Source organism: Pinus tabuliformis, chromosome X (assembly GCF_031772625.1).
Source record: "Pinus tabuliformis cultivar Carrire ecotype Pingquan chromosome X, CPIR1, whole genome shotgun sequence".
Classification (NCBI taxonomy): domain Eukaryota; kingdom Viridiplantae; phylum Streptophyta; class Pinopsida; order Pinales; family Pinaceae; genus Pinus; species Pinus tabuliformis.
Window position 1 is genome coordinate 1,072,177,387 of NC_142308.1, and position 72,089 is coordinate 1,072,249,475.

The 72,089-nt window shown below is 37.9% G+C and overlaps 1 protein-coding gene and 1 pseudogene across 1 annotated transcript; one reads left to right on the top strand and one right to left on the bottom strand.

Moving 5' to 3' along the window:
- The first annotated feature begins 8,778 nt into the window (after positions 1–8,778).
- On the top strand, positions 8,779–44,773 carry LOC149143534 (pyruvate, phosphate dikinase regulatory protein, chloroplastic pseudogene; annotated as a pseudogene).
- A 1,552-nt stretch (positions 44,774–46,325) lies between these two features.
- Positions 46,326–47,525, bottom strand: LOC149143535 (ribonuclease 3-like). The gene is made up of 4 exons (XM_089448722.1): positions 47,327–47,525; positions 47,095–47,250; positions 46,779–46,974; positions 46,326–46,681 (listed from the first exon to the last, which is right to left on the bottom strand). Exons 1-4 carry the CDS (start codon positions 47,432–47,434, stop codon positions 46,404–46,406), a joined length of 738 nt encoding a protein of 245 aa, XP_089304848.1. The 5' UTR covers positions 47,435–47,525; the 3' UTR covers positions 46,326–46,403.
- Between the last annotated feature and the right edge of the window lie 24,564 nt (positions 47,526–72,089).

Here is a 72,089-nt window from a genome sequence, read left to right on the forward strand (position 1 = left end):
TCTAGGGAGGGTCATTTCTAGTCACTTATAGCCTCGGCCTCATATAGTTTTCAACCTTGTCGGAGACAACATTTTACCTTCATCATGGATATGAATCATAGGGACACTCCCCTCTTGATTCCAAAAATCTCAATTGACCTACCTTCATCATCTAAACAAATCTCGTTCTTCTTGAAACAGTCTACCAAATCTTGATGAGCTTCTAACCAGTCCATTCCAATAATTACATCGTATGCCCCCAATGTTGTGATGTATGCCTTCAACTTAGTTATACACACCCCGAGGTTTACCTAACATTGGTCAACATTGGGTCCTATTGCTTGTTTTATCCCATAAGCCATCTCAACTTGCTTAAATTCATTGTTCTCATAGGCTGCCAACCCATAGTTTTCTAATGCAACTGGTGAAATGAAACTATCTGTAGCACCTTAACCAAACAAAATTTTAACTTTTACTTTGTTTATCATACTTGAGGTTTCTACCATGGCATATTGGTGTTCAACTTGTTGGTTATCAACTACTGCATAGATTCGATGGTGACTACTTACTCCCCGCATTGGTGCTTTTCCTTCTCTATGGTTTTTACCAGTTTGTAACTCAAGACAATCACGCTGGTAATGAGGTCCCCCGCTTCCCCAACAAGTGATGCATGGTAGACTTTGAACAGCATGTTGTGGAGTTCTTTGAAAAGAGTTCCTTCCCTTGGGACCCCTACCCCTACTTGTTGCTCCGCGTGTATGGCCTTTATTTGCATGAATCCTTGAAGTTGCACTAGTAACCATTGAAATCCCCATTGTCGGTGCTCTAGGTACAACCCTGTTTCCATATAGTTGTGGCCTCAAACTTCCCCCCCTAGGGAAGATACGAGGGGCCTTTCCCATAAACCTTGGTTGTTGTGGAAAAATGGTTGTGTTTCCACCCTTTAAGTCTAAGTTCTCTTCAACATAATGAGCATGTTCCATAGCTTTTGCAACTGAGGATGGTTTCCACATCCGCACCATTGCCCTAATCTTAGGGTTCAATCCATAAATGAAACGATCTGCTTGGTGCTGATCAGTATCCATGTAGGATACATACTTGACCAATTCCATGAATCTAATCTCATATTCTTCTACCGTACAATTTCCCTGTACCAAAGCATGGAAGGCTCCTACCTATTGTTCTTCATAATATGTTGGTAGGTACTTTTTCCTGAATCTCTCCTCAAATAACTCCCAAGTAACTATGTCCAGAGTGAGGTGTAGTTGACGCTCTAAGTTACCCCACCAATTCAGAGCACTATCTCTGAGTTGGAATATTGCTATTTTAGCTTTTGAATTGGAAGTATAATCTCTTAGTGCAAAGCACCTTCTCATTCCTTCTAACCAGGCTTCTGCACGTTCACTGGCATGACCTCCAGCAAACTCTGGGAGCTTAATCTTTTGGAGCTCCCTAGTAATGTCCTCGATTGGAGGTCCTCTATCAGAGTCTCTTGATCCCTCGAGATTGCCCAACCCTTATGGAGGGTGCTCTACTTCCACTTCAATTGTTTGGCACCCTCTTAAAGTCTCATTAATTGCTTCTAGGGAATGCAAGATGAGAGCCAACTCTGGTGATGGTAATGGGTTATTTGTAGGAGGTCCTTGTGATGACCCTCCTTGACCTTGATTTCTTCGCATCCTCACCATTTTGAGTTGTTCAAATATCTGTATGATATGCAAGACTTATTAGCACAACTTAGGGTCTTGTCAATTCTTACTCTGCTCACACATGTTTTGGATAATGATAGGTGTAAGTTTTTCTTTTGTTATGCTTGTAAACGAATATTTCTAATATTGAGAAGAGAACCGTGGATCTACTAAATCCTCTCCCATTTCTATCTAAGAAAGTGCTACAACACACCGCCAGTCACCCTCAAATATCTTTAGATATCCCTAAACAATCATCCTAAATCCTTCTTATATATTTTGAGCATTCACATAAACATTAACTTACCATTTTTACTCACATTATTATAACTAGGTGTCCTCTTGAAATTCCATCAATAATGCTAGGTTTTCATTTTTATTTTATATATATATATATATTTTCCCCGTAGAAAAAGTCGTAATTTCTATTAAGTCAAGAGAAATTACATTCTGTAGATGCTGAGCATATGCATACTGAGGCTAGTTGCCTCTCCGGGCCTCTTTAAGAGACTGTTAATTGTTCCAAAAAAAACTGAATCAGATAAACTTTCATGAAAGCATTCTTCTCCCCAAACTGTTTGTCCACACAGGGAGTTTGGAGAGGTATATGTCAAAAATGATCATATAGTGAGAGATAAACACATTCAGGATTCATTTGCAGTGGAGTTGTAGCTCACTGCCCAAAATATAACAGCAGAAAGTAAATAGCTATGTATGTTCGCCATGGTCGGTTACTGAGCATATACAACAGTTTATAAAAAAAGACATGAAAAAAACAGTATTTTAAGCATGTTGGGACCCCTTTCAAATATGAGCATCCCTTTGTGCCTAGTAGTCATCAAAGGGCCTGTGATAGTGTTGAAAGAAGGTTCCATCCAAATCTTCTTGAATTAACCAGTCCGCTTCTTGCCTCTGTGCTGCTTGCTTGGAAAGGTAGTCTGCCCGAGAGTTGCGCTCACTGTATATATGGCGACAGTCAAAAAATTCAAATGCATCTGTTAGTCTGAGTGCCTCATCCAGAATGTGTCTCAAAGAGAAAGCAGAGCAAGAGGATTTTCTGGTGAGCCAATTGCAAACAATCTTTGAATCTCCAAACAGTTGAAGTTTTGTACAGCCTTTCTCAAGGGCAAAAGAAATGAGGTATTTTGCGGAGGAGAGTTCAGCATAATTGTTTGTGCCTCTTCCCAGGGGAATTTGAATCATGTAATAGTGATTTTCTCTCAGATAGAGGAGAGCTCCCCCCCCCACAGCTTTCCTCTTGGGCAGATCCATCAAAGTATGCCCAGGGGAAGGATTTGTCAATGAGTTCAGGGGTAATGGTCCGAGGGGGGGGTGGAGGAGGGTCTTCAGGTATGAGGGCAAGGTCAGCAAACATGTGGGCAATAATGACTGGCCAGTGGGGAGGTTTCTGATCAAAAATTGCACGGTTCCTAGCAGTCCAGATAGACCAGCACATGAGGAGAGGGATATTCTTGTTCTTTCCAGAGTGTTGTTCCTGCCAGTTTGTCCAGGCCTCGAAGATTGTTAAGCCATGCCATTGATGGAGGGAGGGGAGAGTAAAAGGAGAGCAGACCATTGTTCTTTAACTACCGGACAGGTGAGGAAGAGATGTTCTGTATCTTCTTCGTTCCTTCTACATAAGTGGCACCAGAATGGTCCATAGAAGGATCTCTTCTTCAAGTTTGCCCCCGTTGGAATTTTATTGAACAGTATAGCCCACATGAGGAGTCTCGTTCTTGGTGCTGCCTTGAGGTGCCAAATTGCTTTCCACCACTGCTGTACATTGTCTGGCTGAAAGGTGTGCATCAACTGTAGGTATCCCTCCTTTGGGGAGTATGTACCATTTTTGGCTAGAGCCCAGACAATCTCGTCTTCCCCTTTTGTAATTTTGATGTGTGCTTGTGTGAGAGCCTCTATGAATGCCTCCCATTCTTGTCTCCAGGGGATCGGAATATGGAGGTCTTGTGAAGTCCTCCAAGCCTGGTAGAGAAGGCTGGAGTTTTCTTGGTCTGCGATATGAGCAACATGAGTAGCACCATGGTCCCTTAGATGTGCTAGGAGCTGTTCTGATAATCTATGCATGTTTCCACATCCAATCCAGGGGTCAATTCCTAAGCGGACAGAGTCTCCCTATTTGATCCTCCATGTCTGACCCTCCCGAATTAGGGGAAGAGAATTTATGACTGCTTTCCATATGATGGAATGTCTGCCATTACCCCTTTGGTCCCTGCGAATCCAGCTGTAGATGCTTTCTGGAGCAATGTATTTTTCCATGACCACTTTCCTCCAGAGACTATTTGATGTAAGGAGCTGCCATCCCAGTTTTGCTGCCAGTGCCTTTGCAAATAGGTCTAATTTCTTTATTCCCCAACCTCCCCATTTTTTCGATCTAGCAATGGTGTCCCATTTTACCCAGGCAAAGAGATTTCCCTGTTTAGATCCCTTCCATAAGAATCTGCAGCATATTCTTTGTAACCTGGATAGAATCCCTCTTGGTATCCAAGCCAGGGACATCCAATACACCGGCGTTGCTTCCAGCACAGCTTTGATAAGAGTAAGTCTTCCAGCCCTTGTGAGGTATCTATTATACCAGACATTGATCCTTTTTTCCACTTTAGTTATTAGCCAGATCCAATCGGCTATTCTGTACCCTCCATGTTTCACCCTGAAACCCAAATACTTTAGCCCTTCCTCCATAGGCTGTATGTGGAAGGGGAAACGGTTTTTTGTGTAGATGACTTCATGTGGGGTGCACCCAAACACTGTTAAAGTAGATTTCTGAACATTTATTACCATCCCCGTAGCTTGCTGGAAAAGATCAAAAACCTATTGGAGTGCCGATGAATCCGCCATGCTTCCATTCAAGAAGATCAATACATCATCCACGAAAAGTAGATGTGTGAGGGAGCAATTATCCGAGATTTTGATCCCTTTGATTCGGCCTCGACTGTGTTCTGATGCAATTAATCTGCTTAGGCCTTCCATTATGAGCAAAAAAAGGAGGGGGGATAGGGGACAGCCCTGCCTGAGGCCTCTTTCTGCTGAAAAAAAGGGGGTGGGGTGCCATTGAGGAGGACACTGAAAGGTACATCGGAGATGCAACTCATGATCCTCTTAATAAAGAGGAAGGGGAATCCCAGATGAGTAAGGATCATTCTGATGTATAGTAAATTAACCCTGTCAAATGCTTTTGAGAGGTCCACATTGAGAATCATGCCTTTTAGATTTTTGTTGTGCAAAGAATGAAGGAGTTCTTGGGCTGTGCCTATTGCTTCATGGATCTGGCGTTTGTGGAGAAAAGCAAACTGTTCAGGGGAGATATTGGCCGAGAGAATGGGCTTGATTCTGTTGGCTAGAATCTTAGCCAATATCTTATAGAGGCAATTGCAGAGTGAAATAGGCCTAAATTCATCAAATGACTCAGGCTTATCTGACTTGGGAATGAGAGCTATGAAAGTGGCCTTTATGCTCGAGGGAATGGATCCATTTAGACAGCAGTGATTGATAGCTTTGAGAATGTCATGCCCTAGCAGCTCGAAGAAAGCAAGATAGAATTCAATGGTCCATCCGTCGGGGCCCGGGCTCTTGTCCTTTTGAAATCCCTTCATGGTGGCTTCCAATTCTTCCAGAGAAATGTCTTTTGTGAGCTCCTCAGCATCATCCTCCTCCACAAATCTGGGAAATAGCTCTGCCACCCTCATGATTTCTAACAGACTTGCTTGTCCTGGGGCCTTGTATATGTTCCTGAAGTGCGCAGAAGCTAGATGTGCTAGTTCTCCAGGTCTTCTTACCAAATATCCTTGTTCATCCTGTAGTTCCCATATAGTGTTGATCGCCTTCCGCCCATTTGCAAATCTGTGGTAAAACTTAGTGTTCTCATCCCCCTCCTTGAGCCAAATGGCTCTGCTTCTTAGTCTCCAGGAGTCCTCTCTGTCTCTAAGAATCTGTGACCTCTGTTTGACTAAGTCATCGTACCTGGATTTCTGATCTGGGGATAAGAAGGTGCCATCAGAGTGGGATTCCAGAGCCTCGATGGCTTGTTCCGCCTGGGATATTGTTTGATCATCCATTTTTCTCTTCTCTTTTGCCCATTCCCTTGAGATCACTTTGACCTCTGCTAGGTTCCTGACAAAACCAGTGGTTGGGTCTAAATCCTCAGGTATCAGATGGGATTTCCAGAAATCCAATATCAACTTGATGTAGGAGGGGTCCCTAAGCCAAGTTGCATTGAACTTAAAAGGAGCTTTCTGGGTCTGTTGTCTCGCTTCCAATTCCAGGTATATTGGCCTATGGTCAGAGATTCCACCACTTCCTACCCATTGTCGAGATCTTGGGTGATGGGTACAGAGCCCTTCTTTCATGATAAAACGATCCAGTCTTCTTGCTAGGCTTTGTTCCCCAGCTCTGTTGTTCTTCCATGTGTACTGGATCTTTGCAGTGGGAAGATCGACCCAGTGGTGATCTTCAAGGAGTTGCCCAAAGAAATCAGAGAGGGGATCTATTTGAGCAAGATGGCCCCAGGATTCAGAGAAGCCAATAGAGAAGTTTAAATCTCCACCCAAAATAATGTTCTCTGCATGGAGTAGTGGGGAGCCAAGGAGTCTATTCCAGAAGAGCTCTCTGTTTTGACATGGACCGTAGACATTGATGATTTGTAGATTTTCCTCCAGATCTTTAGAATATATTTCTGCCCCCAAAAAACCCCCTCCACCCCAGATGTTCTTAAGCAGGATGGTGTTGTTCTTGAGTCCTATAGCAATGCCCCCTGACCGGCCAGATACATCAATAGCTGTGAAGGTCCACCCAGGCAGCCAAGAGTTAAGGGTGGAGGTAGCAGAGTCTGCATTACATAAGGTTTCTTGTAGGAAAATGATGTCAACAGGATTAGAGAGTAGGAGTCGCTTCAGGGCCGATTTTTTTCCGGGCTGGCTAACCCTCTGCAGTTGAAGGACATAATTTTCATGGAGGGGGATGGGGGAGGGTGTCCTGTGCTCTAAGGGCCCTGTCTAGAGTCTGTTGTTTGCCACGGAGGACCTCCTCCTCCGTTAGCTTTTGAGAGATCGACTTTGTGGATGGTCGACCGCGCCCCTACTTGGGCGGGATGATATGGGGGTCCATAATCATCCCAATGGAGTCCGAGACATTCAGCTTCGTAGTCGAACGGGTGGGATACCTCGGGGTAGAGTTAACCGAGGGGGAGGGCGAGGGAATAGTAGGGTGGGGGAGAGAGGGGATCGAGGAGGGGAAGGGGAGGCCAGATGGCCTAGGGATGGAGTAGGAGACATAAAGAGATTGGGGGGGGATGAGGAGTGCAAGAGACCTTGACCAGGTCGAGGGCCGTAGGGGAAGAGGGGGGGGGGATACAGATAGGGGGGGGCATGCCGGAGGCCGATAAACTCATAGATGCAATGTGAGAAATAGAGGTAGATGATAAAGAGGACGTACCCGAGGAGAATACAGCTCCTTTTGCAGCTTTGGAACGCGTCATTGGAGGAGATGGAGGCCGAGCCTTGTTTGTAGCTTGCTTCTTACGACGAGGTGCAGGAGGAGCCTCCACCGTGTCCGATGGGTTTACTTGGTCCCGCCTAGGTGCCATGGTCGCCTGAGGGTTTGGAGCATCTTCAGTGGCTGGCTGATCCAGGCCTGTAGCATTTTGCTGGGTCTTCTGCAGTAGGGGGCAGTCCTTAAAGAGATGACCCACCTGGTGGCATCTTCTGCATCTGTATGGGATGCCCTCATAATCCAGCTTCTGTTTTCTTGAAGTGGATTTCCAATGAATGGCAATGTTTTCCGGAACTCCCCCTCTGGTGTCCATGTGCACAAGGATCCGTGCATAAGCCAGCGAACCCGTCGAGATGTATGATTTATCGGACTCCATGTAAGTCCCCAGCGCATTCCCAATTCTCTTAAATATATCTTCCGACCAGTACTGCAAGGGCAACCCCGGAAGCCTGACCCAAATCGGACCGATGCGTAGCAGCTCTGTTTCCGGGTCGAAAAGGGGTGTCCATCTCTTGAGAAGGACCGGAGATTTCTCAAAATGCCAGAACGAAGAAAGAACCCAGCTCGTGTGATCCGCCCGTGCAAATTTCAGGGCAAACCACCCTCGCACGAAAGTCTGCACCGATGGAATGTCCACGAGGTATTTCCCCCAAATCTCAGTCGCCCATTCCTTTAATTTTGCTGCAGTGGCATGTATGCCTCTGATCCGTCCCATGAGAACACAATCTGCCAGATCCATGGCTTCTCCCCACCTAATATCCTCTTCCAGATGCAGGAAAGCGTCCTCCGCCGACGTTTTGAAACAGCGCTGCTTCTTGGCAGGGCGGGAGGACATACGTCCCAGGTTTACCGTCGCCTGTGAGCCCTGAGGGGGGGGGGATGGGGGAGGGGGGAGAGGGCTTGACCCGAGGGTGGGGATGGCTTCAGGGAGGGGAGGGACCTCGTGATAGCTGCCGGAGGGGACGGGGGGGACCGAGGAAGGGTTTGTTACCGATAGGGGGGGGTTTTTGACCGAGATGGGAGGGTTTGCTGGGATGTGAACAGGGAACTCCGTGGAGGATACCGGGGGCAGGGAAAGGGGGGGAAGTACCGGCGAATGGTTAACTCCGTTCGGGGAGGGTTGAAAACAGTCAGCCAAGAAACCCAGAGAGACCGGTGAAGGGATCGCAAAGGAATTCCAAGAGGAGGGTTCACCAGGATAAAGGGAGGTGGGGAGAGGCGGGTCAGAAGGGGGCGAAAAATGCTCGAAGCTAGCTGATAGATTCGCACTGTGCAGACCCCCAGATGAAAACGTGGAGCGCCAAATGGAGCTTTCCGCCAGCGGGGACTCCGAATAATCCACCTCCTCTGAGTCCATGGTGACAGCTGCTAGATAGCCTTCTCGGAGAGCTGGAAACCGCCCGAGAGGAGCTCCTCGAAACCTGTTAACCGCTATGCGTCGGCACCAACGGCGGGGGAGGCCGATCAATGTGAGAAGGTTCCGATGCAGCAGGTCGCTCTTACCGTTACAGTGATAGCGACTTCCACCAAGAGCTGTCGGCCTATCTAAGGGGGAGGCGCCGTTCTGATGCGGATTAATCAGGTGAATGCCAAGCTGTGGTAAATGAAAATGACAGTAGTAAAATGGGAGCATAAACGGAGAAGCGAGGGTAAAAAGATGGAAGAGGGTCACGGGACGCAAGAGCCAGGTGCCAATTCGAAACACGAGGGAGAACGGGACGGGGGTACGGGGGGAGATGGGGTTCACAGAGCCGTAGAACGGCCTGCAAACCCCAGTCAGGGGGGAATCATGGCTAGGGTTGCAGGGTAGCTAGGGTTGCAGAGCCTCATCCTCCTCTCGTGGCAAGGAATAATTATTTAAATCTATATCTATATATATATATCTATATATATATATATATATATATATATATATATATATATATATATATATATTATCCTTGGGTTTTCAAAGTAGGTGTCTAATGGCTTCAATCAACTCAACGCTGCCATTATTGTTAGGTATTTACTATCCCAAATGATATATATAGAATGGCTAGTGCTACATGTTTTAATATTTCAATATTATATATTGTCTTAAAGGAGGTTCTAATGTTCTAATCAATTGGTGTTCACCTTTGACACTTTGATCTAAATATGTTGGATTTCCGTTTTGTAAACATATTCATCATTAAACCTATTGACAATCCTGTTTGAATTTTACATTTTACTAGAACAATGTATACACGGTCGCCATTTAATCCTGTTGTGCTCTCACCATTTCGAAAATTGAACGATCGTGAGCAGCACCCTGTCCATGTATCAAGAAAGCTAAATTTTGTTCGGCCATGCATATTTGATTTAGCTTGCAGCTTGCAATACAAATACAGAAAAAAACATAATCGCTGCAAATAATGAAACCTACATTGAATGATGAAACCTATTTTGCAAGATGTCTCACTTACTGAAGTTCTAAGGTCATGCACTCAGTTGTGCGATCTTGATTTTCTTGAATCGGAAATTTCACAATATGAATATTTTGAAGAAATAACACAACAGAAGGATCCAGTTAATTTTCAACAGTTTGTCAGAAACAAGCTGAAAATATTAGCTTCAGAATTTATTTTTTTTAAGCGTGCAGAAATTTTATTGAATGATTACCCAGAATCAATCTCAAAGAAACAGAATTTTGGTTGTCTGACTGAAGTTGTTGAGAATTTTGTGAATCTATTTCAAAAAAAAAAAAAATGCATTCAGGATAAAACCCTTAGAGAATGCTTTTCTGGTCATGGAGAAATCTGTAAAGAGGCATCAAAGTGCACAGAGAATTCTAGAGAGAATGTGATTAAAAAGAAGAGAGTCCTAATAGAAGCTCTTTGCTCCATAAGAAGTGAATGTTTCCGTTTCTTAAAAAAAAAAGTTATGTTGTGAAAAAACACACCCCAATCAAGATATTATGGAAATTTGTTTGTCAAGTTCCAAGGTGGTATTTGCAACTGTATCATCTTCTGGGAAGAGTTGCAAGAAATTGCCAGCATCATTTTGTTAGCCTCCTGTTGCAACAGGTGTTCATCTTTCATGATTGAAATTTTTACATGCCAAATATGTCATACTTTGCATGCTGCAATGCTCCATATTTCCAAAAAGAGGTCAAAGAAGAAGCCATGAAAGTGTGCCAGTCTAAATGCCACTACTGTATTCCAATTTTGATGACTTAACCATTTTTGAAGAATGTTCTGTTAAGGGAAGTTCAAACAGTTTAATCTTGGCTTCCCTAGATTTCAATTTCTTGTCTTAGAATATAGAGAATTGATATCTGTCCAGACAGCTTAATCTCGGCAGATTTGTAGATAGGTAGAGAATCAAGGGAACCCAACTGCTTAATCTGGGCCCTTGGCAGGAATAAGGTTTGATTTAGATAGGAGGGCAGTCAAAAGAAAAATTGTAAAGCTGGGTCTGCAAGTCTCAGTGCACCCACCCAAAAAGAAGAAAAAATGTTAGGAAGGTAGGTTGGGTAGGTAGCTGTGTAGTTATAGAATCATGGCTTGTGATCCATTTCATGTTGTCAAGTGTCATATTTATTCAAATCACAAGTTGGAGGCAGTTTTCCATTTGGAGGAGCTCAAACTGGACATCTCTAACCTCCCCTTCTTCCTCTTTCCCCAAATCACTTACTAACTTCCCTGAAGAGGTCAAGATCTGCTTGATAACTCTTGAGTTCATCATCTCCCATTATATTTGCCTAAGTAAAGGTCCTCTTTGCTTAGGAGCACTGTTGTTTCACTCTGTGAGTCCTGTTCCCCTTCAAATAGCCTAAGGTCTCTCACCTTAGCACTTTCTTGTCATTTTCACATTAACTCCTAACTCTATTATTTAGCTCCCTAAATCATTTCCCTACCCCCTAATATGTAAAATTATATATAAAAAATCCCAAAAAAAATAATAATACCCCCTTCCCGGCATTATAGCCATATTTTCCTAAGTCCGGGAAATAACAGTCCATCTGGGGTTGTTTTTAGCCCATCCGTGTCCTAGCTGGAGTTAGTCTGATATCCGGTCAGACTAACAACCTTTTCCCCTAACCCTAGCCCTACAAAACCCATGTTTCGCCCTTATTCCAAAGTCTCAAATGTAAATATTTAACCCGCTCGCTCATAAATCCATAAAACCCACATTTCCTAAGTTTTAAACCCCCCGCAGCGCTGTATAAAAACTCAAATATTCGCCGTGGGCCCCATCCATTATCCCTCCGCCGCCTCATTTGTTCCGCCAGCCGTCCGATCGCCCGCGCCATAGATCTATGGTGGGCGGGTGTTTTCATGCCCCGACGTGCCGAAGGTTAGCGTCCGGGAGATCGGCGGTTTTCCCGCCGTACTCCCGCCACGCGTCGCCCTCCCGGCTGTGGCGGAGCCCCCTCTGCCGAAACCACTTCTGCTCAAAGGCGGTGCGCCCAAAACCAGATACCACCTTCCCCCCTCCTGCATCAGTGCCATGTCATGTTGACGTCACCATCCCTGGTTGACCTCCCTACCGCTGTGTCCCTACCACGTCACCACCATACTAGGACCCGCCTGCTGACATCATGCTGACGTCACCGTCAAAAAGTGCGAAAGGCGCAAATCACAGCCTAGGAAGCCCGGAATCAGAATCTGAGGCAGTTTTTCATAATGGCTATGGGAAATAGGCCGAAATGGAAAGCCCCTTCGTGACTCGGCCTCTAGCAGGCCCAAAAGGCGCAAAATGACCAAAATTTCTTCGTGAAGCATTCAAAAAGGGGCAAACACAGTTTTTAAAGCAACAAAGGGCTGAGCAGCTACCATGAAAGGTCGATGGGACAGTCTAAACCACTCAGAAGACATTAAGGAGGCCAGGTTCAGCGCCAAAGAGTATCAGAGGAAAGATGAAGCATCAAAGAGTATCAGTTCAGCAACATCAAAGCAGGTGAAAATTAAAAACCTCCATCAAAGTCAGCAAAACAGTTAAGGCCATTTAAAAACTTATCTGGTCGGGATTAGTGCACATTAATGGCACCGAACAACAGCAAAATCAAGTTAGAGGTGGAGATAAAAGACAAATCACAGTTATTACAGAAAGACTGCAGCAAGCCACCCCGGACAGACATTAACTCAGTTTGATACGGCTGCCCTCAGCACAGCTCAAAGATATTTTCATGCATTTATTTCTGGATAAGATTAGGTTAAAGTAATCATTTTCTTTCAGACCCGTTTAGGTCGGCTGTAATACATTAATTTTTGGATAATTTTCCCTATTTATACTGACCCTCTGTATTGTTTAAAGGGTTGGTTAGTTGATAATCTTCATTAGAGACTCACACTGGATATCTGAGATGTTTTACTTAATCAAAGATTGTTGAAAAGCTTTGGAGGAATGATTGTTTGCTCTGTGTCTAATGGTTTGAAGAATTGAATGTTGAATTCTTGTGCTGCAATATGAATCAATAAGTGTTCCTTACCTCTGTTATTTCAATTTCAGATATGCCCAAGCCACAGAACAAAGGATTGGTTTAGAATTTGCTTAGCTGCACTCTATGCTCAGTTTCTATGGTTTCTTAATGTTTTCCTCTTGAATTAGGCATAAATATGAATTCTGTTATGGCTCATGTTTGACCTATTTCACATATGAATGACTGTTATCTAGGAATTCTTAACTGCTCCCAGATAGGGCTCATTTATCTTCTTTCTGCTAACCTGAATGAGAGATTCTTAATTGCCCCTCATTCCTTAGCCTTTAATCCATCTCTTTTACCTTGAATGATTGTTTCATAGGCAACTAGCTTGCTCCATATTCCTTCTTATGACCAAGAAAACGCACCAGCAGTCCTACTCCTTGACTCCACGCCCAATGGTTCTAAAACTTTCATGCTATCCCTGCCTCTTTACTTGAAAGCATCATCCTTCCCACCAAAACACAAACAAAACCCCTTGAACTTAATAACTAGCCTAAAAACCTTATCAACAAAGCTAAATCAGAAAGAGAGAGCCCTCTCTGATTGCAGGTGGGCTAGAACCTGCAGTCCAAAGATTGGTCTGTGGTTACCTCGGCCGTATCCTTTTGAGCTGACCAGAAGGACAACCTGAGTGATAACATAATGGCAACTCCACTGGGGAACATCCTTAGTTAATTTCACAAATCAAGTTGGAAAACTCCATAGGAACAAAAATCAGTGTTGTCTATTCCTTAAAACTACAGATGAAGTCTGAATGTCAGCCAGGAAGCCTTTGAAACTGTTCTTGCTTTGCATTTACAGGAGTAAATAAATGTTGCTTCAGTCAATCTTCATGCTAGTTTTAAACTACAGATAGTTGTTCCAAAAATTTGATCAGTTCCTTGCTAATTCTAAAACAAATTAGAATCTGGCTCCCAAAAAGAATTCTCGTTATACTAGGTCAAATCCAGACCCAAATCCCCCAGCTGCTTTTGAAAATCCAAACTTAATCCCAAAGATCCTTAGGAAGCAAGAACAAAGAGAAGATTTTACTGATAATAGTCCTGAAGCAGTTCACCCAAGCAGTATTCCAACCCCTGTCAAAGTTTTATTCCGTTCAACCCCTGCTTCCCCTTGTTCATCATCTACTTCCCAAAACACTCCTTCCACACCTCCATTCACTGCACATACTCCCATTACCACTACTGTTGTTACAGTTGTTCTAGTTGTCCCTGTTGTTCCTGTTGTTCCACTTATCCCTGTGAATATGGCTAATAGATATGCACCCCTGCAATTACCTGCTAATCCTGGGGCTATGCCTTAGGATTATCAAACTAAAATCACATATTTTGATGGAACTTGTACTTGCACAGCCGTTCAGCATACCAAAAATATGCAAGACTATTTTGAGAACTACAAAATAGATTATGATAGTGTGAGAATGAAAATCTTTGTTCAGAGTTTAACAGGTGATGTAAGAACTTGGTTCAAATCACTTGCTGCAAATTCTATAACCACTCCGGATGAGCTTTATCAATCCTTTACCAACAGATGGGAGAAAAAGAAAGACCCCTTGCACATACTAGCTGAATATGATACAATAAAAAGAGGCCCTCAAGAGTCTGTCCTAGATTACTGTGCAAGATTCAACAATGTCTATAATGCAATAGCACAGAACATAAGACCTCCACCTGACCTTGCCTTGTATAAATTCCCGTATGGATTCGACCCAGATATCGCATACCAGTTAAAAGAAAGAGCTCCTCAAACCCTTGCAGATATGCAAAATGTTGTTGTTAGCGTAGAGGCCAACCTAATTGCCAAAAGAAACAGAGCTAGAATGGAGAGAAGAACCACCTTCAAAGAAGAACCCTCAACCTTAGATCAGAAACTTGATGCTATTATCAGTGGCATGCAAAGGCTGGGAGACAGAGTAGAAAGTGTTGAGAGGAAGTCTTCATGGGAAGCACAACAGCCCAATACCATAAGGAACCCAAATTTCAGGAAAACTCAAAACGCAAATGCTGGCAGGTCTAGCCCAGACCATGACATAAGGCCCCCTTTTCATGAAAATTATGCGGAAGCCTCTACATCTAGTGAACCCCCAGAGGACACTCACATAAACTTGGTGGATTCAAGGGCTGAGCAACAAATTTTCCTAACTCAACAAGACCAAGATGAGCATGACTTTAATCAATTTCAGACTAAGTCTGGTGAGTCTTTTGATTTTAAACAAGGCTATGATACTGTTGTGTATGAGGTCCACAAACAGTATAAACTGAGAACTAGGACCATTGATATTTCTGAACCTAGCAAACCAAAGGATGGCAAATAGCCCAACAAGACTAAAGGCAAGGCCATCATAACAGAACTAGCTAATATACCTTTCCCAAACCCGCATCAAGTGAGTGTAGAGGACATAACAGAAATGCAACCTTCTATTGACCAGCCTCTACCACCTCTTTCCTCGAAAAATAACTTGAGCAGTGTTCCAAAAAGCCCTCCTAAAGCTGAAAAACTGCAAGCAGTCACTTCCCATAACACTGATAAACAAGACCAAATTGCTGATACTCCAATGGAAAAAGGGAAACCTGCCTCTCACAATACCAAAACCCAATCTGAAAAATCATTTGACTTAGAGGCAGAAATAGGTAAGTTGAAGATATCCATCCCCTTGTCCGAACTTGCTAAACATGATGTGTATAGGCAACAAATTCAAAGATCACTTCAAATGTCGGAGGTTAAGGATGATGTCAATGTTCTTGATGATCAGCCTGAGCTGCTGTTCGGTCCAGAAGTTAATGGAAAATCAACATATGGATCTGTTCTACCTTTTTATGTCAGTTTACATATACATGACAAAGTCCTGCACAATGCCATGTTTGACTCAGGTGCCTCACACAACCTTATGCCCAAAGCTGTAATGGAAAAACTGAACCTTGATGTTACAAGACCCTACAAAGATCTATTCTCCTTTGACTCAAGTCAAGTCAAGTGTTTAGGCCTCATCAAAGACTTGTGTGTCTCCTTAGTCCAATTTCCTAACAAGACAATCCTCATGGATGTGGTGGTTGCTGACATTCCACCAAAGTATGGCATGCTATTGTCAAGATCTTGGGGAGCAAAACTCCAAGGGTCCCTCCAATTAGACCTCTCTTATGCCACTATATCTGTCTTTGGGCAACCAAAGAGACTATATAGAGAAACACTGATGAAGTATGTGGTAACTAGTGAGAGCAAGCCTGAAAATTTTCCCATTTACTCAATCCATTCTGATATGGATTCTTTTATTTTATTTAATGATGAAACAAGTCCTCCCATTGATGGCAAGCCGTTGGCTTTAGAACTGAACACACACATCAATGAAGAATCGGTTGCCCATACTGATGAAACTGTCAAAACAGTTAATGCAACCAGCATGCCACAAGAACCTCCCCAAACAGAAAATTCAAATCTGTCCACTGCAAGAATGACTGAAACTCTTGACACTAACCACAAGCAAGAAATCACATGGTATTTAGAGTTTGATGGCTCTGTCAACAAGTTAGGAGCAGGGGCAGGTGTCTGGATTCACAATACACATAACAATCATGCAGAAGTCCATGCCTACAGACTAAATTTCAAATGCACCAATAACATGGCAGAGTATGAGGCTCTCCTCCTAGGCCTTAAAATGCTCAAAGCTCTAGGAGCTGCAAAAGTGTCCATTTTAGGTGACTCCAATTTAATCATACAACATATGAAAGGTAACTGTGTTATCAATGACAATAGAATGAGGGCCTATAGGACTGCTGCCACTAGTATACTCAATGCATTCACTGAATCCAAGCTTGCCAAGATTTCAAGAGAGCATAACATTCATGCACACAGCCTAGCCACTTTTGCTAGTACATGCAAGCTTCCCTTTGAGCCAAATCACCACTTTACTGCTGAGATAAAACATAGGCCTGTTGTCCCAAATAATGTTAAAGATTGGCAAGTGTTCGAAAATGATGCCCAGATTAACAATTTCCTCACTCTTGAGCATGAGTTTTCAAATATTAACATTGACATGGATGCTATGACGGATAAACAACAGCAAACAAATGAAAGTCAACAGGCTGTAACTGCTGTAACAGCCAAACAAATGTTAAGCCCAACTGTCTTTGATAATACAAACATAGAAAAGCTGAAACAGATGCATTGGGAGGAAATAGCCGAAACAGAGGCCGAAATCATTGATCTGAAAGATAACCTTCTCCCTGTTGGCCTCACTCCCTTAGAAGACATGTTTGATGCTAATGATGTTCCCAAAAAACCAAAAATGCAGCCCTTAAACACTAATATAGAAGAGCACAACATTGGAACAGCAGAGCAACCCAAAATGATCAAATTATCCAAAAATTTGCCACCTAATTAGAAGCCCAAATATGTTGATTTTTTCAAAGAATTCCAAGATGTATTTGCTTGGAGTTATGAGGACTTGAAGTCCTATGACACCTCAGTGATCCAACACACCATTCCTTTAAAACCAAACCAAAAGCCCTTCAAACAGAAACTGAGGAGAATCAATCCTATGCTTCTCCCTTTGATTGAAAAGGAAGTGAAAAGAATGTTTGAAGCAGGTATCATAGCACCCATCAGATTTTCTGAATGGGTATCCAAGCTTGTTCCCACAAGAAAAACGACAGGTGAGATTAGGCTACGTGTAGACCTAAGAAATTTAAACCAAGTCTCCCTAAAAGACCACTACCCCTTGCCCAAAATGGATCATATTCTGCAGAGAGTAGTGGGGTCATCTAGAATTTCTTTGCTAGATGGCTTTTCAGGTTTCAATCAAATACTGGTTCACCCGGATGACCAAGACAAGACAGCCTTTACCACACCGTGGGGAACATTTAAGTATGTGAAGATGCCTTTCGGACTTAAAAACGCTGGTGCTACCTTTCAAAGAGCAATGGACATTGCATTTGCCAAAGAAATACATGATTTCCTAGTTGTCTACCTCGATGACTTAACCCCTTTCTCCAAATCTGATCAAGAGCACCTAAAACATTTGAGGCAAATATTCATGACATGTAGGAAATATGGCATTTCCTTGAACCCCAAAAAGTCCCTCTTCGGCCTTGAAGAAGGCAAACTTCTTGGCCATATCATATCAAAGGATGGAATTAGAATTGATCCTGAAAGAATCCAAGCCATCCTCCAAATCCCATATCCAAGAAACATAAAAGAGTTGCAAGCATTCCTTGGGAAGATCAACTTCCTAAGGAGATTTATCCCAAATCTAGCTGAGCTGATAAGACTGTTAAGCAACATGTTAAAAAAGGATGCCAAGGTAAGATGGTCTCTTGAAACCAAACAAGCCTTTGAGGGCATAAAATCTGCCTTAACCCAAGCCCCTGTCCTCACAAGTCCACAATTTGATAGGGACTTTATCATATTTTCTTTTGCATCTGATCACACCATAGTTGCTGTCCTTTTGCAAAAGGATGATCAGGGAAATGAAAAGCCAATTGCATTTTTCAGCCGAGCCTTAAGAGATGCCCCTTTGAACTACCAAATCATGGAAAAGCAGGCCTATGCCCTTGTTAAAGCAATCAAAGATTTCAGAGTGTACATTTTATATTCACATGTGATTTCCTATGTCCCAAATGTTGTTGTAAAAGACATATTAACCCAAGAGGGATTAGAGGGCAAAAGAGGCAAATGGATTGCAAAAATCCTTGAATATGACATAGAAATAAAACCAACCAAGCTCATAAAGGGACAAAGTTTAGCCAAACTGATGTCCGAGACAAACTTTCAAGCCTTAGACATTAACCAATTGGACAATGAACAGGAGCTGGCGACTCCACAGATCAGTGAGACCTTTTTGCAATCCCCATGGTATGCTGATATATGCTTTGTATTGTTAAACCTGTTTGCTCCCCCAGGATTGTCCAGAACCAAGAAAAGATTTTTAAAGATGAAAGCTTCGAAGTTTTGTGTCATAGATGGTGCTTTATTTTGGAAAAATCATGAAGGTATATTGCTTAATTGTTTAACCATGAATGAAACTAACAATGTCATGAAAGAATTCCATGCAGGTGACTGTGGAGGACATCTATATTGGAAGTCCACTGCTGATAAAATTTTAAGGGCTGGTTTCTATTGGCCCTCTCTTTTCGCAGATGTAAATAAATTTGCCATTTCATGTCACAAATGCCAAATATTTGAGGGCAAAAGAAAGCTGTTGCCCCTGCCCCTTAAACCCATCTCAACTGAAAAGCCTTTTCAACAATGGGGTCTTGACTTCATTGGAGAAATCCATCCCTCCTCCTCAGGCCAGCACAAGTGGATTCTAACAGCCACCGACTATTTCACTAAGTGGGTTGAAGCCATCCCATGCAGGCAAGCCAATGACACCATCATTATCCAATTCCTTGAGTGCAATATCCTTTCTAGATTTGGCTGCCCTGAGAAGATCATTACCGACAACACCGCTGCTTTCAAATCCAAAAGGATGATCAAATTTTTCCATAAATTTCACATTACCTTGGGTCACTCTACGGCCTATTACCCTCAAGGTAATGGCTTGGCCGAATCCTCAAATAAAAGTCTCATTAATATTATCAAGAAGATCTTAGAAGAAAACAAGAAGAACTGGCATAAAAAGCTCACAAATGCCCTATGGGCAGACAGACTTTCAACAAAGAAATCCATTGGGATGAGCCCTTATGAGCTAGTATATGGCATGGAGGCCAGGTTTCCTTCATCCTTGGGCATCCCTACTATCAGACTGTTACAGGAGATCCAGGCTGAACCAAATGACATTCAACGAAGAATCAATCAGACCATTCATCTTCAGCAAACCAGAGAGCAGGTCTATGACAGAGCTCAAATATTGCAAGAAAAGCTCAAAAAGATGTTTGATAAGAGAGCTAAGGCTGAGGATTTCTACATTGGCGACAAAGTTCTAAGGTGGGATTCACGAAGAGAAGACAAGGGAAAACGTGCAAAATTCAATTTTTTATGGAAAGGGCCATTTGTTATTTCTGTTGTTCAGGGGAATAACACATATTTTCTCAAAATTGTAGAGGGCAGCACTGCTGAAGAAGGCCCTGTTAATGGCCGAATGTTAAAACATTACTATGATCCCTTTTAAAGGGATACAATGTAGCTCTGTACATATTTCTTTGTACATTGATATGTGTATATATCAGCACTTTGTTTGTATTTTTTGTATAAGTAGTCTGAGGGTTAGAGAAGCAGCAGCAATGTTTGTGAAGACACAACCAATGCCAGTGTTCCATTTTTTGAGGCTCTGTCTCTGCATTAATCTCAACAAAACAACAAGAGTAGCATTGTCATATCATAGCAATTATGGTAAAAAGAAAAAGTGGGCAGCTTACAGTCATCAGTCAAATAGTATCAATAGGAGAGGAGCAATTTTTCAGTAACTGTTTCTAGACCATAGCTAGAGGAAACACATCAGTTTTGATCTATGTTTTTCAAAGGCACAATGCTCAAGCAATATTGTACATAGCATTAAGCACGTAGAAGAAATCAGGCGATGCTATACAGTTCACAGTAATTCAGTTGAGGAGAGAGTCGTTCGTATTTCAAAGTTTCACACTCTTAACAACCAGTACAAAGAAGTTTTTTTCAGTCTACAGCAACAATAGAAGATCAATGCAGTCTGACCTACTATTCTTGGCTTTTCACAAGGAAAATCCATCCCCAAGTGCAGCCACTGTTAGCCTCCTGTTGCAATAGGTGTTCATCTTTCATGATTGACATTTTTACATGCCAAATATGTCATACTTTGCATGCTGCAATGCTCCATATTTCCAGAAAGAGGTCAAAGAAGAAGCCATGAAAGTGTGCCAGTCTAAATGCCAATGCTGTATTCCAATTTTGATGACTTAACCATTTTTGAAGAATGTTCTGTTAAGGGAAGTCCAAAAAGCTTAATCTTGGCTTCCCTAGATTTCAATTTCTTGTCTTAGAATATAGAGAATTGATATTTGTCCAAACAGCTTAATCTTGGCAGATTTGTAGATAGGTAGAGAATCAAGGGATCCAAACTGCTTAATCTAGGCCCTTGGCAGGAATAAGGTTTGATTTAGATAGGAGGGCAGTCAAAAGAAAAATTGTAAAGTTGGGTCTGCAAGTCTAAGTGCACCCACCCAAAAAGAAGAAAAAATGTTAGGAAGGTAGGCTGGGTAGGTAGCTGTGTGGTTGCAGAATCATGGCTTGTGATCCATTTCATGTTTTCAAGTGTCATATTTATTCAGATCACAAGTTGGAGGCAGTTTTCCATTTGGAGGAGATCAAACTGGACATCTCTAACCTCCCCTTCTTTCGATTTCCCCAAATCACTTACTAACTTCCCTGAAGAGGTCAAGATCTGCTTGATAACTTTTGAGTTCATCATCTCCCATTATATTTGCCTAAGTAAAGGTCCTCTTTGCTTAGGAGCATTGTTGTTTCACTCTGTGAGTCCTGTTCCCCTTCAAATAGCCTAAGGTCTCTCACCTTAGCGCTTTCTTGTCATTTTCACATTAACTCCTAACTCTATTATTTAGCTCCCTAAATCATTTCCCTACCCCCTAATATGTAAAATTATATAAAAAAAAAATCCCAAAAAAATAATAATACCCCCTTCCCGGCATTATAGCCATATTTTCCTAAGTCCGAGAAATAACAGTCCATCTGGGGTTGTTTTTAGCCCATTCGTGTCCTAGCTGGAGTTAGTCTGATATCTGGTCAGACTAACAACCTTTTCCCCTAACCCTAGCCCTACAAAACCCATGTTTCACCCTTATTCCAAAGTCTCAAATGTAAATATTTAACCCGCTCGCTCATAAATCCATAAAACCCACATTTCCTAAGTTTTAAACCCCCCGCAGCGCTGTATAAAAACTCGAATATTCGCCGCGGGCCCCGTCCATTATCCCTCCGCCGCCTCATTTGTTCCGCCAGCCGTCCGATCGCCCGCGCCACAGATCTACGGTGGGCGGGTGTTTTCATGCCCCGACGTGCCGAAGGTTAGCGTCCGGGAGATCGGCAGTTTTCCCGCCGTACTCCCGCCACGCGTCGCCCTCCCAGCTGTGGCGGAGCCCCCTCTGCCGAAACCACTTCTGCTCAAAGGCGGTGCACCCAAAACCAGATACCGCCTTCCCCCCTCCTGCGTCAGTGCCATGTCATGCTGATGTCACCATCCCGTGTCGGCCTCCCTACCGCCGTGTCCCTGCCACGTCACCGCCGTACTGGGACTCGCCTGCTGACGTCACCGTCAAAAAGTGCGAAAGGCGCAAATTGCAGCCTAGGAAGCCCGGAATCAGAATCTGAGGTAGTTTTTCATGCGTGATTAATGCTTAGCGCTAATCGCGCATGGCTACGGGAAATAGGCCGAAATGGAAAGGCCCTTCGTGACTCGGCCTCCAGCAGGCCCAAAAGGCGCAAAATGACCAAAATTTCTTTGCGAAGCATTCAGAAAGGGGCAAAAACAGTTTTTAAAGAAACAGAGGGACGAGCAGCTGCCATGAAAGGTCGATGGGACAGTCTAAACCACTCAGAAGACATTAAGGAGGCCGGGTTCAGCGCCAAAGAGTATCAGATGAAAGATGAAGCATCAAAGAGTATCAGTTCAGCAACATCAAAGCAGGTGAAAATTAAAAACCTCCATCAAAGTCAGCAAAACAGTTAAGGCCATTTAAAAACTTATCTGGTCGGGATTAGTGCACATTAATGGCACCGAACAGCAGCAGAATCAAGTTAGAGGTGGAGATAAAAGACAAATCACAGTTATTACAGAAAGACTGCAGCAAGCCACCCCGGACAGACATTAACTCAGTTTGATACGACTGCCCTCAGCGCAGCTCAAAGATATTTTCATGCATTTATTTCTGGATAAGATTAGGTTAAAGTAATCATTTTCTTTCAGACCCGTTTAGGTCGGCTGTAATAGATTAATTTTTGGATAATTTTCCCTATTTATACCGACCCTCTGTATTGTTTAAAGGGTTGGTTGGTTGATAATCTTCATTAGAGACTCGCACTGGATATCTGAGATGTTTTACTTAATCAAATATTGTTGAAAATCTTTAGAGGAATGACTGTCTGCTCTGTGTCTAATGGTTTGAAGAATTGAATGCAGAATTCTTGTGCTGCAATATGAATTAATAAGTGTTCCTTACCTCTGTTATTTCGATTTCACATATGATCAAGCCACAGAACAAAGGATTGGTTTAAAATTTGCTTAGCTGCACTCTATGCTCAGTTTCTGTGGTTTCTTAATGTCTTCCTCTTGAATTAGGCATAAATATGAATTCTGTTATGGCTCATGTTTGACCTATTTCACATATGAATGACTGTTATCTAGGAATTCTTAACTGCTCCCAGATAGGGCTCATTTATCTTCTTTCTGCTAACCAGAATGAGAGATTCTTAATTGCCCCTCATTCCTTAACCTTTAATCCATCTCTTTTACCTTGAATGACTGTTTCATAGGCAACTAGCTTGCTCCATATTCCTTCTTATGACCAAGAAAACGCACCAAGAGTCCTACTCCTTGACTCCACGCCCAATGGTTCTAAAACTTTCATGCTATCCCTGCCTCTTTACTTGAAAGCATCATCCTTCCCACCAAAACACAAACAAAACCCCTTGAACTTAATAACTAGCCTAAAAACCTTATCAACAAAGCTAAATCAGAAAGAGAGAGCCCTCTCTGATTGTAGGTGGGCTAGAACCTGCATTCCAAAGATTGGTCTGTGGTTACCTCGGCCGTATCCTTTTGAGCCGACCAGAAGGACAACCTGAGTTATAACACATTTGACTAATTAATTATTGACGAGGCAGCCCAGCTTAAAGAGGTTGATTCTACAATTGCATTACAAACTAGAGGTGTAAAGCATGCATTTATGGTAGGAGATCCCAAGCAGCTACCTGCAACAGTAATCAGTAAGGTTGCAGAGAGAGTGAAATATGGAAGAAGCCTTTTTCAAATATTGGAAGGACTTGAACATCCAGTCCATATTCTAAATATACACTATCACATGCATCCATTAATAAGTCTTTTCCCAAACAGGAATTTTTATGAAAATCGTATCAGAAATGGTCCCAATGTGGAAATGGAACCATATGGATATACCTATCTCACGTCTGAAATGTATGGAGCATATGAATTTATTAATGAAAAAAAAATGGAAGAGAAGAGAAAGATGATTTTGGGAAGAGTAAGAAGAACATCATAAAAGTTTTGGTTGTCATGTACATACTGTCTAAATTGTACAAATATTTTGTATTTGGATCATTGGGCATGGTCCATCTCTTGGTGAAAGAACTTCTATATGGTCAAAGATTGTAAAGGATGCCATTTCAAGGAACTGTTTTTTTTTTTTTAGATGCTAGCATGGATCCAGAAATAGTGAAAGTAATAAGAAAAGCAAAGGTTGAATTGGACCAACTAAAAGATTTGCTAAAAAAGGATTTTTTCCTCTTTAACAATATTGTTGGAAAGTTTTTTTTTCAGCGATGAGTTTAAGGAATCGTTCACAAAAATAAAGGTTCTGCAGGTGCGACAGCAAATCATAAACACAATACTGAATATTGCTAATGGTTGGCACCAAAGCAGGAAAGATAATGCTCAAGCTGATGAGGGCCTTGTAAATGAATATCCAATATCGGATCTATATTTAGTGTGGACCATTGATGTGCAGAGAGGGGGAGAAATTGTGCAAGTATTGAAAATATGGAATGTTCTACGGCTGGAAAATCTTCCTCATTTCAGAAAACTTTTGGAGAACATTTTCCTCACATACTCACCCATGTATATTGAACGTTCCAAAGCAAAGTTCTTGAACAACAATGCCAGTTCATATAAGCTTTTAAGATAACACTCCAGATAAGTTGGAAGAATGATATGTGTATTTACCTTGTTCTTATTAGTAATATAGGAAGGGGGAAAGTGTCTTACATATTTTTTTGTTACAATAAATATATTAACTACGGATATCTCAAAGCTCTGTTGTTGCAGGCAGATGAGATGATGTAGCAAAGGTCAGAACAATGGTGAGAGGCAGGGGCTTCATAAAAAAAAAAGCAAGGGTGCAGTTGGATTGAAGTCAATACCAAAGAGTGTAGTATATGTCTTGGTTGACCTTATGGTAGTTATATGTGGTCAGCCTAAGGGGTTATTTAAAGATTGTGCAAAGCGGATCTTACCAGAAACTGTCTCACTGTATTGTTGGAAATGCGTCAACTGGGGTTCTCATGTTACAGCCACGACTTCTCTCTGAATCCTCTTCTGTTCTAGTTGTGAATTCCTCATCAATGGATCTGGATTTCGAGCAAGTTCCCATGGAAAATGATAGCACAAGGGCCAACGATTGGAAATCCAAGGGTACCCCTCAATTGCAGCGCTGGTCGAGGGTTCGGAATATCCACTTTGGTAGGCAGTTGGACCGCCCAGTCCAAGACAAGGTAGAAACATCATATTCAATGTCCACTACTACAACCACTAATAATAACTTCACCAGTAATGGCGTGCCCTCTATTTCTAATAGAATTGATGACAATGAAGGGAACGACGACGAAGGCGAAAGATACTCGCCCTCTAGAAAGGTGATTTACATGGTCTCTGATGGCACTCAATGAACAACAGAGCACTCTGTCCATGCTGCATTAGGTTAATTTGAAACATTTTTAGTTGAAAAAGGTTGTGGTGTAAATACCCATTTATTCTCAGGGATTGATGAGGTTGATCGTCTTATGTACATCATCAGAAAGGTAGCGAAGGAGGGAGCGCTTCTACTATACACATTGGCAGATCCAAACATAGCAAGGGTGGCAAAGAATTCTTGTCAGTTGTGGGTAGTGACTTATACTGATATTCTTGGGCCGACCACTGAAGCCATTGAGGCCACCTAGGAGTTGCACCCTTAGGAGTTCCTTGAGGTAGTCCATGCCGAAGCACACCCCTCTCAAAACATTATTTCAAAATAATTGAGGTAATAGAATTCACAATTAAACAAGACGACGGAACCCTGCCTCACCATCTTCATAAATCAGACTTGGTATTAGTTGGTGTCTCACGTACAAGAAAGACTCCACTTTCAATTTACTTATCTCAAAAGGGGTACAAGGTTGCAAATGTGCCACTTGTTCTTAGAGTTGATCTTCCTAAAGAATTATTTGAAATTGATCAAGACAAAATCTATGGTCTAATCATTAGTCCTGCCATTTTTCAATCAATACGAATGGTGAGGGCCAAAAATTTGGGTTTACACTATTCCAAGAGAAAATACTCAGAAATGGATCATATTCGTCGAGAACTAGATTATGGCAATAAGCTCTTTACCCAGAATCCACGATGGCCTGTTATTATGGTTGGTGTAAGGTGCAGGTCCTAAGCACTTGGCAAAATAGATACCCCCTACTCACGGCCACTTAGATGAAGGAGAGCCACTGTTAGGCCTTAGATTTTGAATCTGGGCTCTGATACCACGTGTGAGGATCCCTCCTAGAGTCCTCTAACTAAAAACTAAATTTATCTAATTTTAAACACAATAAGATGGGAAATAAATTATTTATATCTAAACATTTATTTGATGATAATATACCATTAAAATTTATTTACCACAATTTAAATAAGTAAGAATTTCATTGCAACCATTTACATAAGTAATCAATAAACAGAGGAATACATGTTCCAATAGCTTAGTTGAGATGCTCCTGAGCTCCTGACTCTGTTGGGATGCTCCTCTTGACTACCCGACTGGATTTTCCTCCCAGCCAACTAGGAAGTATTTCCTAGCCCAGGGAACCTCCACAGGTTCCCTAGCCCTCCGAGCCCAAGTCCAACCAGATGTAGTGTGTCCAAGTTAAACAAACACTCTCCTTCTCTCCCTTCTCTTTTTTCTCTACATTCCTCCCAAAACAAAATCCTCCAAAACCAATACCAAAACCAACCCAAAACCAAGACCAAGGATCCCCCCCCCTCCTCTCATCATCCTTCCCCTTTTATGCCTCTTCCTTCCATCCACCTCAACCACCTATCATTAATGTCATGACTACCCCCTCATCCTTTCATTTAGTAACCTTGAATTTTCTTACCATATCTTCTCCCAAGTAGATTTGAGAAGACATTTTGGGGATAAGATATGGATATTTAATTTGGAAATTAATTGGAGAAGACCATATCTTCTCCCAAGTAGATTTTGAGAAGACACCTAGGGATATGGATATTTAATTTGGAATAAATGGAAGGAGACCATATCCTATCTAAAATTAAATTTGAGAAAACAAGTTGGGAATTGAAAAATAACAATAATAAAATTTATATCAGTAAATAAAATTACAGTTTCACAAATGTAGGTATATACCAATATTTCTTGATATTTATAAGTCAATATTTTCAGGTAATTTAAACAATAATAAAATTTGCGTGATAATATTAAGTAGGGCATTACATCAACCATTCATTCTTCGATCATTATTTACAAAACATGTAACGTTTGAATCATAATACAATAGTAGTTGTTTGGAAAAGTATGTTGGTTAGGATGGCATGTGCATAAAGGACATATATGACATATGAAAGGTGATAATGGAATATGAATGTGATATATATCACAAAATGTGAATATGAGGTATGAACATGAACATGGTGAAGCATTTTCCAAAAATTATAATTTCAATATTAAAGAAATTATATGATAAAAAGCTAGAAAAGAACATACCTTTACTTACCTAAGTGAACAAACCGTGTATATGTAGAAAAATGTAGCTCCTGTTGTTGAACCATGGAATAAAGAATACAAGAATGTGATCTGTGTCTTGGTTGCATATATGATGGATGAAGTTGTGAATGTGGATCCTTTATTTCTGCTACTAAATCTGATGTATCCGCTACAAAATGCTAAAATGATATAGTCTTTGATTGCTACAAAACCCGATGGTACAATTCTAGTCATGAAAATAAATGTGTTGTTGTTGAGCATGAAGAGAATTCATTGGATTACCGGCCATTGATGAATGTTGTTAACCAATGTGAAGCAAACTCGTCGTTAATTTCAATGAGTGCCAAGGTACCTAAGTACATCTTGCAAAGTGAGAATAGATGAGCTGATGTCGAGCCACTTGCAAAATCCAACAATCAAGGGACATTGATGTATTCCCATGATTTTTGGCAAGATAACTTGTATTGATGCAAACAAGCCTCAAGGTACTAATAAGGACTCTAGCCCAAAACCTAGATAATTTGATGATGTCGATAGGCCAAGACTTGTTAGAAGGGAGGCATTATGAATCCCCCATCATCTAATGCGAGTATGAAATGATTAATTTGGAAGGATGATCTTAAATGATCATATATCAAACTGATGTAGAATTTATTGATGCCATTAGTGAACTGAATGTTAACTTTAAGTGCTTAAACCATGAAAACGGCTTGAGAAGAAAGACTTTACGACAAATGATAAATATAATCAATATGTAAAACAGAAGTGAAAAGCGGAAAAAACACAGTGATACCAGACAGCAAGATTGATTATGGAGTTCGTCCCTGATGGACTACATCTCTGGGTCCGCTTTCAAGATGGGCGACCACTTTATTAGGATTGAATCCGAGGAGGTCGATTACACAACAAATTGACCAGATTGATCATGCACACAGGCACTTCTGGTCACTATCACAAGAAATCTCTCTGAATTATCTTTCCAATGCCTATTTCAGTTCCCAATTCTAACTCTCGATGCTCCTGTTACACTGAAAACAAAAACTGCCTATAACCTCTAGAATCTGCACACAAAGCTTCAAAACCACTAATGTCCTCTTTATCAACAAAATGGTGTATTTGTATGTTTTTAGGTACATTCGAGGTCTCTTAGCCAAGATTGGCATGAATGCTAAAGATAGGGTTCATATCCCTCGGTCTAACCACAAAGGGCCACCTTGGTAGCTAGTCACATGGTGGTTTTTAATTAAAAATAGCGCAACAGCATAACAAAACCCAAAAATACACCATAGGTTATAATTATCCCATTGGCGGTCAAGTAACTACGCGCAGGCCTTGACCATGCCCATGTGATCAGGGTGGTCTAACCATAAACTGCCATCTGGTGGTCTAACTCTGATGGTTCTGGTGACTAAACTGCTAACGGTTTACTGCCCTATTCATATGTCGAGGTTTACTCCGCGGTTTCTGCGCTGTGGTTATTGTAACCTCTGACACCATGGCGGCTATCTCCATCGCTCACATGACAGTTGATGTTGTTACCGTTACTCGATGGTGATCCTGACATTCCGCTACGGTCTAATCATGGTGATTATGCGGTGTTCACACGCTGCGGTCTCCAAGCCTGGCGGTTAGGACTGTTTTATGATTTTTGTAATGTTTTTATGTTATGCAATGTATTTACAAGGTCTGAGGGTTATGTTTAATACATATCTTTGTAATGTATGGTTTTTATATTGTCCGAGAGGTTAGGTTTTAGGGTTTTTAGACTTAGGATTAATGCATTTATGTTTATTACATAGGTTGTTCATGTATCATGGCCCGAATGGGTCTAACACTTAGGGTTAGTGCCTTTTAAATGTGTTTGATTTGCAAATTTTGGTTTAGGTATTGTTTAGGGTTTGTATTTATTTTGTACCATAGCTTTTTAAGGCTAGGACTTAGGTTTAGGTTTTAATCTTTACATCATAGAAAACCATTTACAACCAATTGTCACAAAGTGACATTCAAACCCATATGATGATAACCATTGACCAAAACTTGAAAATCAAACCCTGGCGGAACTAACAATGAACATGAGTCGACAACCAGGTACAAAACCCTATGCTTCGAGCACCATGAAAACTATTGACATCACCGGACAACCTGAACCATAAACATCACTATCGAAGCTGAAGACACCGGACACGGAATGCTGACAACGAAACTGAACCTGTGTAACTAATCTGATAAGATCCTCCTGGATCAGAGGACTATAGATGAAAATTTGCATCAAGTAGGATATATTTAACGGAAAGGAAAATGACAAGAGGGTAAACAAATAAACAGGAAGCAAAAGGACAAATCATCATGTAAGCGAGCTAAATGTCTATTAATGGGTTAATGAATGGAAATTATGGAAAATGTAAGTCTAAAACATGCGACACTTGCAAGGAAAATGGTGATGACGATGCTTAGTGAAAATGCTTGAATAGCTTGTGAGTATGGAGAGGAAACAATGATGGCATTTATGAATGATAGAAATGGATTTAATTGGTTCATGTTTCTTGAAATTGGTCATAGAAAACCAATCATGCACAAATTGGCCTCCTTCAATTCTTCGATTGTCCTAGAACCTGAAAACAAACATGGCACTAATATGGCAATAAAACGTAAGTGTGTTCAAAGAGAAGTGATCAATTTCTCTAGGTACATACAAAAAATTTGCATAATTAATAGGTTCATGATGTGTCTTCATTTGAAATGGTTAGTCCAATTTCACAATTGCGATAATAAATCCAATTTCTAAAAAGAATGACGATATGCACAGGTAAACAATATCCTCCATTTATGTTTGAATCATAGCATTTCATAAAGATAAAGAAATATTATTTGCGAATGCTTGATGATTCCTGCAAAACAATCTTCGATCAAAAATTCATCAAACGATCATGCAGATAAAGTGCCCTTAAATTTCTTCTTTTTCCTTGCATCATGCTAAACATAACATTAGACAAATCCAATGATAAATTTTAAGCATGATTTCAACAATGTAAAAACTCAACCTTAAAAAAATTTGATTTGCAATTAAGTTTATCTAAGGTGAGCTTATTGCGCCTTTATTCAATTGATTTTTGTCTCGTGTTTTATAATTTTTTTTTGTTCCCTGCTTTGATGGGTGTGCTTAAGTGGATCATCACAACAATGTTTTTTCAATTTGCTTCAATCACGAAATGAATTTCACATTAAAAAAATCGAAATTTTTTTCTACAATTTTCTTAAAAACAATAAAACTAATAAAATATTTACAAAATTAAAAAGTGAAATATACAAACAAAACATTAAACACACTAATCACAAAACATAACATATCCTAAACATAACATTAAAACATAACATACATAACATCAAAATTAGAACATATAAAAAAAACATAACATTAAAATATAGATTTTAAAAAAAAAAAAAAACACAACATTAAAACACATTTACAAAAAAAAAAAAAAAACACGTAACATATAACATAAATATATACATTAAAAACAAAAAAAAAATTATAAACAAATAAAACAAATAATATTAAAAATCAAACCCTCCATTATAAAACATAACGTAAAAACAAAACAAAACATAACATATATTATAAAAACATTAAAAGAAACAACATTAAAGCAAATTGACATCAAAATATGAATACATAAAAAACAACATAACATCAAAACAATACATACACGACGCAATATTAAAAAAAAAAAATCGAATTTTTCCATGTTTAAAAATAAAAAGTCAAAACGTGTGAAATAAACAAAATGTGTGAAATGTTCAAATGTTGAAGCATATAAAAAAATGTGGTTTGTGCAGCGTTGAAGAATGATGGAGGAAGCGTTGTTGGAGTTCAATTCTTTTCACGGTATAGCTTGGAGGTATGAAGTGTTGAAATATGGCAACAAGAATATTTCAATTTAATTTGTCCTTGAATTAAATTGTGAATTAAAATCGAATTTAGTCTTAACAGCTACTTGGAAATAATTAATTAATTTTTTTTAAATTAATTAGTTGGAGAAATTCAAGTTAAAAGTCTTTCTGAAATCATGCAAGAGTTATCCCTTAAATTAAGTAGATAATATTGAGTTATATTTGAGTTGTAATTAGTTAACTCAGTTTACTAAGTCAAGTTCGGTTAGATTAGTTCCACACTGTTTGAGGAACTAATAGTGAGTTAACAGTGAATTGATGCATTAATGCACTCAACTAGTGCTACTCCAGTTAACTAAATATTCCCTCATCAGAAACTCATGCATGTATATTCTGAGAAAGACCAAGTTGAGATTAATGTTCAAGGACAGTGTATTATCAGTTGCATGTGTTTTCTCATGGAGAAAATTCATGCATGCAGTAAAGGATTTATCCTTAAGGATTGCGCAGTTTTGAAGGCTTGGTTTTCCACTTCGTAATAGGAAATCATCCACAAGGAACAGTGCAAGGAAATAGGAGCTTGGAGGGCAGAGAAGAAGGCTGGAGAGAAGCCAAGATTTCCTGTGAGCATCTGTGAGGATTGTACTGAGAGTTGGCTAGCTGTGAGAGCTAAGGATTTGTATAATTCCTATGTATTTCCACCATGTATGATAATACAATAGTTTGGAGTTTTGATTTGAGGATTTCCCCAAAAGTATTTTCATATGTATTGTGCCATTGATTCTTCTTCTTCTGGTTATATTGTTCAACTCGATATTTAAGCTTCCACAAATTGATAATAGAAGAGGTTATAGTATTCTGCTTTGATTTATATTGCATTATCAGGTTAACCTATCACAGATTTTCTACATGGTATCAGAGTTGTGAACAGTATACTAAGAAGAGAATTTGAAGTTTGAAGTTCGGGGTTGCAGGTGCAAATTGAATTCATATCATACTTCAAGGTTGGCCAATGGCATTCTATGGCTGGAGACTTGAGTATGCCTTGGAAGGTAGCTCGAATTACATAGCATGGAAAGATAGAATGGAGACAGTATTAGAAGACAATGGCTTGAAGGAATTCATTGATCAAGAAATCCCAAAGTTAGATTCAACTAATGCACAAGAGTTGGCTGAGTGGAAGAAGTGTGTGGCGAAGGCGAGACGGATCATCCTTGAGGGAGTTCGATACCATATTGTCTCGAGTCTCCATGGGAAGGATACTCCAATTTCAATGTGGAAGACATTGAATGACCTCTACCAAAACAGTAGCGACCAAAGGAAATTGGCGCTCAAGGATAAGCTTCGAAGAATCAAGATGAAGAAGCGCGATATTATTCCCACATATCTAAACAAGCTCACCACCTGCAGAGATGAGCTTAGCAGTGTTGTAATAACTACTCCGATGATGAAATGGTGAGCCTCGCTCTCCTTGGCCTTCCGAAGAGTTGGAATAGCTACCAGGACTCTGTGAATGGAAGGGAGAAACTTCCGGATTGGGAACGAATGTGGTTAGATCTTATGCAGGAGGAGATCAGGAGGAGCACACGAGATGGTTCTTCATCCAAGAATGATGATGAAGAAAATCTGGCCTTAGCAAATAAGGCAAGGAAAGGGAAGGGGAAGGCTTCCCATTTCAAATCGAATTCTTCTCATGGAGGGAAGGGTGACATGTCTAAAGTAATATGCTTTAATTGTCACAAGATGGGACATTATGCGACTAATTGCCCATTGAAGAAGTCCAAGAAGGGATCCTCGGAAGAATCGGAAGGTGAGGCATTAGCCTCTCAGTTCGAAATGGACTTTACCCTCATCGCATGCATGGTGTCATCGATGATGGGTTGTGTCTGGTATCTTGATAGTGGAGCCTCATTCCACATGATCAGTGATAAAACTTTATTCGGTGCCTTGGAGGAGAAAGACCTCAATATGCACATAGAGATGGGTGACGACGGAAGGTATAGTGTTTCAGGAGTGGGCACGGTTGCTTTTCAGAGGGAGCATGGAGCTCCTCTCACCTTGATAGATGTGATGTATGTGCCTGAACTGAAGAAGAACTTGATATCAGTCGTAATGTTGGAGGACAAAGGCTACGATTTTGTCTTTAGTAAAGGAAAGACGTTCCTAAGACACAGAGACACGGATTAGACCAAGAGGATAAGGATTTGGGTGAAGAATCTATAGAAACTAGAGGTAGATGATTGTGCAGCATTGAGTACGAAAGCAGAATTGGTGCAAAGCCAAGACATTAGCGAGTTGTGGCACAGGGGGTTGGGCCATTTGCATCATGGGGCTTTGAAGATAATGCAGTAGATATCTACAGGACTTCCCAAAGGTAAACTTGAGCAAGTTGACACGTGCAAAGATTGTACCTTGGGAAAGTACACCAAGTCTTCCTTTCATGATCGAGACAGTTGAGCAGAGGCTATCTTAGAGCGAGTTCATACTGATTTGTGTGGACCATTCTTGATGGAATCCACAGTGAAGCAAAGGCATTATGTGATTTTCATTGATGACTATTCTCGTAAATGTTGGATTTATTTCATGCAAAAGAAGGACCAAACCTTCACAAAGTTTTGTGAGTTCAAAGCTTTGGTCGAGAAAGAGTCAGGGAAGAAGATCAAGGCCTTGAGATGTGACAACGGTGGAGAGTATGTCTCTCAAGAGTTTAAATAATTCTCTGCAGCGGAAGGAATTAAACGAGAGTTGACGGCACCTCATAACCCATAGCAGAATGGGGTGGCCAAGAGGAAGAGCAGAACTATTGAAGGGGCAGCACGGGCAATGTTGCATGACCAAGGCCTACCACTTCCCTTGTGGGCTGAGGCATGCAACACAGTGGTCTATTTGCATGATAGAAGCCCGCATCGCATACTTGGGATGAAGACACCAGAGGAAGCTTTCTCTGGTAAGAGACCAAATGTGGGTCACTTCAAGATCTTTGGCTCATCAGTGTATTTCCATGTGATAAAGGATGCATGGAAGAAGCTTGAGCCGATAGCAGAGTTGGAGATATTTGTGGGGTACACTGATACACCTCACAACTATCGAGTGTACTTGCCTACCAGTCGGAGGACAGTGGTTCGCAGAGATCTCAAGTTTGATGAGCAGAAGGCCATGTGAGTTTCCCTTGAGAGGGAGCTCCAACTACAGGCTGTGGAGGAGCTATTGGTTCCTAAGGAGGAGGAGCCTCAGATTGATGCGGAGCAACCGCATGCAGAGGTTCTAGGAGTGGAGACATCCACTCAAGCATAGTCTTCTAGAGATGGACGGAAGCGCAAAAGAGAAGCTGATAGATTGTTAGAGGATGCGAGAGAGAATGTGGGAGCACCATTTTCTCAGTGCAGACAGAGGAGGTCACCTAAGAGGTACACTAGGTACATGGCCCTTGCTGGGGAATGTGTTGAGACCGAGCCATCTTCCCTTGAGGAAGCAGTGCAGCATCCGATTTAGGTTGATGCTACGATGGAGGAGTATGACTCCATAGTTCGTAACAGTGTTTGGGACGTGGTTCCATGACCGGAGAACAAGTCAATTGTGAGTTCCCGTTGGCTTTACAAGGTAAAGCAAGCAGCTGATGGTAGTGTGGAGAAGAATAAGGCAAGATTTGTTGCCCGTGGCTTTTCACAAGTCGAGAGAATCATGTTGTTGCCGTATGTTTCGACAAAGGAGCAAGATGTTAACATTTTAACAAAGGCATTGTCAAAGTGTAAATTCGAGTTCCATAGAGACAGGATCGGAGTGGTAGATAATCCCTTTCTTGTTGAAAGGGAGTGTTGAAATATGGCAACAAGAATATTCCAATTTAATTTGTCCTTGAATTAAATTGTAAATTAAAATCGAATTTAGTCTTAACAGCTACTTGGAAATAATTAATTAATTTATTTTAAATTAATTAGTTGGAGAAATTCAAGTTAAAAGTCTTTTTGAAGTCATGCAAGAGTTATCCCTTAAATTAAGGAGATAAGATTGAGTTACATTTTAGTTGTAATTAGTTAACTCAGTTACTGAGTTAAGTCCAGTTAAATTAGTTCCAAACCATTTGAGGAACTAATAGTGAGTTAACAGTCAGTTGATGCATTAATGCACTCAATTAGTGCTACTCCAGTTAACTGAAGATTCCCTCATCAGAAACTCGTGCATATCTATTCTGAGAAAGACCCAGTTGAGATTAATGTTCAAGGACAGTGTACTATCAGTTGCATGTGTTTTCTCATGGAGAAAACTCATGCATGCAGTCAAGGATTTATCCTTGAGGATTATGCAGTTTTGAAGGTTTGGTTTTAATAAGAAATCATCCACAAGGAACAACACAAGAAAATAGGAGCCTGGAGGGCAGAGAGGAAGGCTCGAGAGAAGCCCAGATTACCTGTGAGCATCTATGAAGATTGTACTGAGAGCTAGCTAGCTGTGAGAGCTAAGGCTTTGTATAATTTCTATGTATTTCCACCATGTTTGATAATACAATAGTGTGGGGTTTTTATCTGAGGATTTCCCCAAAAGTATTTTCATGTGTATTGTGTCATTGATTCTTCTTCTTCTGGTTATATTGTTCAGCACGATCTTTAAGCTTCTGCAAATTGGTAGTAGAAGTAGGTTATAGTATTCTACGTTGATTTATATTGCATTATCGGGTTAACCTACCAACAGATTTTGTACATGAAGGTGTTTGTGCGTTGACGGAATGAAATCACAGTTAGACTCTCGAATGAAGTCTAGAAGTGTTCGACCATCAAACCTGTTAACCTTTAAATCTTTTATTCTTTCAACCTTGGGATTCATTAACAACACACAGCCTTGGCATTCAAATCTTTTCTTTCTCTCAGCTTAAGTTTTTAAAATTCATTGCAAATAAAGAACACTGAAATATCTTTTGGACAAGAACTCGAAAATCCGACTCTTTCTGCTTAATTTTTCGTCCAAACACACAAAAACCCAAAATAAAAAGCCACGGAAGATCATTTACCATGCAAAAAGCCATTGTGTTGGACAAGAAAGAATCATTAAGAATGCAATTAAATGGCATCTTCTGAATAGTCTGATCCTTGTGTATTTCTACTAGAGGTGATGATAAGCTAAAAAATGTTGTTCGATCTGCAAAGAGCCACCTTAACCTCCCATTCACTTCTGATCTGCGTCACAAACTCATATTTATTGCCAACATCGTTGAAGGATTCATCAATCATAGATAATACTCCATGCCTCCTCTAGATCAGGGAGATCAGATCTTGGCGGATCTTCCTCCTGTAGATCAGGGAGATCGAATCATGGCCACAACAAAATGGAAATCGGATGTAGGAAAAAACCCTTTATTTAAAAGTTAAATTATTATTGATGCAACAAAATGGCAAGTGCTAGCAAACCAAATTACAAAATTTCCGCCAGAAAATTTAACTTTGCAACGTCTGCATCACACACGTCAAGTTAATTTTGTTGCCACAAGGATTTTCATTTCAATTAGAACTTGTTTTTTTGCATGAAAAATGAATCTGGGCAACTAATTTGGCCGCCACTCTAAAAAAAATCAATGGTATCTCCGCACTAATGTTGAAAGCTCAACGGCACATGCATAATAAAAAAATTAAAAATTAAAAGAACATATATATATTTGCGTGTTTTGTTTTGGTTTTTACAGCTTGATTCCAAGCCAAAGGCCAAACAACTGGATTGGAATCCTGGTGAGTGCATAGAACTTGGCGTTGAATAATACCAGTCTCTACCCTTTGTTTTATTCATCATATTATATGCATCGTGGGTTTTTGTTATCGTTTTTAACTCACAACATGGATCATGGTTTTATTTATTTTCTAAACGTATTTTTTATTGTATTTTATTATGTGATTTGTGTTTTATGTTTTTGTTTAACCGTGTGTTTCTTTTATTTAATTGTATTTTATTATGTGATTTCTGTTTTATGTTTTTGTTTAACGTGTGCTTCTTTTATTTATAATTTTTTAATGTTTTGGTTTTATGTGATTTTTTATTATTTTGTTTTATTGTGTGATTTTTTTATTTTTGTTATTTTTTTTAATTTATATATATATTTTGTATTTGTGTTTTTATTTTTTATTTTTTATTTTTTATTGTTATATTTATTTTTTTGTTTTTAAATAAAAATAAAAGTAGTTGAAAAAATTGTAATTAGGTTTTTTTTTTCTTTATACATGAGAACTTAAATTGTCAATTTATTTTGAAAAAAAAGAATTGATATTTTTATTTAAAAATCTACATTTTTTTTATTAAGAACATGAAACAAATTTATTGATTTAAGAAAAAAATTAGTAAATGGAGAAAATAAAAATTGTAAACCCTGAAAATGTTTATAGACATCCTACTTTCTGATCCTCGAGATCATGCAAAAACGCAAGAGGAGAGCATACTTATTCGACATTGAAAATATCATCCTACCTACTCTATGCTAATTGGAAATTACAAACTATTATGTGTAATTAAATTTCCAATATAACCATTCACCTAATAGTGATAAAAATATATTCATTTTCAATTTCGCAATTTTAAAATGAAAATATACAAAGATGATCGAATCTAGTTTTTGTGGCTATGATTTAATGAAATAAGAACAAAAAAAAAATGATCTAACCTAGTACTTGCTTGAAACCATCGAAACCACCTTTCAATAAGGCTTTCATATGTGTGATTCTCACTGTGATTTAGATCATGCTGCAACTTCTCTTTGTCCTCCTCAATCTTCTGTTCAAATAATTGTTCCTCATCAAATGTACAGGATTCTTCGAATGTTGATTCATTGTTTTCTTCTGGAGGAGTAGTTAAGCTTTTGGTTGTTGTCAAGATCTCTTCTTCACAACAAGAGGAGATCTTGACTCTTTCTAGGATCTAAGCGAGTTGTTCCAAACTTATACTCATCATTCTACAAATATACATATGGATTTTTATTGTGTTTTTGTTTTTATTTTTTTGTTTTTTTTTAAGTGAATGGGGGTTTTTTATTTGTGGATGTTTTGTACATGCAAATGCAAAATAAACTTAAATATAAATGCTTAAACGCAGTTAACCCTAAATGAAAATGGCCCTAAATGAAAAATGCTTCTTAAACAATCCTCCTAACTAGCTTACATCTAAGTTTGTTTCCTCAGCAACAGCACCAAAAATGTAGGGTGATTTAATGGTATGTTAAATCCCTCGTCATTTTAATATGTCAACCCGGGGGTTTCTTAAACTTAGAAGCAAACCAAAATATATGGGACCTCAAATGAAATTGTTGTAAAAAGTTTGTTTAAGATGGAAATAAAGAAGGGAAATGCATATTACAAATCTAAACTATTTTGAAAAGAAAAGATTCAGATCTATTTTATGAAAGCATATAAATGATTGGTCAATGAGATTAGTCTATTTTAGAAGACGAAGAAGAGGCTCTTGTTCAAGAGTCCTAGTTGGCCTTCCAAATTCCTTCTATAATAACATTGCCAAACATCTAAGAAAGCATGATGAAATGTAACTATGAAAGTATATAAATTTAGTCTAGGAAAGCATATCAGAAAGTGAACCTTGATTTCGTCCAGTCCTAGTTCACAGAGAAGAGGCTATTTTCTAAGAGTCATTTTTGTCCTTCCACATCCAAACTAATTACTAAAAGGATATCAATCTTCACACAACAAAACATGAATTCATACTGAAATTATCTACAAGTATTTACAGCAAAGAAATAAGATGAACATCCAGAATTAAAACTAGTATATTCACAACTATAAACGTTAGTCTACAACAAAGTGTACTTAGCTTGGTATGGGACTCCTACCATTCCTCAATGAGCACACATAAACAGCTATCACACCTTAAGAAACAAACAACACTCATAACTCATAATTTTGGAGAAAATGATATTATTCATGCTGAATGAACAATCATAAATCTGATGCTAATGAATAACTGATAACTATTTTTTTTTAAGGATGCTCCTCTTATTTAAACATGAATTAGGGATATCTACTCAATAAATGTATATCCCTTAAATATCTACTAGATCCATACTTGTCTCAACTTATCCCTAAATACTAGATACAAATCCCATGACACATCAAGATCTCCTTGGAATATGGTCCACCCCTTGAGTTGAAATTCGAATTTGATATTGGGAGGCCACATAAGGGTGCCTTGGAAACTTCCAAATGATCTACACACGTCATCAAACTCGAGTCACTTTTAGGTATAAGCAAATACATGTTATTTTTCCAACTTTTAATCATAAATTCACTCTAAATACATGAAATTAATAAATTTGGAAAATGTAAATGTGAACTCATGTAGTAATGATAATGTAGGGTTATGTAATGATAATGTGATGGAATGAGGTGAAAAAATGAGGATAAAGATGAAAAATAGAGTGAAAGTGAATGTTAATTTGGCAGCCCAACACAAGAGTGAAAGCCTTCCCCCTTAATTACCACGAGAGGGTCATTTCCTTGAATAACTATGATGAGTCAGCCCGCATTAGTGGATAGCAACTAGAGATAGTTGTGCTCACTATTGGTTTGACAATTGAGTTATTATAGGTTTTCTCATTTTTTTTTAAATAGAACCATCTTACTTTTCTCCACCAAATGGAGAGTAAGCTAGACTTGGTAGGAAAATACCCATAGAGCGTGGAACATCTCTTTCCTTTATCAACCAACAAACCCTAATGACATTGTCCAACAAACCATTGAGATTTTGAGATTCTCCAACTGAATGATAGTGCTCCCTGCAGGAAGAAGGTTGAATCTCGACAACCGATGCCTCTGCCTACATGCAGGATAAGGTAAGGTAGGGTGGTATGGCATACCCTCTGTATGAAAGAAGGTAACTTGCATAATCATTGCCCCATTATTCAAACATACACTATGGTAATGGCCAATTTTCTCATTGCTAATATGTTTGGTAAAGAATATTTTGAGTAAAATAAAATCAATTATTCTCTCTCGCTATCTAGAATTATGTTATAGCTCATTATCGAGTTCTTGCTCCACCATCCTTCTCCTCGCTCATCTCTTTCTTTTCTTGGTGGGTCACCTGGAAAGGAAAGATCAAAAGTCTCCCCTTCGTTACCATTTGGGAGATTTGGAAATCCAAGAATCATTTGATCTTTGACAATATTTCTCCTCTCTTATATAGGGTTTGTACTCACATTATAGTTTGGTTAGATTCGTCGTGCAGGGAAGCTCCAACACCAATACCATCCAAATTTTGTAAGTTATCTTTTCAATATCATTTTCCTGCAGGTTTCTTCGATGGGGCTGCATAATTTTTCAATTATGGATGCGGGGTCATGATTCAGACCAATCCACATTCCATATATCTTATTCATTGGAATGGTGATGCTGGCTCCAATACCCGAGTCGAAATATTGGCACTTTGGGTACTTTTATAGTTTTCACAGCAAATCCATATTCACTGCATTGCCATATAGATTAGTCCTCTCCAGTACCTCTCTGTCCAATTAGTTGGAGAGAATCTCTATTTTGACTGAATCATTCTTGGAGATCACCTTCTCACATATCTTTAGGCACTAGAATGAGGCCATTGGTTCCTTATTGAAGAAAGGGTTGAACGTCACCCATGGTATCATCCACTTCAGGCACTAGAATCAGGCCATTGGTTCCTTATCGAAGAAAGGGTTGAATGTCACCCATGGAATCATCCACTCAATAGTGATCATTGATGAAGGGGTTCTCACTATTGAGTGACTCTGGACTTGGAGTAATACTCCGTGGACACTTTTAACTACGTTTTTTTAACAATATTTTTGCTACCAAGTTTTACTTTTCCTATATCTCAGTAAACATGATGGACAATAGTTGTAATCTTCTGAATCATAAGGATGGATGCCTATAGTCTAGCATGCATTTCATTTTGAACAATTTTTGGACATATGTACTCATTATATGTATTTGTTTTATCATAATAAATTCCAACATTTTTTTCCTCTGAAATAATAATAATAATAATGAAATCCTTATCTTTGATTTTCTAATTATTTGGATTTTCCAACTATTTTATCTGACTTTTGTTATCGCATTAGCTTAGATCTATCTTAACTCTAAGTTTATTAAGCACCCATAGAGATAAAATCTCTTTTCACTCTAAAAGAGGTTTGCATCTCAAGAAATTTGATCCCTCTGGGTTGTTAATAGATGTGGAGTTAAGATGAATCTAAGTTGGTTTAATTTCCTTTTCTAAATAGGCTATATTCCATATAAATACCATGGGTTCTCAATACCATAAATCTTTTTTATTTTTATTATTATTTGTTAGAGTTGGTTTTTCCAACATCTCATTTCCCTATGAGCTAAGTATGGTGAGTTGTAAACACACATAGAGACTTGCATCTGCCCAGTTGTCATAGTTATCCTTAACCGAAACTGGGCCTCCTCTATTGGCATATAATTGAGGTCTTATATGTACTTTTATACAACATTGTGAGTAATAGAATACTCTTACATGGAATCAGAGAGGGTGATTCCTGCCCTGCTAAATTATCTTTAAGTTTAGGAATTTTTTTATGATCTAAATGGAGCTTTGAGCAACAATTCAAAGACAATCATTTCCTAAAATGGATTATCACTATTGTGATTGGTTCATGGTTTTCGGAGAGACAGATCTGGCACTCTCAGCTTTCCTCCATTTTTGTGCTATCAAAATTGTGGGTGGGAATTGGAGATCTGGAGCTTGACCGGACCAGCCCCAACCACTGGAGGAGAAATGCATCATACCGTGTGGCCAACTGTAGTACAACCCTTATCTCCATCAGATCGTTGGTTGTTTATTCAAACAAGCAATTAATAACTATTCTAGATTTTCCATTTGTTTTTTCTATAGATCATAGTTCCAAAGCTTCACCCATCAACCTATGATTTTTATTTAGTGGTGTTCACATCTAAGTTCTAGTAAAACAAATGAAATGTTGTGGGCACGGCTTCTCGTGTAATCGCAGGAAAAGTGTCAATTAACCGTATTTTATTCGCTCACTGGTGGCCCTAATGACAACATTGACCGGAGAGCACATAGGAGGTCTTATATTCGAATCCAGTGGTGATTGCAACCACGCTTGTTTTTTGACATGGAAATCTATCTACTATAGAACCGTAAGGCTAGAGTCATTGGTGAGAGATATGATGGATCCACTATTCACTAAGTAAACCTAGATCTGTTTGAGGATCTATAAATGAAATTTTGGGGACACTAGATCTTCATAGAAAACCTTGGTTCATTAGCTCATTGGCTTGGATGATCAATTTTCCGTGTGTTTATCCCATGGGGTCTTCACTCAATGAAATTTTGACATATCACATGCATTCACAACATACTAAACAATACCCTTAACTTGACTACATATTGGAAAATACCTCTAAAAATCGCATTATTTAACCCCTTAACAATACGAACCCAATACACCTTCCCAATTTAAATAACTCCTACTTTCACTAGATATTGTAGGTATTTGTTTTTCATTAACTTTGAGCTCCATTTTTTATACCAACCAATATAAAACCCTTTACCCCCTATTATGTGCTTAATATAATATGTCATTTTTTCCTCAATATATATCCCCCAATATGAATGCACGTGGTATGGTATTTCTCCCTTAGTGAAGCCCTCGTGGTTTATATAAATCTTTTTTTGCGGAGACATTTTTTATTTTTTATGAAGATTATCCTTTAGTTTTCTAATCTGACAGATCCGTCAAGTTTTGGTTTTGATGCTCAAGGAAAATTTTACAGTCTCTAGATCTGAGAGGTTGACTCTGCAAGTTGAATCAATTGGAGCAATTCCAAATTTGTGAATCCAATACTCTGTGCTTTATATGCCCGAACACGGAAGGGTGCTTGATACAAAGCGTGACACTATATTCCATTAATATGCATATTTACAGATTTGTTGAGCTTCAATTATATTTGTGATGTTTTGTTGTTTTCCATCATGTTAGTCATCTCCAGATCCGTATTGTTTGGTGGCAGTTTTCTAACGAAGCTTTTTTTATGGCCTTGACGATGGTCTACAACGGATTTGAAGCATTGCCTTGTGTCCTTGCAATTAAGTATCTCAGGTGTTAATTTCGAAATTTTGTGGGCAACCATTTTCCTCTCACTTTGTTCAAAATGAGTTTGAATAAAATGTGGTCATGATGGTAGCCTTACCAGCAACCCGCAGGGGGTCATATTCTTTCCCAGTTGGGACAGTCTAATCCCTTAAGTCAAGAATCTATTGCAAATCCTTTTTCAACTACATCGTCTTCCAATCCCTTTGCTTCTTCAACTCCTTTTGGAGCGTCTAGCACACCTGCATTTGGATCTACTTCAATGCTAGGCCAACAACTAAACTTGCCTTTGGTGCTTCCAGTATTCCTTCCTTTGGTTTTGGAAGCATTACAACTTTTGGTCAATTGACTCCAACATTTGGTGCAACATCTACTACAGCATTTTGAGAGCGCCATACCTCTCTCTAAACTGAAGCAGAGATCGGCACCTCCTATTTCTGATCTGAAGAAAGTTCCTTGGGCCAGGTTGAAAAAGAACCCTCCTATCAGAATTTTTGTTTCTATACAGGGGCGCCTGCTCTAATTGGTTTTTTTAGAAATATTTCTTTAAATGAAGTATTTTCCTTAAAAGTGAGTTTTGGAAAAAGTCTTTGGGCACACATATTCTATTCCAAGGATTATTTAAAAGGTTTCGAGAGCATCTGTAAATTATGCTCGTTGAAGAATGGCCATATGTCTATTTGTTGATGTATTTGATGCTTTGATGGTGGGTTGTTATGAAATACTTGTTTGCTAGTAATGAAAAACTAGGCCGATTATTCTCCTGGGTAAAGCACCTATTGTTGTCATCATCAACCTTGTTTTGCAGCAATTTTTGTGGCTAGTGAAAACACGTTTTCCAACTTGTGTTATCAATATGGGTAAAAGATTGTAGGAGCTCTGTGAGAAGAAGACAACAGATGAACTTCGTAAAGAAGTCATCCAATTGCAGTCAGTGGTAGCCCTTTTGCAAGTAGAGAATGCAACTCCTAAAAATAAGTTGCAAACATCAGTAGCTGAGAAAATCCAGAAGGTTGACCGTCTGGATTCAGCCATGGGAAAGTATTTCCATATGCTTACACATGAATTTCAAGAGAATATTAACCTCCTTGATGGCTTGCAAGAGGAATTTGAGTCTTTTTCATACTTGAATTTGAAGAAACAACTAGAAGAGAAAAAGAATCAACACAATATGGAGATTGATTGTTTAAAAGAAACAATGATGGAGAAATATCATTTTTTGAAACAAGATTATGATTCCTTATCTCAACAGCTAATTGAGAAAGATGAGGTCATTCAAAAGTTGCAAGATTCTAAGAAGGAACTTGAATTGGAAGTTAGTCATCTTCAGAAATTTGAGATGGAGACAATTGATGTTAAGGTGCCAAGCTCTCCTCCTTCCACACTTCATGATGTTGATTGTCAGAAAACTGAAGTTGATGATCATGACGCATCACATGCCTTTGTCACACCCAGTTTGGAAAAGCATACTATTGGTATCAGATCCTGATTGGTGAGTAAAATGGGATATACCAAAGAAGGACTTAGGAAGAATGGGAAAGGAATTGTTGTTCCTATTAACCCTATAGTGAAGACATAAAGAGTGGGTCTTGGATACAATCCCACAGCTGCCTCATCACCTACGTCTAACTCTAAAGTGTTGGAAGAAAAATTCTCTTGTTGATTGTGATAAATATATGGTTGATATGTCTACTAATGTCATTCCATATGAAAATATTGTGGCACCAATCTTTGAGTCTAAAAGAACAAAAAAAAGAGATATATTCACATCCTCATCAGAAGAAATTACCCAAGCATCAACATTATTAGTCAATTAGTAGTCCAGCATTCAAATCATTATAGAAGAGATGTGAGAGAATGAATCATGGACGAGTGCCGACCATCAAGATCGTTTGTGGATGGGTCGATGGATGGTCATGGCTTCATTTGAACCAATGCTTGCATAGTTCATAGCATGATGTTGCATCAGTTGTTCGTTGTTGATTGTTGTTGTTCCCTCAATTGTGTTTCGGGGGGTGGGAGGAGGGAGGGGGAACAATGGAGACTATTGATTCTCACTCCCTCCGCATTTGTGTTTTACGGGGGGTGGTTAGATGGTAACAAATATTGTTGTCATTGCTTTGTTGACAATTGGCATTTCTAGTGTTTGATCAATGTGAAGGTGACAGTGTTCATACAACTTTAGGAGTGTTGTACGACATTTGAGCTAAGTTTTACATACTTATAGGCCTCATTGTTTGTTTGTTGGTTGATCTTGTTGCTTATGTTTGAAGCCTTTATCATGGTTCTTTACCGGCACATATTTTCTTTGAAGCATTTTTTGGAGAAGTTGACAGTGTTTTCTACATGTGTGCCTCTACAACAATACAACTTCAGCAATTGACCGACCTCATTGAGGTTTCATGGCTCTCATCTTCAGTGTTTTGGTACTTCAACATTTCATACTTCTTATTTAGAGCAGGCCTATGTTCTTTCCATTTAGTGGATCGTTATGGGATCTACAATTTCAGCTCCATGATAATTTGAGCACTTGCATCTTTCTCTCTTTTGGGAAGGAGTTTTTTTCTACGGGTTTTTCTCTCTTTCTCTGCTTATAAGAGTTTGTAGATGGGTAATTAATCAGGCCTCATTGCCGGGACCCATTCATTGTTCTTTAATTACTCCCTACGTTTCGCTTAAGGGGAGGGGTGCCAATGTTGGTTTTTCCAATGTCTCATTTCCCTATGAGCTAAGTATGGTAAGTTGTAAGCTCACATAGGGACTTGCATCTGCCCAATTGTCATAGTTACCCTTAAAAAAGCTAAACAATTACCATAGAAAACTTGCTAAACAATTACCAATTACCATGGAAAACTTTCTAAAACATTTGGCCTCTTCGGTAGCTTTAACATGTCTATACCATAAATTAATTCAGTAAGTGGCAAATAGTTTTCTCATTTTACCATTCTCAGCAAACTTGGTCTCCCTACGTAAATAATGAAATACATTGTTACGAATAAAATCGTGCAAACCATCCTTGCAATCTAAGAAGCCACCAAATCTACAAAATGTCAAGTTGGAATCGGAAATTTCATTGATAAAAATCAAATGCGGAGAGAAGAAATGCTGTTTGTCCAGATCTACAGCTCGTACATTCCCTCTGTGTAACCATCTCGGTCCTCCTGATCCTCCCCAAAAGGAGGAAAAACAACCATGGATGGGCAATTGCTGTGTGGGTAAATCGGGCATTCAATAACAGTGGAAGCATCGGATTTATCCACACACGCATACACCTGATATAGTTGATGCTCTCCCTCTGCGCTCGTGTTGCAATCGATTCCTGGGAGCTGCCCAGTGTTTTGTTTAATGGCTTCCTTGATATCGCCCAAACTGTATTGGCCTCCATCGGGTTTAATACCTGCAAACAAACTACCAATTAACATTACACAAACTACCAATTAACAAATTTTGTAACAAGGAATTAATCTGAGAGTGACCTCATGATATGTGACCACCTGCAGTTTTAAGAGCACCAAGAATGTCTATATTTTGTCTCAAGGAGAGAGCCTTCTCAAAGTATGAATGCTCATCAAGATTGAGAGAGCAAGTGCCATGTTTCTCCCACTCGTGTCCCCAGAATTCCTGTCCATCACTGCTCGGACAGCTTAACGAACCCCAATACCTGTTCAGCTCGTCCTCCAGATCTGAGACCTATAAATTTTGTCTCAATATATATAAAAACGGCCACTATCATATAAGGTAAACGTAACTTTATTTCATGAACCAACCAGTAGTACATAAGAGAATAGATTGAATTAGTGTTACCACTACCTTTGAGTAGTCGAATTCTTCGGAGGAACCACAGAACTGTGGCCATTTACCGGTGTTGTAGTTGGGCCAGAGGCCATGAATGGAAAATTCGGAAGCAGGCCTTCCCGTGCGAGGGTAACAGCATCCTCTACGAGTATCGCAGTATGAACCAGGCCACTATATTTACAAGCAAATCAACATACACAAGAATAAAGGATAAACTGAAAACGAATTGATATTCAGCAGTAAATACCTGTTGAACGAAGTAATAGAAATCAAAAGATGTAGCTATGACCCCAATGGAACAGCACCCAAAAATAATGAGCACCAACATTATCGAGCCTGCGTTGGTGGTCTTCATGATACCTAGTTGGATTTCCTGCTAGTAACTTTACTGGTTGTTTCTATGGCTACCTGTATACCACATGAATCTGATCTTATATCATGAATGAATGAACAGTGTGGATGAAAGGCAATGAGAAAAGTTATGGTGACTAGCATGAATTTACACACAGCTTATCATGCTCTCATTTAAAAGTTGGGTGTGGTATCTAATTGCAATTTGTTGTGAGTTAAGGTACACCTAACGAATGGATTGAGAAGTTTCTTTGAACACAATTTACATCATTTACCAACGTAGTTGACAGTGGCCCCTTGTCTGTTATGTTGTGTTGTCATAGACTTGAATTGCGGTACAGTACATTACATGGCATGCGATGCGTGGTGAGGATTTCGTTTAGTTTTATATGACTACGGCGTCACTGCCGTGCATTCCATCCTCATAAAACAAAACTTCCTTCCCACAATGAGAAAACTGTAACGTCACGCTTAGAAGCTTTAGGTAAGATCGTAGGCATCGTGATTCCATATACTCCACCGTCGAAATGGAAAGTTACGATTAAAATGGTATACAAATCTATATCGTTAGATTTTTTTTCACCTAAAGAAATCACCCCTGTGATTCCATATATTCTACCATCGAAATGGTAAGGTTTTTTTTTTTTACAGTACTGAAGAAGCTAGCTAGGCATAGCAGTACACAGAATTTTTTTTCAGAGTTAGGTTATCATTGAACTTTCTCAACCACCTTGGCTATACATCACTAACAGATCGAAATGGTAAGTCACGATTAAAATGATATACAAATTTATATTATTAAATTCAGCATTTTTTTAGCAGCTCTCAGGTGTACATATAGTTTTATTTTGAGTTCTATTTTGATTTGGATCCTGAGATTTGTGGAGACTAAATCTCCCCATCTAACTATTAGACCAAATTATAAGACTTGTGGAGACCGAGCATCCCACCTAACTATTGGACCACATCTTCCAACTATATACCAACTATATACAAAGAATGTATTAATTACCCAAAAGAAATATGTAATTTCTCTATAAAAGAAATTAATAAATAATTTGATTTTGATTAATTTAAATTTTTAAATGAAATTAGGAGGTTAATAAGTAATTTGATTTTCATTAATTTGAATTTAATTAATTTAACTTTTTAAAATCAAATTAGGAAGTTAAGATTAAAATGGTATCCAAAATCTGCATCATTAAATAAACTTTAAACTCAAATTTGTTAAATATTAAGGAATTCTTTAATGAGTAATTTCATCTATATAAATTGAAGTTTTAAATGGATTTAAATTAATTTGTTTTAATATATAATTGAAGTTAAACAATATGGAAGATAAGAGGTTTTCTAAAATTGTTTTTAAGTCTAGTCAAAATTATCTTTGGCTCAAGCAAGTAAAGAAGTAGATAATTTTGTCCAATAAGTACATCAAAATTTAAAAGAAGTAGATCATTTTGTCCAATAAGTACATCAAAATTTAAGGAGAAATTGTGAGGCTATAGAGAGTTAGATGGAAAAATAAAACTAAAATACTATAAAGAGGTGATCAACCCAAATCTTTAAAGTCAAAAGTATCTCTATGCCTTGACTAGTATAAAGATGAAAATATGCATGCTAAATAAGAACAAATTGGCATGACCTCCAAAATAAAAATGGGCATTGGATTAATTCTAACAACACCATGGGATGGAATAAAAGAGTTTGTCACATTTGTGATGTTAAGAGGGTTCCAAAAAAAATTCCACCCTACAACCTTCTTGACCTTTTAACTCAACAAAACAATGTATAAAAATAAAGTTTTAAAGAATTTCAAGTAATCTCTTATGGACCATATTGAATCTTATTGGTTAATTTTCTTCTTCATCAATATCATATTATTTTTTATAATTTTTAAGAGAAAAAATTATGAGAAAATCATTACTTATCTATTATTTTCTCCTTATAAATATATGTTATAAAAAAACCCTTTTATATGTAATGATGATTATGATGACTAACATCCACTTAGTATGGGACTGTCAGAAAGGTAAGGGATTGCTTGGATTTATTAAAAAAAAAAAATATTATGCTCTAAAATCATTGAAAAAAATATTTCAAAATCACCATGTTTTAATGACTTAGAAGGTTAGGAAGTCTAATATTGAGAAAATATTTTTAAAATGTGATCAAATTTAGGTATATGTAGGACATTTTAGGAAATTATTTTTTATCTTCAACCCTCTTAATATCACAAACATATAGATATTGATCCATAAACTATCAAGGATATTTCACTCGACAATTCATCACAACAGATTTACTAAAATATATTAGAAAATATGAAATCTACACCGTGAGGTTTTCTTTTCATCTATGAGCTCTACAACATTATAGCAATTCCTAATTTTCTCCTCATCCTCCTTAGTTTGCAACGAGTAGGGCCACTTGTATTTACATTGTGAAGAGTGGGTTGTGACTATGCCTCTTGGATTCTATCTATGAAACTTAAGCTCCAAGAATCTGAAGCATTCAAACTCAATGGCTTTTGGCAATGCTTCTTTGTAATTATTTATGAAATACATGCCAACGCGGAAAGGATATGGGGGAAATGGTGCTTTCTTTACCCATGCTAGCATACCATTAATTCTCGTGGTTGCTTGTAAGCAACCTCCAGTAAAATAGCCTTGTTTATGACAAATAGCGAGAGTTTGTGTGGAGGCTTACATACTCCAAACACTCTAGTGTATGTGGAATCATGGGGAGAGAATCAACCAACTACCTCTTACAACATTGCCTTGGCGCTGTCTAACATTAAAGGTGAGCCACAATAGAATAAGATACAGTGTAGTGGTGACATGAATCCTTTGGCTATTCTGTGTATGATGCTCTATGTTGATTTTCCCACAACTCTTTATAATATAAGTAGATGTGGATTGGTTGAATATCTAGGGAGAAATTCCACTTCCATCCTAGTACTTTAAATTCACACTTAGCACATACACAATCTAGTAAATATGAGACCACGTAAAATTTCAGTTGCTTTCCTTCTCCTAGATTTTGGACCTCTTTTACCCTAGCCTAGCTAAATGCTGCTAGGATCTCAACCTAGCTTAATATGGATCCCTCGTGGGCACTTGTGTACATCAACAGCACCCAACTCTCTTCAAAGAGTTTTGCATTTTCTTTACCACAGAATTTGCAACACATGGCTACAATGAGCTAGTAGACTTTCCTTAGTAACTTCATTTTATAGAATCCTTCAACCTTAGTCCTGAACTTACTGTGATCCTACCACCTACTCTTAAGAATATCTTTAGTACTCAAGCTAAATTTGTGATACCAACTTTTTGTGAGAGCCATTTGATATTTGGGAAGTTTATACTACTTTGTGATGTGAGGGTATCTTAATGTAGAAATATCTTGGCCAAGTCTATCCCTGATGGTCATGTCCCTACTGTCAATACACTTAATAATCCATTTGATAGTATCTCCTCAAGGAAATACTGTTTGATGTGATGTTACCTTGTATAGCCATGATCTTTTAATATTTTGATATATAATTGCATCTTCTTCTTCAATGGGGAGTTCCTTTCAGGAAAACAACTGATATATTTCTAAATAAGTGATTGATATAGATTTGTCAATGAAAAATGTTATGTCGATATATGTGGGAACTGAAGCAATAAGACTTTCCTCTTATCCTTCTTCCGCAATCTCTTCCCTAGGTCTCTTCTTTAGGAGAGCCATGTTCTCTGATGATGATGACATGTTAATTCAATGTAGATCCACTGAACTTGACATATCAAAAATATACATCATGATGACTAAGTTAGAAAACAAATGTAGGAACTATGTGTGTAGCATAATGAAACAATGTAGTATGTGTGAGTGGGTTGTGATGTGGTGCAAGAAAAGTATTCAGGCTAAATAGAGGTGATGCAATGCGATATAGTGATGTATTCTGCCAAGGTTATAATGGTGCATCACATAATTTTATAGCAGACAATGGAAGTGAAATGTGTCATAGTGCATAGATAGAGGTTAGACTACGAAAGAGGGATGTGATGCAATAATGAGAATATAAGATAATATGATTATGTGTCAGAGTGCAAGTTCTTATTGCAAGTTGAGTAGGTAGAATGCGTTGTTTCACAAGGCAAATATTTAGACTATAAAGTGAACATGTGATGTGACGAAGGGAATCATGACATGGAACATGGAAAACAACTAGTGTAGTTTGTGTAAGGGACATGTGCCATGACACATCATAGAACAACAGTTTGTAGAAACTAATTGTGATGCACTGACTAGGTGGAATGCAATGGAAGGGGCACAAACTAGCTAAGTGTTAGGAGGGTTTGATGGTTGTATTCATAGATATATGGAAATGTGGAAAGTCATGGAAGACTAATAGTCATGCGAAAAGGAAAAAATGTAACGCAAATATTCTAACAAATTATGATTTCGAGTCAGGGGTGCAGAACTTACCTAGCACGTGGCGCAAGCATTACGAACTTGGTGGTGCAACACAACTCTGAAGGCAAGGAAGCACTAGTAGATCGCATGGTGCTAAAGAGTCAAAGAGTTATGCGATAACCGAATGGTGAAAATGAAATGGGATGGGGGGGTGATATAACATTTTCGCGTTTGTGAGTGTCATAAATTCACAATCAATGCATTATCGCAAGGGGGGTTGCGACAAGATACCACACTAAGACAATGCGATGTGATAAATGGTAAAGGTGTGATACACTAGACCACCATGTTGCAATGCACTGCACTGTGAAAGTATGATGTAACATGTACCTTTTTATACGATACTTAAGTTAAAATTTTCCTTACCTTTTTGTCCTAGGGTGTGAAGAAAGGTTTGAGGAGTTTGATCATATAGATGTTTATGATTTGAATAAGGGGTGACTCCAAAATTTTGGCTCTTGTCGAAAAACATTAGGGCTATTATAGCTGCTACAACATCATGCCAATATCAACCTTATAGAAGTTGTGATAACATCCCTTTGTAGAGAAGGAATTTATAACCTAACCCAAGCAACTCCTCTAAAGAGCTCATCCATATGGTAACAAGGTTGGAATAAGGCATAGTCATATATGGTAACAAGATTGGAATAAGGCATAGTAGATAAGACTAGAAGGGAAAAAGAAAAGGACATGGGAAGCATATATTAAAAATTTAAAATAGAACTATCTTTGAATTAAAAAAATAAAAGATGAACTAATCTAGTCCATAAACCTAGAATAAGGATTTTACAGTCCAAAACTAGGATGCAAAGCAACGCATTCGTAAAATGGACCAAAAGAACCTCAATAATGGTGGAAGAAAATATGGAAAATCAAATCTCCATTTGAGGCTCAAATACTCATGTGGTTTTCAAATATGAACGAAGGCCTTATGTGGGAAGTACTTTAGAAAAGGAATAGACATGGGCCAAGAATATACAATCTATGTGAAGCGAAGGAAGAAAACATTTGGCCATTTACTAATATCTTGCATTTACACATATTAAGGATTGAAATAGACTCTTTGATATGAATAAAAGATAGTTGGCAAAAGAGATGTAAATTTTATATGTTTTAGGAAATAACTCCAAAAATCAAAACTTAAAACTTACAAGACTCCCATTAACTATATCATTAAACATTTGGCTAGCCAGAGATACAAGAATTTATCTTTCCCGTTTCATAAATAAATATATCTCTCCCATCTAATGCTTTTTATAAAGCCATAAATAATATTATCTACTTTCAAATTTGATTCAAAAATCTCATAGATAGTTGACCCTACTTTTATGGGCAAAGCTACACTCTAAAAGTACTTTGATTAATCCAATTAAGATAATATTGTAAATAATTGTGTTATAGGTTTTTTTTTTCTAAATGATTCCCATAGCATCAAATTCAAATTTGGTTAATCCAATTAAGATAAATTCAAATTTGGTTAATCCAATTAAGATAATATTGTAAATAATTTTGTTATAGCTCCTTCTTTTTTTCTAAATGATTCCCATAGCATCGTATTCAAATCTAGATTAAGCAAAAGACAAATTATTATGCAAAGATTCTAATCCTAAAATTACTTCTAAAATTCGTGGGACATCAAATTTACAATTTTTGATGATTCGATGATAATCGTAATCAATTAGAGAAATAGAAAAAGTAGAATGATAACCATATTTCTTAGGCCAATATATAAAGAAATTAAAAATATAATTAAGTGTGTCTAACATTGTTTTCTTTGAACATATCTTAAAAAAAATTAATATTAAAATAGAATCTCTATTTAAGAGAAATCCATAATAATAATAATAAATAAATAACACCATATTACCGCCTTCGTCCAATATCTTAACTAATAACCCCACTTGATATGACAATTAATTTTTACATCCAATTTTGAGGATGTAAAAAGCTAGAAAATATATAAAAGTTATATTTTATATTTTATAATACAAAATGGTCAATACTCTTTACATGAAATTAGCAAATAAAACCTAAATATATAAATTATATTTTACAATACAAAATATCAATACTCTTACATAAAATTAGCAAATAAAACCTTTTTAAATCTACTATTGAGTTTTTTACCATAAAAAACATATATTATAATATATCTCCTATTATTATTTTTTATTTTTATAAATAAATAAATAACTTTTTAAATATATACATCTTCTACGAACAAACTTTGAAAAAAAAAACATTCACCGTTCAGCAGTAACTAAAGTCTCCAAGATAATCATAATATATATTATTTATAATTATTTTATATTAATTTATAATATTCTTTGGGTAACAATCACATTCTAAGATCTTATATAATATATTTTTACATTTAATTTTATTATTATTAGTTTTAGTTTCATTGGGATTATATAATGTTTTTTCAAGTTTTTGGTAATTTTAATTAAAATTGGGAGAAAATGCTTAGTATTTTTATTTTCTAGTAAATTCAAAATGTTATAATAATTTTATTTTTAATTTTCGATTGGAGGAGAGAACTCTCCTGAAATGGGTTTTATTTTTGGTATTTGTTAGTGCCTGAAAAATAATTTTAAAATTGAAAAAAAAAATGTGAGCGGCCAATCTGCTGATTAGTGCTATGACACTGTTATGCTACTACACTGCCCAATAATACCAAAAATGATATAGCTGTGAGTTCTTTTACCTAAACAAAAAGACTCAATAAATATCCAATTCACTGTAGGAAAGAAACTTAGCACAATAAAAACTCCCCACAACATTTAGATTCAAACCTTCCTTTCTAAGACCTAAACAAAAGCTCAGTGAATGTGAATTCAACACCAGTAAGTCGCTCCTTAATGCTAGCGAGATGCATAATTGTTGAGACCAAAAACGCTCCTCTTGCTTTGCTGTTGAATTCTTTGGAATCGCTACTCAGTGCAGTAAGAATCAACGACCGCTACAAGGTCTCTGCAAATTCAAATTTTTGCTAGTAATATGAATTGAAATATTAATAGTGACTATAGAATATCTTATCTTTTTGATAGGATTTCCTGCTGGTAACTTTGCTTGTTGTTTGTATGGCTGCCTGTATATCATATGAATCTGATTTTGTCTCATCAATGAATCAACAGTGTGGATGAAAGGCAATGAGAAAAGTTACGGTGACTAGTATGAATTTACACACAGCTTATCACGCTCTCATTTAAAAGTTTGGTGTGGTATCTAATTGCAATTTGTTGTGAGTTAAGGTACACATAACAAAGGGATTGAGAAGTTTCGTTTAACACAATTTACATCGTTTACAAACGTAGTTGGCAGTGGCCCCTTGTCTCTTGTGTTGTGTTGTCATAGACTTAAATTGCAGTACAGTACATTACATGGCATGCTATGCGTGGTGAGGATTTCGTTCAGTTTTATATGACTACAGCGTCCCTGGCTTTAATGCTTTCCATCCTCATAAAACAAAACTTCCTTCCCACAATAAGAAAACAATAATGTGACGCTTAGAAGCTTTAGAGTATAACGTGACTCCATATACTCCACCATCGAAATGGAAAGTTACGATTAAAATGGTATACGAATCTAGTTCGTTAGATTCAGCGTTTTTTTTCACCTAAAGGAATTCTATATACTTCACCATCGAAATAGAAAATTACAATTAAAATGGTATATAAATCTATTTCATAAGATTTAGTGTAATGTTTTTTCCATTTATTCTTAAGTGTAAATATAGTCTTGCACTGCAGATCTATTAAATCAAATTCAAACAAAACCAGCGAAGTAAGGAACCCACACCACATTTTGCTATCTACTAATTGCTAACACAAGATAAGGGTGCCACTATTTTCATTCATCTTCTTTTGCCCATTCTAGAGCCTAAATGGATTGGCCATGCCAACCATTCTCAGGGCCTCATCATTATATTGGCACTTTCCACAGCTTATTGACTTCACCAACCAAACACTATATCGGGAATTAAAAAGGAGGTCGAGCCTGCAACCCACCAAACCCCTTCTAACACGACTCTATACAGAAAATTCGGGCCATAGAAATCAAACCCCCATGCTCAAAGACCGGTCTATGGTGATCGACATCAAGCCATTACCAACTCTGAAACCAGAATTGACCTCTATCTAAATAGAAATTCCCAACCTGGGAGATTCTATTCCATAGGACCGGACTGACCCAGAAACTAGCCACCACGGTTCTGCCACCTTCGCCCCTCTGCCTAGTTTTTCATTACTAGAAAACAAGTGTTTCATAAAATGGTACTAAACTCGAAAAAATATTGAAAGTTAAACACACTTTGATGCAAGGAGAATGTTATATAAGAAGAAGAAAGAAATTATTTAAACGTCCACGAGGCATAGCCTATGGGATAGATTGCTTCTTCATCTGCTTGATGTATTCAGCCCTTTTTCTTTGAAGATTCAAAATAAATGCTCCCAGCTTCTTGACAAACCCCTCGCTAAATAAATTATCCCAAGAGCTAGTTGCCAACATATTTGCATAATTTTCCCTGTTGTCTTAAAGGCCTCACATTCTAAAATGAAATGTTTTTCTGTTTCCACTTTTCCATAAAAGCAAAAAATGCATACTCTTTCCTCCCACACTTCTTTTGGCCTTTTCCAGTGCCCTGTTTCACAATGGAGTTGATGAGAATTAGTCCTTAACTGAGCAATAAGAATTTTGGCTCTCCAAGAGATATTGGCCTCTATGTATGCTTTTGGTTGATGACTATGAGTGGGATTAAACACTTCAATATAGTACTTTTTCTTTCTTCCTAACTCCTTATCCCAAGTACGCTTATGGAACTTTTCCATAACAAAATATTTTATCTATTTCTTGTTTATGGGACATGTGTTCAAGCAAATACCTCATTTACTAAACCATTTGCCATTTTGCTACTTCCAAGTATTTTTTCATCTACACAATCTGTCACTAAAGACAACTTTAGGCCATCTACCCTCTTCCATTTTCTCAATTTTTTTTAAATACCTTATGACAAACACCATAGCAATTGTTTCAATAGGAGCAGTCCCTGTTTCACTTAACAAGATAGCATAAGAAACTGCACTTTTAATCTTGAATTTGTTTGTAATCAAGCACTTCTGAATTTTCTCAATTTGTCTCCCATGTATTTCGGATGTACTGTTGGCCCATAGTTCACAACCACAGAGAATCACCAGAATCACTAGAAGCCCAAAAAGAGTTTGAGTGGTTTTCCAGTCCCATAACTCTGCCTCTCTACACCTATTTTGCAAAGCATAAAATGCTTTCCAAACCCCCAAAGTTCTTTTCTTTCTACAACCACTCCAGCTTAGATTTTTGTTGAAGTCAATTTCGAGATATTTGTAATCCACAACTTCTTCCAGAAGGTTCCCTTCAAAGTAGAACTTATGTTGGTTATGTCTTCTTTTCTTATAGAAAACCACTACTTTCGTTTTGTTGATATTGACTTGCATCCCCACACTTCTACAAAAATGCTCAAGGGATAGTAAGTGCTCTTGCAAACCAAGAGCCGATTTAGCAATCAGAATAATGTCATATGCATACAAAAGAATCCTTATAACAAACTTTCCCAAATAGATGCCATCACCCCCTTGCGAATTTAACCACTCCTCAAGCTTGTTGATATATAAACCAAAAGGGGTAGGAGACAATGGGCAACCTGGCTTGACCCCGATATCGCTTATAAAACTTTTAGTAATGTCTGTTGAATTTCTAATTTTGACTTTCACCTCTTCATACAGCCTATGCACAGCTGCTCTCAAATGTTTAGGAACCCCAAGTTCCTTCATTCTGTGCCAAAGCTTATCCCTAGGAACCGATTCAAACACTTTTCTGAAATCAACAAAGCAACAAAAGACTTCTTCCTTTTTATCCCAAACTTTTCAAATGATGTGCCTTAAAGTTATACAATGATCAACTGTGGAATTTTTAGTTCTAAAACCTGCTTTCCCTTTAGGACGCTTATCTCTTTCTTCTGCCCACTTGCTAATTTTGTTTTCTAGCATGCTTCCAAATAGCTTTGCAAACAAAGGGTTTATCATGATGGTCCTATAATTGGAGGGATTATTGATGTCACCGCTCTTGAAAATAGGTATTTCTAGACTATTTGTCCAATCTATGGGGAGCCCCTGTTGTATGATGTTGTTGAAAAAATTTGTAATGTGAGGTGCAAGAATCTTTGAGCCCCACTTTAGATATTCTTCTTGGAGTTCAACTAAGTCTTTTTCTTTTCCAACACCCAACTTCTTGATACCCATCTCTACCTCTTGCACCGTGAAGAGTTCAGTATCAGTGTTGACCAAGGGGGGAGGGTCACCCTTGGGATCCTGCTCATAGAGTTGTCTTGCATAGTCAAACCATTTAAAAGTTGTAATACTATTTCCAGTTTGTATCTTTTTCAGTTGGAGCTCCTTCCAAAATAATTTGGGATTATTTTTCCCAAGGAATATTAGTTCTTCCCTCCTTGAAACCATGAAATCGACCTTTTTCTTGCTTAATGACTGCTTGTAAGCTTTGAGGTTTATGTTATCTTTGTTTGACTCTTTCCACATTCTCCTTGAGTTTTTACATTCCTCGTCAAACCAAGCATTAACTGGAAAGCAATTTGTTTTAGAATTCTTAATTTTTTCTCTTTTTCACTTTGCAAGTGCGTGTTGAATTAAATGTGTTAATTCATGACTATGAAGGTTGTGAATTGTGATTTTCTCATTCTCTAAGAGCCTCTCTAGCGTCATTTTGAAGTTATTGCAATTTGTTGGGCGTGGAGCATGATTACTTATAGGTATTTGTTTCAGCGGATGTATACCCCAAGAAGATTGTACACCCCTCCATGCGGAGGGGTGTGGGGGGGACTTGTCCCCCCCACGAGGGTTCGGGGGGGCCGATCCCCCCTGGCTGGGGGGTCCGGGGGCCAGCAGTCCCCCGGTAGGGGTTTCGGGGGCAGCGCCCCGAAGCTAAAAACAGATGTAAAATTGCCTTATAAAAGTATAGTAATTTCTAGTCAATCTGGGCCATTCATTAGGAAGATGATCTGATGGTAGAACTTATGTTTAGTTTAGGGTTTTTTGCCCTAGAAGGCAACCCCTCTCTTTGTATGAGGGTATTGTATTGAGGCTCTGTAATGTATGTGTATTCTCATAGCAAGAAACAAAGAGGCGAGACTGTGAGAGAAAACAGAGGATATTATAGCGAACCTGCTGTAGGTTGTGTCTCTTCATTTTGCTGGATAATAGAAAGGAAGGACTGGTTGTTTGGGGTGGACATAGCCCAAACTGGGTGAACCATGTATATCTGTGTCTCTCTGGTTTTATGTGTTTGTGTTTTTCCGCATATTATATGTCTTGCATTTCTCTATCATATATAATATTTTTCTAACACAATTTTCTGGGGTCAAAATAATTCTGCCCTATGGGAGGTTTTGTTGGACATGCTGAATTTTTTACTCTAATTGTTTCTTTCTAGTCCAAGAGAAATATAAATAAATTGGCTTGTGATCTGATTTTAAGTTCCACAACTGATCCCCAATCAAAACTTCCTCCATTTTCTCACACAAACCATGTGAGAAAATTGCATAATCTACTACACTTGCTCCATTGTAAGTATTGCAAGTGAAATTACCAGACTTTTCCCATCTAGTCAATCCTTTACAAATGACTAAATCAAAGGCCCCACATAGAGTAAGAAATTTTTCACCAAAGAGATTGCAGCCCTTTTCCTCTGAAATTCTTTCCCACCTATGATTACTTTCTTTTGTAAACCAAATATGGTCACAATTATCTTTACAACAAAGAATCTAACTTGCTCACTTGCAGTCCTAGCATTGAAATCACCCACTATAAGGACTTCACCTAACTGCAAATAAGTTGCAATATCTGCTTTTAAGGCTGCAAATGGATCTTTGTGGTCAAGCCATCTACCTTTGTAGATTTTTGAAACTTGCAACACAAAATAGCATCCTGCAATGGAGCTCTGCACTCCTGCACAATGAACTTGCTCATTGTGTGGGAGTGTGATGCTTCGCACAACATAGAGTCATATACAACCATCGCAATAATCCTCAACTATCTTCCTTCTTGCCTCATGAACTACTTCCACAAGAGAAGGGGTAGGCAACAAGTATTTCCAGCGATGGCAAGACAAGGAAGTTGATTCTGTTTTCAGCTCACGTCAAAATAATAATAGAGGTGAGTGCTTAGATGAAGGAGTGTAGGGCTAATGAGCTAAATGAAATTTTATGTAAGTTAAGTGTGTACAATGAACTTAGTTCATTGTGTGGAGCTTTGATGTCTTAATATTTTCTTTGAGGATTAAAATCTTACATATACAAATTATGATTTCATATATTTAAGTTAAAATTTAAGTTAATAAGTGTAATTTGAGCGTTAATTAGAAAGCCTACCATTGAAGGTTTAATCGTAAATCATAGTATGTGCAATAACTTGTTAAAATTTTGTTTTGAATGAGTTATCTAGCATGTGGTAATGTTCAATATTTTTAACGGGGTGCAAAGCTCCACACTCGAGCACAATGATTCAAAGTACATGCATTTGATTATCTATTATTATTACCTATGAACATATTGACCTATTCTATCAAGATGAGCATGTTATTAACCTATGAGTATGCGTGCACAATGAGTCAAAGTACATGCATATGATTATCTATTATTATTACCTATGAACCTATTAACCTATTCTATCAAGACGAACATGTTATTAACCTATGAGTACGTGTGTAAATTAAACTAGCGTTGAAGCTTGTGCACAGAGTTTTGTATGAGGAACTTTCACTCTGCAGAGAGCTTTCATTATTTGAAGAATGTTGTGCGAAGAAATTTCTTTCTTTCATTGTGTAGAGTTTTATCCACACTCCGTACAACCTTTAATCAATTAATTAATGATAGCGGTATAGGCAAGGATTATGATGTATGGTAGTTATTACCCTTGTTTATTATGCTCTTTATATAAAATCTAAAGTAAACCAAAGTATTTACTCCCTTTTATCGATTCATATGTATCTTTTTGTAACACTCTAAGTTCAAGAATCTTATAACATATTTTTATTTGTAACTTTGTCGTTGTTAGGTAAAGAAGTTTGTTTGTAACACTCTAAGTTCAAGAACCTTATGGCATATTTTTATTTGTAACTTTGTCATTATTAGGTAGAGAAATTAGTGACACACAGGACTATGTTTTTTCTTCTCTTTTTATAGAATCTAACATAAGCCAAAGTATTTACTCCTTTTTATCAATTCATATGTATATTTTTGTAGCAATCTAAGTTCAAGAATTCTATAACATATTTTTACTTGTAACTATTAGTCCATGCCTATTCAGGGTTGGCAGGGACTATTGTAATCATTTCTCAGCTTTGCATTATTCACTTGCACAAAAACCAAAGTTAGCCAACTCAATTTAACTTAATGTTTTCGATTTATATTTTATAAAGCACTTTTTAATCTACCTATGAGCTTCATCCAGTCATTATTTCAACCAATACACAACTTGGAGGTCTTATTTGGCCTTGTATTGAGGCAAGAGATAGTGAAACTTAGAGTAAACTTCAATTGATACAAAGAGTCTGACAAAGTTTTCAGTTTCTAATAACTAATGCTAACATTAGCTAGCAAAAAAATTATGTTTACCAATTAAGAGTATATCTTTAAACACATATCTTCATGTTTAAAAGGTTGTCGATGGTTTATACATGGCTCACACATGTTTAGACACCATACTCCACTTGTCTTCACTTCACATTTTCTTTGCACCAAATCTTGTATCAGAGCCTACCAAAGTTTGGCTTCATTCGATTTAACACAATTGTTTTCTTAGATGGCTACGCTCTCATATTTCTATTCCAAATTCGCAGCATCCCTTTTAGTTCTATAGCTTGTTCAAGATCTTGTAGTAGAGGCAACATCCCTTCACATAGTTCTAAATCCATCCAAGATTGAGCCCCAAGTTCCAACGCAGCATGGGGTAGGACGTTTGGATAGAAACATACAAGGCTTATAAGTGTTATTTATCATGTTATCAAAGATATATGGAATTTTCAAACCCTCATAGGCCTTCACAATAATCGAGCCTGGACTGTCATGGAAGTTGAACTACATGTTTCCACCCGCACGCCCTATAGAGGACTGGGAGGTTTCAGCGTCGAACTCTTCAGTGTCTTTGAATTCTTGCATGAATTCAAGCTTTTGCACAACATCAACGAGGATGACTTGTGGTGTAAAATGTGAGATGGAAAACAATGGTAGACATGGCCATGGCACCGAAGACTCTCTGCAAGAAGAATTATATTCAGATAAAAAATAGTACTTCCAAGGAAGCTCTTTGTGCCAAAGAGAAGAAGCTGAACAAAGATCTTGAGGAGAAGAGTGAATCATCATTTCCCAAGCCCCCTGCACTGCATGCCTCTAATATGCCCATGGATACACATTCCGCTCCAAAAATTTCTAGAGGTGTCATAATTTCTTTGAAATCCCTACGGTTGGCACTTAAATACAACGAATTTTTTTTTGAAAAGGAATTGTTAAAACAAAAACACAAAGAAACATGCAATACTTTTTCTTTTCTTTGTAGATGCATGCAGTTTATTATTTTGGGAAACTAGAGTCTAGATTCAATTTATTCTTTTGGTCAGCTAGAGTCCAGAGTCCATTTCTGGGTTTGAAGCCTGATTTCCATTGAACCTTTATTTCCATACTGAAAACACAAGTGAAAACGAAATGGTTAAACATAATCAGTTTATGACAAATTCCATCCTTCATAAACTATCACACCAAGATGTATTACAAGTCCTTACTTAAATCCATATATACACACATTTTTACTGAAACTTTCTCATAATTGGCATAATGGTTTGGGCCAAATAAAATGAACTTACCCAAAATTTCCTCATTGAGCCACAAAATGTTGATATTTCCATATCTCGATTAGTAGGCCTAGTAACTTAACTAACAATGCTTGTTTTCTCACCTACTTCCTATACAAATTGAAAATTGGTTCCCACTCCTTCATTGCCAAATATGTGTTGCTCCAGAGCCAGTGCCTCAATCTAATGGATTCAATTCTACCCAATTCAATGTCCTTACATTGCCTAGCTACTGGAAGGGATTATTTATGAACAAATGTGTTGAGAGGAGACCATGTAGTGGATTATGTCTTTGCTCTCTCCATAATGGGATATGAATCTCAGTTACTTGATTATGTATCACCAAGAATTCAATCTACTTCTTGCGATACTTGGGTAATTGGCATGAAATCTAAAATTGAATCTGATGCCATAGCTATTGCCAAAAATAATGCAATTTATAACCTGTAAATTCTATGTAGCCAAGAGTAGAGTACAATCCTTTCTCTCATCCTTGTTATTTGGGTCTTTCTCACTACGTTGGATGAGTAATAGATTCACAGGAGCCCTGACATTCTGGATCTGTAAGCGGCAGATTCGCTATATTTTTTGGAAGCATGTGGGCTACATGTAAGCCTTTCATGCTTACTTTACAACTTTCTTATTTTTATTAGACTTTATTTAATGTTTCTTTTATATTTTTCATTATTATTATATGTGGAAAATAACATTATTCTATACACTAAGGACTCCCATCTGTTGGCCAGCATGTTAACCACTTTAATTTTGTTTATGTTTATTATGTAATTTGGGTTTTGTAACTATAGGTTCATTCATTTACAGAGAAGTTGCGGGTTAAAAAATTTAGTGTCTTCTATGCATGGAGACATGCCACGAAAATAACGTGATGCAAGAACCCTCTTCCTCACAAAATAAAAAAGATATCATGGCAGTCCTCCATAGGAAACATAGAACATGAACTCTCCTGTAGAAAGTGTGGCGAGGGAAATGACTATAGTCTCATCACATTACGTCAAAGTAGAAGGCAATATCTCACCAATGAGCTTGGGACCATGCAAGGGATAATGATCCACTATTGCTACTGCATTTGGGTGTGTGATTCCAGTTGGATCATCTGCAATGCACTACTTGCAAGTTTCTCATACTCAACCATAAGAACCTCACGATTTACTATCTACAAATCGTCGATTGTCATAGAGCAAAGGGGTGACAATACTCCTATTCTAGCATAATTTCTTCCCAAAATGGCTCGTAGAGGAGAGTGTTCCAATGGAGATAATTTGATTTACTGTCCCCACATATTCAATTTTCATATAAGGAAGGAGCCAAGATACTCCTATTCCAGCAAAATTAATTCCCACCATGGCTTAGAGAGGAGAGAGTTCCAGTGGAGGTAATTTGTTTCCCAATATTTTTAAAACTCGACATTTTGTTGTCTTTAATAGGTACTATCAAATTTTGTGCTCCCTCCAAAATAAGATCCAAAGCCTACTAGGATCCTAGTTAGGATGTTACTTCATTCATTGTTGAGTAAACTCATTTTCTTTGGTGTAAAAATCCTTCTTCATTTTTACAAGTCATTTTCATCCTTTTGTGATATTGTTCCATCCAGGCTATAGGGTTCAAAATAAGCATTACATTAATTTAATCTTGGACTAATGTTGGAATAACATTGTGTTTAGACTAGCGTTTCGGATCACGAATGATGGATCCAAGCATAATACTGGCTTACATATGAACGTTTATTCATTGACTCATGCATATATTTACCTACTACGATGTTGTGCTAAGGCACCCCCCTCTCCCCTCCCCCCCAAACCCCTTCTGGAGAATGTGAAACTAACTTTGAGGGCAAGCACCAGGAGGCCCTCAACTAGATGGTGTGGAATTGGATGTTGAAACTAAACATAAACAAGAATCACAACTATAGCTCCATATCTTGTTTCTAACACTAGTGATTACACATATGGGATTTGATCATAACTATTAAGCACCATATTATAAATAAGGATATAGCAACCATTTATTGAGTATTGTTACCTTTAGATACCTATAGCTTACATGTATCCATATAGATAAGTACTACATGTTCTCTTATCAATAAAGGTGAAGTATTGATTACGGTTATGCCTGGATCAGGTTCATTTTTACAGTTATTACCACATTAATTGGATTCATTGACTCCAACTATGGTATTAATGAACATTATTCAACTTGTTACGGATTCTACTCTTTTATGATTGATTCTACTTTATTACGGATATAAGCTTATGTATACTTACATGGAAGAGTAGTAATTAGTCTCACCATTGTAACATATATGATTAGGATTACCTATGTAAGTTATGTATTACTTATACCGAGATCATTATACTGATAGCTTGATTACCAGCTTCATCATATCTAAGTTGCTTAGTATTAATCTTGTTTATTCAAATTTTTTACTCCTTATAAGATTCATTTAAACATGTCATGTATTGTCCATTGAATTCACGTAATCAAAGCTTCTTTATTCTAACTAGTGTTCACTAATATAGCTAGTACTTATTAACCATGACAGTAATAGAGATATAGTATTAGGTATAATGTAAGCCATATTAATGGAACCAGTAGTAAGTAGTTATAGATAAACAAGTGTTACTTACTTTACCTAATCAAATCATTATCATTATGGACTAGTAGAGGTTTCAATTTGATAGAAAGAAGAGCTTTCATGTTGTATTTCTTGGACTGTAACTTAGCGACCAATGAACATTATGAATCTAACTAAGTAGTTACTCTACATGATCTTGTAAGATTATACGAACCATTACCTTTACTGAATGAGTTTTTACCATTGTAAAAAAAGAGCACAACCTTGACAGGTGATCATTAATTATAGATATATAATATCTTACTTGTGGCTTACTTAAGCTTAGTGACCAATAAGTATAGACATAATCAATAAGCTCTAGTTATGGAGAGATCAAGTAAGTAAGCTTGATTACCCTTACCTTATGGTTCAAGTTGTGATAAACATCATATTCCAAGTACCATGGATTATATAAGGATAGTACAAGTATTTCACTTATTATAAGAATCACAATAACATGAGATGCTAATGGCAATGATGTTTCCATCCATTTACCAAAGAATGGCTCCAGATATTTTTCCATTCGTACTTGATTTGTTACATGGATATTGAAATATTTGCAAGGAACCATTATTTTCAAAGGATTTGTGGCATTGGAAAAAGACCATATGAGACATTTTTCAAGACTGAATCTAACATGCATATTTTTGTGTGGTAATTTTTGGCACTACTTTCTTGTTTCTTATTGGTTCTTATATTATATAAAATGAATCTCTAAGCTTCTCTGAGGGTTGAAAGAAATAATCTTCGGCAAGAATTTGAGTTTGAAATAGGAACTCATAACAACTTATGCCTGCATTTTTTAGGTTACTTAACTTTGTGCATGCTTATGCATGTTTCTCCTACCTGTAAAACCATACTTTATTAAGGTCACCCTTTAAGTTTTTAAGTTTATTTAACATGGAATTGTTTTCCCTAATTAAAACAGATTTTATTTCACTAATTCTAAGTATAGGGTCATAAGTATTGTTGTACCTGCTAATGTATAATCTTAACATGGTATGAAACTTACTTTATAAAATACTTGATTATGGACTTTACTTTTCCAATTCAAGAAGTCACCCTCGTCCCCTCTAGAATTAAAGGATAATATAATCATTTGGGCACTCTTTTTGGGTCTCGCCTACTCTAAGGACCCCACTTATTGATATTTTTCCTTCCCTCTTTGCCTAGGATTTTTCCAAGGCTATATCGGGATTTGATCCTGACAGAGGATGGTAAGTCCTTGTCTAATACTTTCCCCCTTCCAAAATCCCTATTTCAACCACAAAATCTATTTTTGACCTTACTTAATTGAGACTATGACTTTCTAATAGGCTTAAGGGCTTTTGTTCAAGCTTCCTTGAGAAGAATATTTGACTGAAATTCCTTCTCAACATGGGCCTATTCAATGGGAAGAAGCCCTTCAGGATTATTTTCCACTGAAATACCCTTATTATAGAACCCCCTATCTTCCAGACCTAAACACTTCGAGTATTATTCTCCAATCTCTTTATAACCTCATTCAAAGAATACAACGACATCATGCTTCTTATCAAGGTTATCTAGGACTGTATGATATATAGCTCTATAACCCTCCTTGTTCTAAGGATAATACCCATTGCACCCAACATGATAGATAAACATTCCTTGGAGCACCAGCTGAATGATAGATTTATGCTTGCACAGAACCAAAGCTCTTCCTATCAAATGAAGCAAAATAAGTCTGAACCCTTACAACATAATGCCACAAATTCCCTCTTTCCTTGGAAGAATACACCCTAGGAATTGGCTAAAGATGCCTTCCACCTGGTGTAACATTAACCAAGTCTTGATACGTGACCGCTGAAAATATGTAAGATCTACTAGTTAAGTGATACGATTAGTACTAGCTTCCTTATTACATGACTAATTACAGATAAGTTATACCCATGATAAACTTCATAGTTATATTCAACTCGTATTAAGATTATAGATTTTATTATATAAGGAAAATGGGATGAACATGTGTATACAGCTAATATTAAGCAAAGGTCAATGGTTTCATTGTGATTAGCTAAAGAGAAAACACCATTAATTCAATATATGGGAAGCTGATATCACTAGTTTTGTTACAAGGGATAATACTAACATGGTTAAGGTTTTCATATACCTCTTGTTTGTAATCTAAGATAAGTGCATTAGGCTCTAATCCTATTATGGTTGATCTCTAAACTACCATGGATATTCCACTGGATAGTTTGTCACAACATATCTAATAATATTATATTAAAACTCTGAAAATTCTACACTGTTACAATTTATTAAACTTTAATATTTGTGGATTTAACTGTAATTAGTGCATGCATGCGAATGGAAATTATACAGAAAAGTAGAGAATGACAAAGTAAACACACACAAAACACAAGCTATGCTCTCTGGGAAACCCTTTTGGGAGAAAACCTAGTTGGAAAGTTAGGGTGCTTTGCTCTCTTTCTCTGTCTGGAAATATGGTTGTAGGTACAAAGAAGTAATTATTGTGGCTCGTGAGTTGCTACAGTGAACAGATCCTATCTGTGTGCTCTACTTCCTATCCCTCTTGGCTATCTTTGCTCAACTATGGAACAAAATTCTCTCAAAATAATGGAATGCATATTCTTCCTAGTGGCCTGGTTATAACATAGTGTGATAGCCTACAAGTGATTAAGTTTGACTAAATCAACTCTTAACTAGAGTTACAAAATAGACTCTTCTAGAGTATTTTACATCGCAAACACGTGGCTAGCCCCTTTTCCATGAATAATGGGGGCTGACGTGGCATCCTCCTAAATTATAGGTGTGAAAACAAAAAGGTCAACTTCTGAGTGGCATGACTTTTGCATACAGACTCTAATTGGAGCACTTCTTCTTTCATTGGAAAGGTCTATGTGTGTAGAATAGAATCAAAAGGTGTTGTGTTAAAGTGATAAAGTTTTACCCCCAAAAAAATTTGTTTGATGCCTCAAAACAATCCTAGAAGTTTTTAGAACCTGTTTCACCAAACTGTGTCCCGCCGGTAAAAATGGTCCTGTGAGCTAATTCCTCCATTTTTCCACTCCAAATGCATCGAGATGGATGAAAAGCAATATAATGATCCAATTTGGATCACACCTCCAAATTTTGGGAGGCTTTTTGTCCCCAAAATATTTTACTAAATGAGGTGAGGAATTTTTTCCTCCACCTTCTCTCTGGTGTACCATTTAGCTGTGCTTGGAAGTTGTCCCTTCAACCTAATCTACCAAAATTCATGTTGCCCCTGTCTTTTAGTTTTCGACCTCTTATGAAAAAATATATCTTCTGTCAACTCTTCTTGAGAATCTGGTGCCAAATCCTCCACAGAATGTAGGACCTGTTCCTTCCTAATATAGAATGGAATGCTCATATAGTTTCAAATTCTCTACATTCACAACTAAGTAAATGTGAATATATGGTGGTAAACTGATTTGATAGACATTATCACTCACCTTTTCAACTATCTCAAAGGAACCATACCTTAGAGCCTTGATTTTCTTACCAGTTCCCTGCATCCTTTCCTTATTCAATTGTAGCCATACTCTATCTCCCACCTTGAATGATTTCTCTATTTTGTGTTGATCGTGCATGTCCTTTTACTTCTCTTGTGACTTATGCAGTGTTTCCTATATCTATAGATGGATATGCATGATATTCTCTATAAAATTTTCATCTCTCAAAGCATCTCCTGTAAGATCTTCCCTCACTTGTCCTTGTTGCCCATATGTGATATCCAAAGGTGAAGGTAGAAAATATACAAAACAAGTCTCAAACAAGGAATTTCATGTAGAAGTGTGGACTGATCTATTATAACAATGTTGTATATATACCAGATTTTCATCCCAGGTATTTGGATGCTTCTATTTGTATCTCCTCAGAAGCTGCATCAAAGTCTTGTTGACTACTTCTATCTACCCATCTGTCTATGGATGGAATGTTGTAGATCTCTTCAACCTTTTGTCCATCTTCTCCCACAATGTAGTCCATAATGCACTAAGAAATCTTGTGTCCCTATTTGAAATGATGCTCCTTGGTATCCCAAAGTGCACTCATACATGTCCAAAGAACAAGTTTTTTGCTTCCTGTTCATTGATGGTATTTTTACAAGGCATTAGAACACATATCTTGTTGAACCTGTCAACTACCACGATCAGGTAGTCATGTCCCTTACTGGTTATTGATAAACCTCCCACAAATTCCATGGAAATTCTTTCCCAAGTACAAGTAGGTACAAGTAAGGGATGATATAGACCCTTTTTTCTATTGCTAGGCTTACTGGTGCAACAAAGTATACATCCTCTTATGAACCTAGCTACCTGTTCTTGCATCTCGGGCCAATACACATACCTCTACAAGTTAGCATGATCTTCCCTACACCAAAGTGCCCTGCAACCTTAGAAGTGTGAGCCTCTCTAATCAGCTACAAACACTCACCTTTAGGAAAACATAGCTTATCCATCCTGTAGTGTAAACCATCGTGAAGATGGTAGTCAATTGTGTTGTCGCCATCGCGCACATGACTTTGACTCTAAAACTATTGATACACCTCCTTCAAGTCCTCATATTCTGAATATGCCTCTTTGTATGCATCATGGGTGAATGGCTTCATGTGCATAAGAGTCCCCAGAGCTGTAATATTTGATGTGGTTGGCCTTGAAAGCATATCATCCATCTTGTTTGTGATGCCCTTCTGATACTTAATCAATAAATGAAACTACTATAAAAGCCCCATCCACTTGTAATTCCTAGTCTGTTGTATCTTACTTTAGGTCTACAAGTACTATAACAATTGGTGATCTGTGTGGATTAATGTCTCCTTTCCCATCAGATAATGTTTCCACTTCTTCATAGCTTGCACCATGGCATAGAGATCCTTATCGTAGGTAGGATAGTTAAGAACTACCCCATGAAATATTTCAGAATGGTTGCAAATGGACCTTCCTCCTTGCATCAAGACAACTCCCACAGCATACTCACTCACATTTGTCTCCACTTCAAAGGTTCGTTGCAAGTTTTATAATGCCAGAATTGGTGCTTGACTAGTCTTCTTCATTAGCTCCTCAAAAGACTTTTGCTAACCTTTTCCCCACTAGAAACCCGTGTCACTTGTTGTTATGGCATGGAGTGGTGTTGCTACCATTAAAAATGAGGCCATGAACTTCCTCAGGTACTTTTCTACCCCAATGAAACTCCTGGACTTAGAAACATTAGTAGGCACTGGCCATTTCATGATGAGCTCCATCTTGGAAGGATCTATCTTCAGTTCTCCTCCACCGATCACGTACCCTAGATACACCAAGGATTGTTGTGAAAACTCGCACTTCTTGAGATTTGCTAGCAGTTGATGCTTCTTCAATGTTTCTAGAACGTAGCACTATATACTAGTATATCATCCAGATAGACAATAACAAATGAATATATGAAAGGGCACATTATATAATTCATTAATCTCATAAACGTAATTGGTGCATTACATAGGCCAAATGGAATAACTAACCACTCATACAAACCTTGCCTGGTTTTGAAGGCGGTCTTCCATGTATCTTCTTCTTTGACTCGAACCTGGTGATATCCAGACTTGAAGTCCATCTTGGTGAAATACTTTGATTGTTGCAACTGGTCTAGCAAACCTTCTATATTGCACAGGGGGTATTTGTTTTTTAGTGTGATTTTGTTCAACTTCCTTTAATCTGTACAAATCCAAGTCTCATCCTTCTTTGGCACAATGATGGTGGTGACCCACAGGGTGATCTACTCGGTCAAATGACACCTTGTCCCTACAACTGCTTCAATTGTTTATTAGTTTTCTTAACCTCACTTTCTTCTATAATGGATTGCTTGTACAACCCAATATTTGGCAATGGGGAGTCTGGCAGTAGATGGATCTCGTGCTCCACTTCTCTCTTAGGTGGTAAACCTTTAGGCTCTCAGAACACATCCTTTTATTCTTGTAACAACTCCTCCAATCGTTGTTTTTGTTTCTTAGTACACCCCTCTAGGGATGCCTTACCTCTTATTGACTCCTCGTCATATTGAATTTCTCTTAAAATTAATAAGACATACTTCTTGCTGGAACCGATCAATTTCTTGACTTTGTTGGCACATACCAATGAAACTTTTGAATTTCCTTTGTGTGTGTTGATGATGAACAATTTTCCATCCTTGATGAATCGGTACTAGTTATCTCTCCTCATGAATATTGCATCACGCATGTACATGTATGGACTCCCAAACACAACTCCACATAATCAAGGGGAACCACGTCCAGATCTACTTCATCAATACAAAAAACACTGACAGAAAATCTAATTTTGCACTGTTTCATTACCTTCAACTCTACATCCTTATTTACCCATCCTAGTGGATATGGGTGTAGATGATCACGAACTTCCAGCCCCAACTTCTTGACCATCTATGTTGCAATGAGATTCGCCTGCAATCTTGAGTCAAGCATAGCATCAACCATTGTCTTCTTGACATGTATCTTTATATGGAAGAGTTTGGTCATTTCTTTCTCTTCATATTGTTGAAGGCTACTCAGATTCACCTCCTTTTGCATTTATATACAAACGATCTTCTCATCCACGTCTAAGTTGCTTTCAACTTGGTTGCTCGAATCAGTGGCCATGAGATTCTTCTTCTTATTATTTTTCTTCTTGTTATTCGA

Coding starts and splice junctions, on each gene's coding strand:
- LOC149143535 (XM_089448722.1), bottom strand. CDS start 47,434: ATGAAGACCACCAACGCAGGCTCGATAATGTTGGTGCTCATTATTTTT. Junction 47,251..47,326: donor TCTATTACTTCGTTCAACAG/GTATTTACTGCT, acceptor TTGTAAATATAG/TGGCCTGGTTCATACTGCGA. Junction 46,682..46,778: donor TGGTGCTCTTAAAACTGCAG/GTGGTCACATAT, acceptor GTTTGTTTGCAG/GTATTAAACCCGATGGAGGC.